Here is a 72,089-nt window from a genome sequence, read left to right as displayed (position 1 = left end):
AGAGTGCACAGTTTTGAACATGAAAAGTTATTAATAAACAAATTAGGCACATTTGGGCAGTCTTGATACAAAATGTTGAACAGAAATGCAATGGTTCATTGGATCAGTCTAAAACTTTGCACATACACTGCTGCCATCTAGTGGCCAATATCTAACTTGCACCTGGGCTGGAATAATACATTATGGCCTTTCTCTTGCATTTCAAAGATGATGGTACAACAACAACCAAAAAAACGGTCGTTTTTTTCTTTGTATTATCTTTTACCAGATCTAATGTGTTATATTCTCCTACATTCCTTTCACATTTCCACAAACCTCAGTGTTTCCTTTCAAATGGCACCAATAAAATGCATATCCTTCCTTCAGGGCCTGAGCTACAGGCAGTTAGATTTGGGTATGTCATTTTATGCGAAAACTGAAAAAAAGGGTCCGATCCTTAAGAGGTTTTAACCAACCATGCTATTTTGTTTGTTTTTTCGCGTTGTTCGTAACTTGATTTGTAGATAATGTTGCTGCTACCGTCTCTTATGACCGAAAAGAGCTTCTGGACATCAGAACTGCGATTGCTCACCTCAAACTGGATGAAGAATTCTTCTTCAATGAGTCGGACGGGAGGGATATACTACTACAGACACCCAACCAGGCCCAGATCCCTGTGATTCGCTGGAGAAGGAAACTGAGATTTCGTGGAAAAAGATAAGGGTGCCTTGCGAGGATCAGACGATGAGTGGCTAATCTGCTCTTGCCTTCCGCCCTGCTAGCTAATGTTCAATTGCTGGAAAATAAATGGGATGTGCTGAAAGTACCACAACAGCTGATGCACGATATCTAAGGAAGTCTCAATGTTTTGCTCGTCTGAGATAGAGTATCTCATGATAAGCTGTAGACCACACTATCTACCTAGAGAGTTGTCATCTGTAATTTTTGAAGCTGTCTACATACCAGCACAGACCGATGCTGGCACCAAAACTGCACTCAATGAGCTGTATATCGCCATAAGCAAACAGGAAAACGCTCATCCAGAGACCACCTTTACTCCACACACAGAGACGCGGACAAAGTTCTCCCTCGCCCTCCATTTGGCAAATTTGACCATAATTCTATCCTCCTGATTCCTGCTTACAAGCAAAAATTAAAGCAGGAAGCACCAGTGATGCTAAACTACAGGACTGCTTTGCTAGCACAGACTGGAATATGTTCCGTGATTCTTCCGATGGCATTGAGGAGTACACCCCATCAGTCACTGGCTTTATCAATAAGTGCATTGAGGACGTCATCCCCACAGTGACTGTACGTACATACCCCAACCAGAAGCCATGGATTACTGGCAACATTCGCACTGAGCTAAAGGGTAGAGCTGCCGCTTTCAAGGAGTGGGACTCTGACCCGGAAGCTTATAAGAAATCCCGCTATGCCCTCCGACGAACTATCAAACAGACAAAGTGTCAACACAGGACTAAGATCGAATTGTACTACACCGGCTCCGACGCTCGTTGGATGTGGCAGGGCTTGCAAACTATTACAGACTACAAAGGGAAGCACAGCCGAGAGCTACCCAGTGACACGAGCCTACCAGACGAGCTAAATAACTTCTATGCTCGCTTTGAGGCAAATAAAACTGAAACATGCATAAGAGCATCAGCTGTTCCGAACGACTATGTGATCACGCTCTCCGCAGCAGATGTAAGACCTTCAAACAGGTAAACATTCAGGCCACAGGGCCAGACGGATTACCAGAACGTGTACTCTGAGCATGCGCTGACCAAATAGCAAGTGTCTTCACTGACATTTTCAACCTCTCCCTGTCTGAGTCTGTAATACCAACATGTTTCAAGCAGACCACCATAGTCCCTGTAACCAAGAACACTAAGGTAACCTGCCTAAATGACTACCGACCCGTAGCACTCACGTCTGCAACCATGAAATGCTTTGAAAGGCTGGTCATGGCTCACGTCAACACCATTATCCCAGAAACCTTAGACCCACTCCAATTTGCATACTGCACCAACAGATCCACAGATGATGCAATCTCTATTGCACTCCACACTGCCCTTTCACACCTGGACAAAAGGAACACCTATGTGAGAATGCTCTTCATTGACGCTATTCAGCGTTCAACACCATAGTGCCCTCAAAGCTCATCACTAAGCTAAGGACCCTGGGACTAACCATCTCCCTCTGCAACTGGATCCTGGACTTCCTGATTGGCCGCCCCCAGGTGGTAAGGGTAGGTAACAACACATCCGCCACGCTGATCCTCAACACGGGGTCCCCTCAGGGGTTCGTGTTCAGTCCCCTCCTGTACTCCCTGTTCACTCATGACTGCACGGCCAGGCACGACTCCAACACCATCATTAAGTTTGCTGATGACACAACAATGGTAGGCCTGATCACCGACAACGATGAGACAGCCTATAGGGAGGAGGTCAGAGACCTGACCGTGTGGTGCCAGGACAACAACCTCTCCCTCAACGTGATCAAGACGAAGGAGTTGATTTGTGTACTACAGGAAAAGGAGGACCGAGCACGCCCCCATTCATCGACGGGGCTGTAGTGGAGCAGATTGAGAGCTTCAAGTTCCTTGGCGTCCACACCACCAACAAAGTAACATGGTCCAAGCACACCAAGACAGTCGTGAAGAGGGCACAACATAACCTATTCCCCCTCAGTAGACTGAAAAGATTTGGCATTGGTCCTCAGATCCTCAAAAGATTTTACAGCTGCACCATCGAGAGCATCCTGACGGGTTGCATCACTGCCTGGTATGGCAACTGCTCGGCCTCCGACCGCAAGTCACCACAGAGCGTAATGCGTACGGCCCAGTACATCACCTGTGTCAAGCTTCCCGCCATCCAGGACCTCTATACCAGGCGGTGTCTGAGGAAGGTCCTAAAAATTGTCAAAGACTCCAACCACGCTAGTTATAGACTGTTCTCCCTGCTACTGCATGGCAAGCGGTACCGGAGCACCAAGTCTAGGTCCAAGAGGCTCCAAAATATCTTCTACCCCCAAGCCATAAGACTCCTGAACAGCTAATCAAATGACTACCCAGACTTTTTGCATTGCCCCCCCCCCCCCCCCCCCCATTACCTCAATTACCTAGACACCGGTGCCCCGCACAGTGACACATTGACTCTGTACCAGTACCCCCTCTATATAGCCCCGCTATTGTTATCTACTGCTGCTCTTTAATTATTTGTCATTCTTATCTCTTTCTTTTTTTTAGGTATATTCTTAAAACTGCATTGTTGGTTAAGGGCTTGTGAGTAAGCATTTACTGTAAGGTCTACACCTGTTCAGCGCATGTGACAAATACAATTTGATTTGATAATGGTATGATGTCACATTGACATTGAACTTTGTGGTGTGTGTATATTTGTGGGTGTATGTGTGTGTGTTTTTGGTTTTACTATCCTTGTGGGGACCAGAAGTCCTCACAAGGATAGTAAAACAAGGAACATTTGGACAGGAGGGGACATTTTACCGGTCCCCACAAGGAAAAAGGCTATTTTAGGGTTAGGTTTAGGGTTACAATTAGGTTTAGGGTTACAATTAGGGTTAGGAGTTAGGGTTAGGTTTAGGGTCAGGGCTTTGGGGTTAAGGTTAGAGTTAGGTGTTAGGGAAAATTGGATTGAATGGGATTAAGTTGTTTGATCCCCACAAGGATAGTAAAACAAACATGTGTGTGTGTGTGTGTGTGTGTGTGTGTGTGTGTGTGTGTGTGTGTGTGTGTGTGTGTGTGTGTGTGTGTGTGTGTGTGTGTGTGTGTGTGTGTGTGTGTGTGTGTGTGTGTGTGTGTGTGTGTGTGTGTGTGTGTGTGTGTGTGTGTGTGTGTGTGTGAACTGAGAGGACCTGTGACTGTGAGACTGAACATCTGTCTGTGAGGTAGAGTGAGTAGTATTGTTGCTGGGCAGATTCAGTGTGTATATTATCTGACTAGCAGGAACAGAATACAAGATCTACTATCATCCTCTCAGATATGAGCTGCATTACAAACGTTGTTCTCTCCTCCTCCTCTTTCACTGAGTACATAGATACTCCTAAGGGTGCGGCGTGTGGTTGTGTGTGTGTTTGTGTGTGTGTGTGTGTGTGTGTGTGTGTGTCTTTGTGTGTGTGTGATCCTTTGCGGCTGGTTTGAAGTTCTGCCAACAAGAGCAGGCGGGCTCTGAGAGCCAGGAGATCTGAGATCCTCTCCTCCTCTCTCCTCTCTCCTCTCTCCTCTCTCCTCTCTCCTCTCCTCCTCTCTTCTCCTCTCCTCCTCTCTCCTCCCTTCTCCTCTCCTCCTCTCTCCTCTCTTCTCCTCTCCTCCTCTCTCCTCTCTCCTCTCTTCTCCTCTCCTCCTCACTCCTCTCCTCTCTTCTCCTCTCCTCCTCTCTTCTCCTCTCCTCCTCTCTCCTCTCTTCTCCTCTCCTCCTCTCTCCTCTCTTCTCCTCTCCTCCTCACTCTAGCTAAATGAAACAGCCAAACAGTTGATGGAGATTGACAAGCCGACACCCAATCCCGTCCCTGGCCCCAGCTCTGACCCACCCCCCGGCCTCCCATTGGGTCCCTGCTCCTCTGGCCCCTCCCCTAAGCCATCCTCTCCAGGAAGCAGCAATGGCGCCCTCCAGAGGCGAGGGGAGGAGAGGAGAGGAGGAGAGGAGAGGAGAGGAGGAGAGGGGAAGAAGAATGCTAAGAAGCGCCACTCCTTCACAGCTCTGAGTGTGACGCAGCGGACAGCACAGCTCAACAACAGACACAGTATGGAGATCTCCCACCCTGTCCTCATCAGCTCCTCTGACCCCAGGGCTGCTGCACGGATACAGGACTCTCCCCCTGGTCCCTCTCCCTCCTCAGTAGGGGTTCTGGTTCCTCCCAGAGTGGCTTCAGTCACCTCAGAACTGCTGGCTCAAGCCAAGGTCCAACTACCACTCAACATGTAAGTACACACTCAAGAAACGTACAGTTTACTCATCACACAGGCATGGTTCACTAACTGGTAAATCTATAGGTAAATGAGTTGCCTGACAATGTTTGCTGTTTTCTCTGAGCTGCTGTCCTATCTAAATGGTGATACGGAAACTGAGATGAATATAGAGATGCTGTCGTACCTAATTACATATTTCCCTGGGCGCAGGCAACACACATACACACACACACACACACACACACAGTATCCAGAGCAGGTTGTCCCGCTGATGAGGTCAGACACTTCCATCTCCGACCTGGCAACCAGCCCTGTTGCTATGGGGAAAACGTCCCCCAGTTACCATAGTAACCCAGAGGCAGTGCATGGAGACCTTGTTTACTCTTCCCTCCTATTATTCTTCAGACATATATTCAGACCTATACATTCATATATCAGACATATATTCAGCCATACAGTACCCTCCAACAGTATTTGGACAGTGAAGTCAACATTTTTCTTTACTCCAGCCATTTTGATTTGAGTTCATGAGACAATTGTACGGAACCTCTTTTTATGTGGGAGTATTACATATTTGTTTGACCATTTGAAAAGAATACCACTAATTATTTCATCCTGTTATCATGAATGATCTGTGTATCCCAGCTACCTGGCCCTGTATGCGTATAAACCCCAGAAGGCAGATGAGTTGGAGCTGAGGAAAGGAGAGATGTACCGCGTCACAGAGAAGTGTCAGGACGGGTGGTTTAAAGGAACCTCTCTACGCACCGCGGCTTCAGGTGTCTTCCCTGGAAACTACGTCACACCCGTGTCCAGGTGAGACACGCACGCACACACTTTCTCTCTCTCTCTTTCTCAGAAAAATACTCTCTTTCTCCTTTCACACACACTATCTCTCACACACCCTTTAAAACGCATAGCTCTGTGTGACAGGCAGTCGATAAGCAGCTATGGTGATGATAGTATCCTAGAGCTGATGTCAATGGTATCATGGTCACTATTCTTACAGGACTCACTGGAACCATTCAGGCTCCCCTCTCCCTCTCTCTGTCTCTCTCTGTCTCTCTCTCTCTGTCTCTCTCTCTCGCTCTCTCTCTCTCACTGCAGAGCTCCGTTTGCGGTGGGTGGTTCGCGGAACTCCTGTCTCTCAGGGCAGGTGGGAGGGGCGGGACAGGGGAGTAAGGCAGCCTCCCCTTCCTCCCCCCAGTCTGCCGCTGCTCAGCTGAAGAACTGCCTTCGCTCTGGACAACAAACAGTTAACCAGGCCCGCTCTGCCATGCAACTGGGTACACGCACATACAGTACCAGTCAAAAGATTGAACACACATACTCATTCAAGGGTTTTTCTTTATTTTTACTATTTTCTACATTGTAGAATAATAGTGAAGACTTCAAAACTATGAAATAACACATATGGAATCGTGTAGTAAACAAAAAAGTGTTAAAATCAAAATCAAATCAAAATATATTTGATATTCTTCAAAGTAGCCACCCTTGGCATTCTCTCAACCAGCTTCATGAGGTAGTCACCTGAAATGCATTTCAATTAACAGGTGTGCATTGTTAAAAGTTCATTTGTGGAATTTCTTTCCTTCTTAATGCGTTTCAACCAATCAGTTGTGTTGTGACAAGGTAGTGGTGGTATGCAGAAGATAGTGTCACACGCTGATCTGTGACACTATCTTCTGTCCTTGTGATTGTCTCCACCCCCCTCCAGGTGTTGCCCATCTTCCCCATTATCCTCTGTGTATTTATACCTGTGTTCTCTGTTTGTCTGTTGCCAGTTCGTCTTGTTTGTCAAGTCAACCAACGTTTTTGTTATCAGCTCCTGCTTTCCCAGTCTCTTTTTTTCTCGCCCTCCTGGTTTTTGACCCTTGCCTGTCCTGACTCTAAGCCCGCCTTCCTGACCACTCTGCCTTCCCCTGACCCTGAGCCTGCCTGCCGTCCGGTACCGTTGCCCCACCTCTGATTTACTGACCCCTGCCTGCCTTGACCTGTCTATTGCCTGTCCCTGTTGGAATATTAAACCATTGTCAATTTGATGTGTCTGCATCTGGGTCTTACCTTGATTCCTGATAGATAGCCCTATTTGGTAAAAGACCAAGTCCATATTATGGCAAGAACAGCTCAAATAAGCAAAGAGAAACGACAGTCCATCATTACTTTAAGATATTAAGGTTAGTCAATCCGGAAAGTTTAATGAACTTTGAAAGTTTCTTCAAGTGCAGTCGCAAAAACATGAAGCTCTCATGAGGACCGCCACAGGAAAGGAAGACCAAGAGTTACCTCTGCTGCAGAGGATTAGTTCATTAGAGTTACCAGCCTCAGAAATTGGAGCCCAAATAAATGCTTCACAGAGTTAAAGTAACAGACCCATCTCAACATCAACTGTTGGACACCATTAGGAAGAAGAGACTTGCTTGGGCCAAGAAACACGAGCAATGGACATTAAACTGGTGGAAATCTGTAACGGTTTTCTTCTGTGGACGAAGGAGAGGACCAAAGTGCAGCGTAGCCAATGTTCATCATGTTTAATGAAGCCCATAAACTTGAACACTACAAAATACATAAACAACAAAACGTGAAAACCGAAACAGGTTTATCTGGTGCAGAGACACAAAGACAGAAAACAACCACCCACAAAACCCAACACAAAACAGGCTACCTAAATATGGCTCCCAATCAGAGACAAACGACTAACACCTGCCTCTGATTGGGAACCATATCAGGCCAAACACAGAAACAGGAAAACTAGACACACAACATAGAATGCCCACTCAGCTCACGTCCTGACCAACACTAAAACAAAGAAAACACAAAAGAACTATGGTCAGAACGTGACAGTACCCCCCCCCCCCCCCCCCCAAGGTGCGGACTCCGGCCGCAAAACCTGAACCTATAGGGGAGGGTCTGGGTGGGCATCTGTCCGCGGTGGCGGCTCTGGCGCTGGACGTGGACCCCTCTCCACCATTGTCTTTGTCCACCTCCTTAGCGTCCCTTGAGTGGCGACCCTCGCCGCCGACCTTGGCCTGGGAACCCTAACAAAGGGCCCCACTGGACTGAGGAGCGCCTATGGACTGAGGGGCGCCTCAGGATTGAGGAAACTCCTCCGGACTGAGGGACAGCTCCGGACTGAGGGGCAGCTCATGACTGAGAGGTAGCTCATGACTGAGGGATAGCTCATGACTGAGGGATAGCTCATGACTGAGGGGTAGCTCATGACCGAGGGGTAGCTCATGACCGAGGGGTAGCTCATGACCGAGGGGTAGCTCATGACCGAGGGGTAGCTCAGAACTGAGAGGTAGCTCAGAACTGAGAGGTAGCTCAGAACTGAGAGGTAGCTCAGGACTGAGAGGTAGCCCCGGACTGAAGGGCAGCTCCGGACTAATGGCAGCTCCGGACTGAATGGCAGCTCCGGACTGAATGGCAGCTCCGGACTGAATGGCAGCTCCGGACTGAATGGCAGCTCCGGACTGAAGGGCAGCTCCGGACTGAAGGGCAGCTCATGACTGGAGGGCAGCTCATGACTGGAGGGCAGCTCTGGCAGCTCCTGACTGGCGGGCGGCTCTGGCAGCTCCTGACTGGCGGGCTGCTCTGGCAGCTCCTGACTGGCGGGCGGCTCTGGCAGCTCCTGACTGGCGGGCGGCTCTGGCAGCTCCTGACTGGCGGGCGGCTCCTGACTGACGGGCAGCTCAGATGGCGCTGGGCAGACGGGCAGCTCAGATGGCGCTGGGCAGACGGGCAGCTCAGATGGCGCTGGGCAGACGGGCAGCGCAGGCGGCGCTGGGCAGACGGGCAGCTCAAGCGGCGCTGGGCATACGGCAGACTCTGGCCTGCTGAGGCGCACAGGAGGCTTGGTGCGTGGTACCGGCACTGGTGGTACCGGGCTGAGGGCATGCACCACTGGGCGAGTGCGGGGAGAAGGAACATACAAATCATTAAAATCCAGACGGAAAATATTTACACAAGAAGCCACCTAATATCACACAGTCAAACTCTTCAGTCATTTAGTAAAATCACCATTCTGCGATTTCTCACCGTTAACAATCGCACAGTGTTTCAACAAGGGCTCCTTACGTCATCGTTTTTATCTGAGCAAGTCAGGGCTCGTACAGGGCTCTGGAGACGCACAGTAGGCCTGGTGCGTGGTGCCGGAACTGGTGGTACCGGGCTGGGAACACACACCACTGGGCGAGTGCGGGGAGCAGGAACAGGGCACCCTGGACTCTCGAGGCGCACTATAAGCCTGGTGCGTGGTACCGGCACTGGTGGTACCGGGCTGAGGGCACGCACCTCAGGGCGAGTGCGGGGAGAAGGAACAGTACGTACAGGGCTCTGGAGACGCACAGGAAGCCTGGTGCGTGGTGTTGGCACTGGTGGTACTGGGCTGGGAACACGCACCTCTGGGCGAGTGCGGGGAGCAGGAACAGCACATTCCGGGTTGTGAAGGTACTCTGGAGACCTGGTGTGTCTAGCCGGCATCAATTGCTCCGGAACTTCAACACATGCCTTAGGATGAGCACTAGGAACTGACACATGTGGCATCACACAGCTAACACGCTCCTGAGGGTGAATACCGTGCATACTATGCCAAACCAACAGCTCTCTCTCTTCACTCTCCTCCAATTTTGTCAACAACTCCTCGAATGTCTCATATCTCCCCTCCATTCACTCTCCTCCAATCTGTCCAATAACTCCTCAACTTTCTCCGATTCATACCTCAATTTCGCCGACCGCTCTGATTCCATCCTCTGCTCCTTACGATAAGCACGGGGAGCTGGCTCAAGTCTCCTACTTGACCCAGCTACACTACCCGTGTGCCCCAAGAAATTTTTGGGGCTGCTTCTCGGACTTTCTACAGCGCCGTCGTGCTAACCTCATTCGCCGGTATCCCTCCTCGCACTGCTCCAGCGAATCCCAGGCGGGCTCCGGCACTCTCTCTGGATCGATCGACCACCTGTCGATCTCCTCCAGGGTTGTATAATCCAGATTTGGCTGCCGAGCTAGCTCCTCAAAATGCCGCCTCTCTGCTTTCGCTGCCTCCAGCTCTGCCTTGGGGCGGCGATATTCCCCTGGCTCTGCCCAGGGTCCTTTTCCGTCCAACTCGTCCTCCCAAGTCCATTTTTCCTGACATCGCTGCCTCTCCTCGCCCGTTACCACGCTGCTTGGTCCTATTTTGGTGGGTGGTTCTGTAACGGTTTTCTTCTGTGGACGAAGGAGAGGACCAAAGCGCAGCGTAGCCAATGTTCATCATGTTTAATGAAGCCCATAAACTTGAACACTACAAAATACATAAACAACAAAACGTGAAAACCGAAACAGTCCTATCTGGTGCAGAGAAACAAAGACAGAAAACAACCACCCACAAAACCCAACACAAAACAGGCTACCTAAATATGGCTCCCAATCAGAGACAAACGACTAACACCTGCCTCTGATTGGGAACCATATCAGGCCAAACACAGAAACAGGAAAACTAGACACACAACATAGAATGCCCACTCAGCTCACGTCCTGACCAACACTAAAACAAAGAAAACACAAAAGAACTATGGTCAGAACGTGACAAAATCTGTCCTTTGATCTGATGAGTCCAAATGTAAGATTTTTGGTTCCAACCGCTGTGTCTTTGTGAGACGCAGAGTAGGTGAACAGATGATCTCCGCATGTGTGGTTCCCACTGTGAAGCATGGAAGATAATGTGTGATGGTGCGGGAGTGCTTTGCTGGTGACACTGTCTGTGATTTATTTAGAATTCAAGGCACACTTAACCAGCATGGCTACCATTGCATTCTGCAGTGATAAGCCATCCCATCCGGTTTGTGCTTAGTGAAACTATCATTTGGGACTATCATTTGTTCACCTGGAAAAGCATTCCAGGTGAAGCTGGTTGAGAGAATTCCAAGAGTATGCAAAGCTGTCCTCAAGGCAAAGACTGGCTACTTTGAAGAATCTCAAATATAAAATATATTATAAAATATAGTAACTTTTTAATATTTTTGGTTACTACATGATTCCATATGTGTGTATTTTACAATGTAGAAAATAGTAAAAATAAAGAAAAACCCTTGAATGAGTAGGTGCGTCCAAACTTTTGACTGGTACTGTACATACACACAAAGATACTCACACACACACAAAGATGATTCAGGTTCTAGTGCTGTACATTTTATCCATCTCTCTTATATCTGGCCTCTCTCTCCCTCCTTCCCTCTCTCCCTCCTTCCCTCTCTCCGTCACGGAGAACATGATGGTATTTAAAGTTTCTCCTGGGAGCCTTATGAGTGCACAGTGTGGAATCGCTTCCCAGAATAACACACACACACACACACACACACACGCACACACACACACTCCTTCCTCAGTGACATCACTGCTGTTGTTTAGTGGAGGCGTAATAATAGAGCACAGAACTCAATCTCTCCCCACCTCCTCTCTCTCTCTTTCTTTCTCACTCACACAAATCAACACATCTGGTATCCATTACAAAAGAAAGTATCGCCATAGGTAGACTATGTGAGTTCAAACTGCCAGCTCTGATGACAGCAGGAACAGGATGTAGGTGGTGTCTAGTAACAGTAAGATACTGTGTAATACTATATAAGAGTGTGTTATAGTGTGTAATGTGTTTGTTCAGTCCACAGCCCGCCCGCCAGCAGCCCAGAGCGTCCCACAGCGGCCATCTCTCCTCTCCGACGTCAGAACTCCTCCCCCTCGCGCTGCGCTGGCCAATCGGCTCGCCCAATGTCCATGGTGTCCCCTGGCCCTTCCCCCCTCTCCTCCCCTGCCTCGCGCCCCCTCTCCTGCCTCTCCTCCCCTCTCCTTCCCCGTTCCTCTCCCCTCTCATGCCTTACCCCTCCCAACGCCAGTGCTGCCCTGCTCAATGGAGAATCAACCAATCCCTTCCAGCCACCCTCACCTGGCCCCTCCCACAGCAACGCCCAGGGGGCAGTCCCCCCAAAACCAGAGAAGGTGAGTCATCTAGCTGTCTCTTTTTCTGTCCTCTCATCTCTTCTTTCTCTCCATGCTCCATGCTCTCCTGGTTCCCACATCACACTGCTTTAAAATATTTCAACATGATGCCATAGTCAAATCAAATCAAATCAAATTTTATTTAGTCAGGATATAGAAAGGGATTATTAAAAGAATAGCTAGGGGAAAAGGTGTTGGGGGGGAAGTTGCTTGCACCTGGACATGGTGCAGAATCCTCCAACAACAAACAGGCAGACTACCAGTGTAACAGGGCTGTCTGTGTTTTTGTCTTCATCTTGATGTGTATATTAAAGCTGAGTCCACGGTGACAGGGATGGATGGTAGAGATGTCTGTGAGAGAGGAGCCTATCTGGCTTCACAGACACAAGATGAGACAGTTTGTGGCAATAAGATTTAATCTGAAACTGGGCAGAGACTAAGACAAATAGACTAGGGAACGACCACGATAAACATTCTTTGGCTATGAGCTGTGATGGATCATCTATAGTATGATTTAGTCTCATAGCATTAAGCCTCCTATCTTTCCTAACCATTTTATTTCCCACATGCATTGGCTTATTATGCGTTGGAGTTTGCTGCCTGATTGAGCTGTGTGTGTCAGGGAGTTTGAGATTTGTGGTGTGTGTGCGCGCGTGTCTTTGCGTGTGTGTTATGAGTCCTGCTGTGCCGTCACAGACGCCTCCATACTCATTATGCGCTGATAATTGGCTCACCCATCACCTCTAACACGCACACAGGCACATGATTACACACACACACACACACACACACACACACACACACACACACACACACACACACACACACACACACACACACACACACACACACACACACACACACTCAGTAAGTTCCACCTCACATACATCGAAACTAATCTATCTGCTCTGTATATGTGCTGTGCTGCTCTCTGGTGGCGGGTCAGAGAACTACACTCAGATCTCAGATACTGTACTGGCAAACAGGAGGTGTCATTATTACATCAGGTAGATACCAGTTAACTGTCTCTGAGACCAGGAGTGATACTGTCAGACAAAGAGAACAGATAGTCTGTAGATGAGTGAAAAGAAGAGACTTATAATTTTATCATCCCCTTCTCTTCTCCGTCTCGTTCTCTCTGTCTGCAGAAAGAGAAGAAAGGAGGTCTGCTAAAGCTTCTCTCGGGAGCCGCGGCCAAGAAGAAGTCATCGCGCTCTCCCCCATCCTCCCCCCCGACCCTCCCCCTGTCGGGTGCCGTCCTCCCACATCACACCCGCTCTGGCTCCTGTCCAATGGAAGCTCAGGGGCGTGCCGGGTCTTGTCCAATTGAGAGTGAGATGGTGGGGGCCATGGGGTTAGAGCCTCTGCACAGGAAGTCAGGATCCCTCGACCTCAACTTCCCCCGGTCGCCCCCGACGCCCCGCACCGGAAACGCACTGCTGGCCCTCCGGCCTGAACCCAAACCCCTGTCCAGAGAGAGGTATACATATACAGTATTGTGGTTACACACACTCTCATACACACACCCTGTCCAGAGAGAGGTATACATATACAGTATTGTGGTTACACACACTCTCATACACACACCCTGTCCAGAGAGAGGTATACATATACAGTATTGTGGTTACACACACTCTCATACACACACCCTGTCCAGAGAGAGGTATACGTATTTTAGTATTGAGTAGTATTTATTAGGATCCCCATACATCATAAATAACACAAGACATTATTACATTATTACTCTGTTAAATGTACAATATAAAATCCACAATACGACAGCATTACAATGTGTGTGTGTGTAGAGTGCGTGTGTTAGAGTGTGTGTATGTGTGTTTGTCAAAAAATCTAATCTAATTTTATTTGTCACATGCTTGGTAAACAACAGGTGTAGACTAACAGTGAAATGCTTACTAACGGGCCCTTCCCAACAATGCAAAAAAATATTATAATAATAACACAAGGAATAAATACACAATGAGTAACGATAACTTACTGGTACCCGGTCTATTTACCGGGTACCAGTACCGAGTCCATGTTCAGGGGTACAAGGTAATTGAGGAAGATATGTACATATAGGTAGGGATAAAGTGACTAGGCAGCGAGGTAGATAATAAACAGTAACAGCAGCGTATGTGATGAGTCAAAAGAGATTAGTGTAAAAAGGGTCAATGAAGATATTCTGGGTAGCTATTGGTTAACTATTTAACTAATTAACTATACTGAACAACAATATAAACGCAACATGCAACAATTTCAAAAATGTTACTGAGTTATAGTTCATATAAGGAAATCAGTCAATTGAAATAAATTCATTAGGCTCTAATCTACAGATTTCACATGACTGGGTATACAGATATGCATCTGTTGGTCACAGATACCTTTTTGAAAAAAGGTAAGGGAGTAGATCAGAAAACCAGTCAGCATCTGGTGTGACCACTATTTGCCTTATATCTCCTTCACATAGAGTTGATCAGGCTGTTGATTGTGGACTGTGGAATGTTGTCCCACTCCTCTTCAATGGCTGTGCGAAGTTACTGGATATTGGCGGGAACTGGAACATGCTGTCGTACACGTCGATCCAGAACATCCCAAACATGCTCAATGGGTGACATGTCTGGTGCGCATGCAGGCCATGGAAGAACTGGGACATTTTCAGCTTCCAGGAATTGTGTACGGATCCTTGCGACATGGGGCCGTGCATTATCATGCTGAAACATGAGGTGATGGCGGCGGATGAATAGCACGATGATGGGCCTCAGGATTTCGTCACAGTATCTCTGTGCATTCAAATTGCCATTGATAAAATGCAATTGTGTTTGTTGTCCGTAGCTTATGCCTGTCCATAGCACAACCCCACCGCCACCATGGGGCACTCTGTTCACAACATTAACATCAGAAACCCACTCGCCCACACGACACCATACACGCTGTCTGTCATCTGCCTGGTACAGTTGAAACAGGTGTTCATCCGTTAGAGCACACTTCTCCAGCGTGCCAGTGACCATCGAAGGTGAGTATTTGCCCACAGAAGTCAGTTACGACGACGAACTGCAGTCAGGTCAAGACCATGGTGAAGACGATGCGCATGCAGATGAGCTTCCCTGTGACGGTTCCTGATAGTTTGTCCAGAAATTCTTTGGTTGTGCAAATCCACAGTTTCATCAGCTGTCCAGGTGGCTGGTCTCAGACGATCCCGCAGGTGACGAAGCCGGATGTGGAGGTCCTGGGCTGGCATGGTTACACATGGTCTGCGGTTGTGAGGCCAGTTGGACGTACTGCCAAATTCTCTAAACGATCTCTGGTGGACGTTCCTGCAATCAGCATGCCAATTGCATCTGTGGCATTGTGCTGTATGACAAAATTGCACATTTTAGAGTGGCCTTTTTTGTCCACAGCACAAGGTTCAGCTGTGTAATGATCATGCTGTTTAATCAGCTTCTTGATATGCCACACCTGTCAGGTGGATGTATTATCTTGACAAAGGAGAAATGCTCACTAAGAGGGATGTAAACTAATTTGTGCACCAAATTTTACAGAAATAAGCTTTTTGTGCGTGTGGAAAATTTCTGGGATCTTTTATTTCGGCTCATGAAACACAAACTTTATATGCTATGTTGTGTTTACATGTTGTGTTTATATTTTTGTTCAGTGTATTTAGCAGTCGTATAGCTTGGGGGTAATTATAATAATTAGCTGGGTGCTTACATTTGTCCGATTTCATGTACTATTGAGTGCATTCAGGAACTATTCAAATTTACACATTTTTGTTAGGTTACAGACTTATTCGAAAATGGATTACATTGTTGACAAAGCAAAGACAGGTTTTTAGAAATGTTTGCAAATTGATTTAAAAAAAAAAAGTAAATTACATTTACATAAATATTCAGACCCTTTACTCAGTACTTTGTTGAAGCACCTTTGGCAGCGATTACAGCCTCAAGTCTTCTTGGGTATGACACTTCAAGCTTGGCACACCTGTATTTGGGGAGTTTCTCCCATTCTTCTCTGCAGATCCTCTCAAGCTCTGTCAGGTTGGATGGGGAGCGTCACTGCACAGCTATTTTCAGGTCTCTCCAGAGATGTTCAATCGGGTTCAAGTCCAGGCTCTGGCTGGACCACTCAAGGACATTCAGAGACTTATCCCGAAGCCACTCCTGCGTTGTCTTGGCTGTGTGCTTAGGGTCATTGTCCTGTTGGAAGGTGAACCTTCGACTCAGTCTGAGGTCCTGAGCACTCCGGAGCAGGTTTTCATCAAGGATCCTGACTTGTCTCCCAGTCCCTGCTTCTGAAAAACATCCCCACAGCATGATGCTGCCACCACCATGCTTGACAGTAGGGAGTTCCAGGTTTCCTCCAGATGTAACACTTGGCATTCAGGCCAAAGAGTTCAATCTTGGTTTCATCAGACCAGAGAATCTTGTTTCTCATGGTCTGAGAGTCCTTTAGGTGCTTTTTGGCAAACTCCAAGCGGGCTGTCATGTGCCTTTTACTGAGGAGTAGCTTCCGTCTGTTTTCACTTTGTCATTATGGGGTATTATGTGTAGATTGATGAGGAAAACAATTAATTTAATCAATTTTAGAATAAGGTTGTAACGTAACAAAATGTGGAAAGGGTCTGAATACTTTCCAAATGCACTATATATATATTATGTGAATTGGAAATTCATTTTTTGCATATCCCACTCTCCCGAGACACCCTCGGAGAGTGGGGTCGCAGCCAGGGATCAGCCATTATTGATGACCCTGGCCTTGCTCAAGGGCACATTGACAGATTTCTCACCTAGTTGTCTTGGGGATTTGAACCAGCGACCTTTCAGTTACTGGCCCAATGCTCTTAACCGCTAGACTACCTGCCACCCTAGAATCTGTTCAGGGTCCTGTTGGTTCAAGACTTGGTGCATCGGTAACGCTTGCTGTGCGGTAGCAGAGCGAACAGTCTATGATGGGTGGCTGGAGTCTTTGACAATTTTTAGGGCCTTCCTCTGACAGCGCCTGCTGTAGAGGTCCTGGGTGGCAGGGAGCTCGGCCCCAGTGATGTACTGGGCCGTACTCACTACTCTCTGTAGCACCTTGCGGTCTGATGCCAAACAGTTGCCATACCAAGCGGTGATGCAGCCAGTCAAGATGCTCTCCAATGGTGCAGCTGTAGAACATTTTGAGGATCTGAGGGCCATGAATGTTTTCAGCCTCCTGAGGGGGAAGAGGCGTTGTCGTGCCCTCTTCACAACTGTGAAGGTGTGGACATCGAGGAACTTGAAGCTCTCGACCTGTTGCACAACAGCCCTATCTATGTTAATGGGGGCCTGTTCGACCCTCCTTTTCCTGTAGTCCACAATCAGCTCCTTTGTCTTGCTCACATTGAGAGAGAGGTGGTTGTCCTGTCACCACACTGCCAGGTCTCTGACCTCCTCCCTATAGGCTGTCTCATCGTTGTCGGTGATCAGGCCTACCACTGTGGTGTTGTCAGCAAACTTAATGATGGTGTTGGAGTCGTGCTTGGCCACGCAGTTGTGGGTGAACAGGGAGTACAGGAGGGGACTAAGCACGCACCCCTGAGGGTCCCCTGTGTTGAGGATCAGCGTGGCAGATATGTTGTTGCCTACCCTTACCACCTGACGGCCCGTTAGGAAGTCCAGGATCCAGTTTCAGAGGCAGATGTTTAGTCCCAGGGTCCTTAGCTTAGTGATGAGCTTTGTGGGCACTATGGTGTTGATCGCTGAGCTGTAGTCAATGAACAGCATTATTCACATAGGTGTTCCTTTTGTCCAGGTGTGAAAGGGCAGTGTGGAGTACGATTGCGATTGCGTCATCTGTGGATCTGTTGGGATGGTAAGCGAATTGGAGTGGGTCTAGGGTTCCTGGCATTAGGGTGTTGATGTGAGCCATGACCAGCCTCTTCATAGCACTTCATGGCTACCAACGTGAGTTCTACGTGGCGGTAATCATTTAGGCAGGTTACCTTCGCTTTCTTGGGCACAGGGACTATGGTGATCTGTTTTAAACATGTAGGTATTACAGACTCGGCCAGGGAGAGGTTGAACATGTCAGTGAAGACACTTGCCAGGTGGTCCGCACATGCTTTGAGTACACGTCCTGGGAATCCTTCTGTCCCTGTGGCTTTGTGAATGTTGACCTGTTTAAAGTTCTTGCTCACATCAGCTATGGAGAGCGTGAGCACACGGTCGTCCGGAACAGCTGGTGCTCTCATGCATGCTTCAGTGTTGCTTGCCTCGAAGCGAGCATAAAAGGCATTTAGCTTGTCTCGTGGGCTTGCGTCACTGGGAAGCTTGCAGCTGGGTTTCCCTTTGTAGTCCGTAATAAACCCTGCCACATCCGACGAACATCAGAGCCGGTGTAGTAGGATTCAATCTTAGTCCTGCATTGGCACTTTGCCTGTTTGATGGTTTGTTTGAGGACATTGCAGGATTTCTTATAAGCGTCCGGATTAGTGTCCCTCTCCTTGAAAACGGCAGCTCTAGCCTTTAGCTCGGTGCGGATGTTGCCTGTAATTCATGGCTTCTGGTTAGATTTGCCAAATGGAGGGCGAGGGAGAGCTTTGTATACATCTCTGTGTGTGGAATAAAGGTGATCTAGAGGTTTTTTCCCTCTGGTGTCACATGTGACATGCTGGTAGAAGTTTGCCTGCATTAAAGTCCTCGGCCACTAGGAGCGCCTCTTCTGGATGAGCATTTTCTTGTTTGCAAATGGCCTTTTACAGCTCGTTGAGTTCGGTCTTAGTGCCAGCATCTGTTTGTGGTGGTAAATAGACGGCTACGAATAATATAGATGAGAACTCTCTTGGTAGATAGTGTGGTCTACAGCTTATCATGTGGTATTCAACCTCAGGCGAGCAATACCTCAAGACTTCTTTAATATTAGACATCGCACACCAGCAGTTATTGACAAATAGACACACAACCCCGCCCCTCGTCTTACCAGACGTAGCTTGCTCTGTCCTGCCGAAACACGTAGAAGCTAGCCAACTCTATATTATCCGTGTCGTCGTTCAGCCAAGTCTCAGTGAAACATAAGATATTAGAGTTTTGAATGTCCCGTTGGTAGGATAGTCTCAATCATAGATCGTCCAGTTAGTTTTCCAATGTTTGCACGTTGGCCAATAATACAGAGGGTAATGGTGGTTTACCTACTCGTCGGCGAATTCATACAAGGCACCCTGCCCTCCTCCCCCTTTTTCTCCGTCTTTTCTTCACGCTGATGATGGGATTTGGGCCTTGTCTTGACAAAGCAGTTTAACCTTCGTGTCGGACTCATTAAAGAAATAATCTTCGAAATAATCTTCGTCCAGTTTGAGGTGAGTAGGTGTTCTGATGTCCAGATGTTATTTTCGGTCATAAGAGACGGTAGCAGCAACATTATGTACAATATTAGTTACAAACAATGCCAAAAAAACATACAAAATAGCACAGTTGATTAGGAGCCCGTAAAACGGCAGCCATCCCCTCTTGCGCCATTATAATCTCAATTAATTTATTTATGAAGCCAGTGACTGAGGTAGTAAACTCCTCAATGCCATCGGATTAATCCCGTAACAGTCTGTGCTAGTGAAACAGTCCTGTAGCTTAGCATCCGCGTCATCGGACTACTTATAATATCTAATATAATAATAATATATGCCATTTAGCAGACACTTTTATCCAAAGCGACTTACAGTCATGCATATATTTTACTCACGGGTCGTCCCGGGAATCAACCCCATATCCTGGCGCTGCAAGCACCATGCTCTATCACCTGAGGACCACTTCCGTATTGAGCGTGTCACTGGTACTTCCTTATTGAGTTTTTGCTTGTAAGCATGAATGAGGAGGATTGACTTATGGTCAGATTTGCCAAATGGAGGGCGAGGCGGACCTTTTTATTGCGTATTTGTGTGGAGTAGGTGAGCTCGAGTTTTTTCGCCTCTAGTTGCACCGGTGACATGCTGATAGAAATTAGGTTAAACAGATTTCAGTTTTTCTGCATTAAAATTCACTGGCCACTAGGAGCTGCCTCTGGGTGAGCATTTTCTTGTTTGCAGTTCGTTGAGTGTGCTCTTAGTGCCAGCATTTCTTTGTGGTGGTAAATAGACAGCTACGAAAAATATAGATGAAAACTATTTTGTTAAATAGTGTGGTCGACAGTTTATCATGAGGTGTTCTAACTCAGGCAAGCAGAACTTCGAGACTTCCTTCATATAAGAGATTGCGCACAAGTTCTTGTTAACAAAGAGACACAAACCCTGTAGCCATGTCAGTTTACAATCTAGGGTTACACCAATATATACTGTGTTACAACAAATATACTGTGTTTACACATACTCTCATACACACACCTTGAAACATACGCTAGTCTACGCCACTGCAGCACAAAAAACAAATGAGCCTCTGATCATCACTCTTCTCCTATCCCCATTGGTGTGTGTCAGAGATAATAGTGCCCTCCAGCACACACACATGCAAGCAAGCGCAAGAAAGTGCAAGCACGCGCAAGCACTAGCGCGCACACAGACACACACACACACACACACACACACACACACACACACACACACACACACACACACACACACACACACACACACACACACACACACACACACACACACACACACACACACATACACACACACACACACACACACAGACACACACACACTCACAGCTTGGAGTTTGATACTAGCTGTAGGTTATCAGTCCTTCAGCGGTCACTGTGAGCTATAGCTCCTCTGGTTTACACAGACATGTATTTTTTCTCTGAGAGCAGCCGCTTGACACACACACACACACACACACACACACACACACACACACACACACACACACACACACACACACACACACACACACACACACACACACACACACACACACACAAACACACACTGCTCCAGACACACTACTCCAAAGTGTCAAGCACTTATAAATCTGTGTGAGCCGTTTATGTACAAGACTGCTGAATGATGTTGACCTGAGTAGCTGCATATATCAATACTTACTGTGTGTGTGCATGTGTGTGTGTGTGTCTTAATATGAGTTACAGTGCATCATTATTCATAACTCTCCCTCCCTAGGTATCGTGTGGTTGTGCCCTACCCCCCTCAGAGCGAGGCAGAGATCGAGCTGAGAGAGGGAGACGTGGTGTTTGTTCATAAGAAGAGAGAAGATGGCTGGTACAAAGGCACTCTGCAGAGGACTGGACGCACTGGGCTCTTCCCCGGCAGCTTCGTAGAAATCTTCTGAAGAGGATCGCTACACACACACACACACACAAACACACAGAGCATACAGTTGAAGTCGGAAGTTTACATACACTTAGGTTGGAGTCATTAAAACTTGTTTTTGAACCACTCCACAAATTTCTTGTTAACAAACTATAGTTTTGGCAAGTCGGTTAGGACATCTACTTTGTGAATGACACATGTCATTTTTCCAACAATTGTTTACAGACAGATTATTTAACTTATAATTCACTGTATCACAATACCAGTGGGTCAGAAGTTTACATACACTAAGTTGACTTTGCCTTTAAACAGCTTGGAAAATTCCATAAAATGATGTCATGGCGTTAGAAACTTCTGATAGGCTAACTGACATAATTTGAGTCAATTGGAGGTGTACCTGTGGATGTATTTCAAGGCCTACCTTCAAACTCAGTGCCTCTTTGCTTGACATCATGGGAAAATCAACAGAAATCAGCCAAGACCTCAGAAAAAAATTGTAGACCTCCACAAGTCTGGTTCATCCTTGGGAGCAATTTCCAAATGCCTGAAGGTACCACGTTCATCTGTACAAACAATAGTACGCAAGTATAAACACCATGGGACGACACAGCCGTCATACCGCTCAGGAAGAAGACGCGTTCTGTCTCCTAGAGATGAACACACTTTGGTGCGAAAAGTGCAAATCAATCCCAGAACAACAGCAAAGGACCTTGTGAAGATGCTGGAGGAAACAGGTACAAAAGTATCTATATCCACAGTAAAACGAGTCCTATATCAACATAACCTGAAAGGCCACACAGCAAGGAAGAAGCCACTGCTCCAAAACCTCCATAAAAAAGCCAGACTACCGTTTGCAACTGTACATGGGGACAAAGATCATACTTTTTGGAGAAATGTCCTCTGGTCTGATGAAACAAAAATAGAACTGTTTGGCCATAATGCCCATTGTTATGTTTGGAGGAAAAAGGGGGATGCTTGCAAGCAGAAGAACACCATCCCAACCGTGAAGCACGGTGGTGGCAGCATCATGTTGTGAGGATGCTTTGCTGCAGGAGGGACTGGTGCACTTCACAAAATAGATGGCATCATGAGGTAGGAAAAGTATGTGGATATATTGAAGCAAAATCTCAAGACATCAGTCAGGAAGTTATTTTGTGGCCATTTTGTGGCAAAATGGCTTAAGGACAACAAAGTCAAGGTATTGGAGTGGCCATCACAAAGCCCTGACCTCAATCCAATAGAAAATTTGTGGGCATAATGGATAAAGCGTGTGCAAGCAAGGAGGCCTACAAACCTGACTCAGTTACACCAGCTCTGTCAGGAGGAATGGGACAAAATTCACCCAAGTTATTTTGGGAAGCTTGAGGAAGGCTACCCGAAATGTTTGACCCAAGTTAAACGATTTAAAGGCAATGCTACCAAATACTAATTGAGTGTATGTAAACTTCTGACCCACTGGGAATGTGATGAAAGAAATAAAAGCTGAAATAAATCATTCTCTCTACTATTATTCTGACATTTCACATTCTTAATATAAAGTGGTGATCCTAACTGACCTAAGACTGGGAATTTTTACTAGGATTAAAAGTCAGGGATTGTGAAAAACTGAGTTTAAATGTATTTGGCTATGGTGTGTGTAAACTTCTGACATCAACTGTATCTTTTACTATCCTTGTGGGGATCTAAAATTGATTTCAATTCAAAATCCTACTTTCCATAAACCTATTTTCCCTAGCCCTAACACTAAACCTAACCCTTACCCTAACCTTAACCCCTAACCCTTAACTCTAATTCAAACCCTAACCCTGTCCTCGAAAGGACCTGGGAAATGTCCCCATGGGGGATCATCTTCCTTTTTTTACTATCCTTGTGAGGATTTCCGGTACCCACAAAGATAGTAATACCCACACACACAAAACACAACACACACCGCCACCCCAGCTCCAACCAGCCTCATAGGAGCAGGGGCCTTTATCCACGCAGGCACTCCCAGGACAGCTATGGGAGGGGTCCTTCATCAACCTCATCAATGACTTATGATGTTGACATCATCAGGCGGTGCATAGTATTTTTCTACTGCTTCAGTGTGTATATGCTCTAAACATGAGTGTCCAAATGAATGTGTGGTATGGCTAGAGACAGGCCGGACTGGTTACAGAAGCACCTAAAGACCCTGGCTTACCTGATACTTGTTCCTTCTGGTCGGTGTGTGTGTGTGTGTGTGTGTGTGTGTGTGTGTGTGTGTGTGTGTGTGTGTGTGTGTGTGTGTGTGTGTGTGTGTGTGCGTGTGTGTGAGTGAATGCGTGTGTGACCAGCAGTGGTTAATACCAGCCATGTGGCAGCTCAACAACGGGACAGAAAGCACACCAATGGTCTCAAATGGTCTTAAACATACCTCACGTCTGGCAAGCTACATCAAACCTCCTATTTCACTGGCGAAGCACACAACAGTACTCCTCTTTCATTGGCTAAGCACACAATGGTGGTCCTTTTTTATTGGCTAAGCACACAGCAGTGGTCCACTCCTATCTATGCACACAACTACTGTCTCATTGACTCAGCACAAAACAACTGTTCAACAACAGAAGTAGGATCAACTGGTTTAGAAGAGTAAAGCAGATAAGTCTACAGGTCAGGAAGACATAGTGAAACAGAAGCACACAGAGTTAGGAAGGCCAGAACAAGTTGGCTACAGCACAGATGAGACTAGATCTACAATAGACAGACAGCACACTCCGTCTCAGCACAAAGCACACCCTTGTGTGTGTGAGACCATCTGGTTCTGATTCGAGTAGCAGCAGCAGGGGAGTCTGGGTAATCCCTGAGTTGGGTGACAGACAGATGACTTTAAACACCCAGAGATTCAGATGAGATTAGAGCCTTTCCATCAAGCCCTGATACACACACACATACACACCAACACACACACTGTGACGTGAAAGGACTGGATGGGTCCCAGTCTCTCCCCTCCTCCTCAGAGAGAGAGAGAATAGAGTGAAACCCGGTCCAGAAGCAACCCTTAGCCCCAGATGAACCAGCTGTAACCCTGTTTCTACTGAACCCAAAATGCCAGCCTGTTTGTCTGTTTCTACTATTTGTCTGTGGAGCTAAATCACCTCCTTGTTGGAGATGCAGCACTTCCACATGATTCAGTCACCACACATCGCCCATCTTGCTATTCCTGCTCCTCTGTGTTCCCATGAGTCAGTGTGTTCAGGTCAACTGTCTTTCTGGTTTGTCTGACAAGACTTTACAGATTGTCTGGTGTGAGTGCGGTACCACTGACAAGACTTTACAGATTGTCTGGTGTGAGTGCGGTACCACTGACAAGACTTTACAGATTGTCTGGTGTGAGTACTGTACCACTGACTTCTCATGCTGAATCTAATGCTGTCTAACTATGAGAGAAGTGTTACAAGAGAAGTGTTACATTACTGCAACAGAAAATAAAGAATATATATATATATATATATATATATATATTTATACAGTACCAGTCAAAAGTTTGGACACACCTACTCATTCAAGGGTTTTTCTTTATTTGTACTATTTTCTACATTGTAGAATAATAGTGAAGACATCAAAACTATGAAATAACACATGGAATCATGTAGTAACCAAAATATATTTTATATTTTACATTCTTCAGAGTAGCTACCCTTTGCCTTGATGACAGCTTTGCACACTCTTGGCATTCTCTCAACCAGCTTCACCTGGAATGCTTTTCCAACAGTCTTGAAGGAATTCCCACATATGCTGAGCACTTGTTGGCTGGTTTTCCTTCACTCTGCGGTCCATCTCGTCCCAAACCATCTCAATTGGGTTGAGGTCGGGTGATTGTGGAGGCAAGGTCATCTGATGCAGCACTCCATCACTCTCCTTCTTGATCAAATAGCCCTTACACAGCCTAGAGGTGTGTTTTGGGTCATTTTCCTGTTGAAAAACAAATGATAGTCCCACTAAGCACAAAAAAGATGGGATGGCGTATCGCTGCAGAATGCTGTGGTAGACATGCTTGTTGAGTGTGCCTTCAATTCTAAATAAATCACCAACAGTGTCACCAACAAAGCACCCCCATTACACCTCCTCCTCCATGCTTCACGGTGGGAACCACACATGTGGAGATCAGCAGTCTCCTCTGAACAGTTGATGTTGAGATTTGTCTGTTACTTGAATTCTGTGAAGCATTTATTTGGGCTGCAATTTCTGAGGCTGGTAACTCTAATGAACTTATCCTTTGCAGCAGAGGTAACTTTGGGTCTTCCTTTCCTGTGGCGGTCCTCATGAGAGACAGTTTCATCATAGCGCTTGACGGTTTTTGAGACTACACTTGAAGAAACTTTCAAAGGTCTTGAAATGTTTCCAAATTGACTGACCTTCATGTCTTAAAAGTATTGATAGACTATTGTTTCTCTTTGCTTATTTGAGCTGTTCTTGCCATAATATAGACTTGGTATTTTACCAAATTGGGCCATTTTCTGTATACCACCCCCTATCTTGTCACAACACAACGCATTAAGAAGGAAAACATTTCCACAAATTAACTTTTAACAAGGCACACCTGTTAATTGAAATGCATTCCAGGTGACTACCTCATGATTCTGGTTGAGAGAATGCTATGAGTGTGCAAAGCTGTCATCAAGGCAAAGAGTGGCTACTTTTAAGAATGGGAAATATATCATATATTTAGGTTTGTTTAAAAAAAAGAAGTTACTAATCAAATCAAATCAAATCTACATACTACATGATTCCATTTGTGTTATTTCATAGTATTGATGTCTTCACTATTATTCTACAATGTAGAAAATAGTAAAAATAAAGAAAAACCCTTGAATGAGTAGCTGTGTCCAAACTTTTGACTGATACTGTATATTGTCCAGATTATTTATATTTCGTGGGTGCCAGAGTTGCCCTCCGCTGGTGACCAGCGTTCTACCATGTGATCATGTGATCATTAAACATTGTCTCGTAATGATGACCTCGTGGTTTGGTTGGTTTTTCATGTCAAGTGCATTTTTGCAATAAATGCCTTTGTTTTAATACAACCTGTCTCGCCTCGTGCCTGTTGACAAACATGCTATCTCACTACTGCCTCCCCTCCCTCCTATCCATCACTTCCCTCTCCTCTTATTTCCTCCCTCTCTCTGTCCCAGTGGAGGTAGGTGACAGCAAGGCTGTCAGGAATAATCACCTCACACCTATTTGCATTTAGAGTGAAGCTAAGGCCTGGCTGACACACATGCTATATAGGTGGAGAGGTGTGTGTGTGTGTGTGTGTGTGTGTGTGTGTGTGTGTGTGTGTGTGTGTGTGTGTGTGACACTGTGTGTGTGTGTGTGTGACACTGTGTGTATGTGTGTCATCAGAGGGTAGAGAGGTGTGTGTGTGTTTAGGAAACTGGACTGTAAGGACACTGATCACCATTCTAGTCAACACTTCTCTGATGCCAACAGCACTTCAGCATGCCAGGTTCTGTGTTGTTGTGTTTCTATTCAGGATACAGTGAAAGTCACCCCAACCCAGATATCCCATCCTCCTCAACACGGTCAACCCAGCCCACCTCCCACTCCAACCCACTACCCACGCACATGCTTCATCCACTGTTTCCACACACACACAAACACCCCTGGTCCAGCACAAGATAGGTTTGACCTCGTTCAGTCCCCCACCAAGCCTAAAACCTCTATATACAAACAAACACACACAGCTCAGCTGCTGCAGATACTGTATTTATGTAGATTCCACAGCATCAACTGGCCACATTCCAGACCTGTGTGTGTGGCAGTCAGCCAGGCAGCACAGCAGGGTGTCAGGAGAAGGTGAGAAGGGCATAGAGCTTCATGAAGAGAACACTGAAGATCATAGATCATCTCAGTAGGCCAGTAAACACCCTTTAAATAGTCTACAGAAACATAGCTGAAAAGAATAAAGCATACATTCTTCAGAGATTGATGAAAATATCTAGTTTTCTTTGTTGTTATTCTGAGTGTTCTATAGGTCGTTATTTAATATATAAATTATATAATGAGGATGAGAAATACTTTTGAACGAGAAATGTATCATAGTGCATGGAAGTTTCTCTCTATAGTTTAAAGCAGTTGTTTCGCGCCCTCTAGTGTCTCAGTACTACACTGCAACCACAAATATTTCCATGAGGACAATGGCCAGGGCCACGTTCATTTGCCAAACGTTGCAGATAGAAATGCCAACAGAAATGCCAAATGAATAGAGAAGAAATGATTCCTTGTCGGAGAAGCATGTTTGTTCTAGCTACATTACATAGTTATATCTGAACATTCCAAAACATTGTATCCTGCTGAATGCACACCAGGACACAGCAGAGGAAACGTAGAAAAATATCTGATGATTATTATTATTATTATTATTAATCAGAATAACAATAACACAATATTTTAGTTGTCCGTGTTTATTATGATTTTAATGGCAAAGCAACATTTTAAAACCAAATATGAGGTAATCTCCCAGCAGAGCCCCAAATCCAATGGTTACATCACCTTGCATGTTGATGTTAATGTGTTGAATGTCCTCTGTATGCTATCCATAGCCAGAATCATTTTGCAGTGCATGGTGATCGAACAGGTTTCCTGTTATATTCATCAGAGGTGTAGGGAGGATGAAGTTTGTGAGTACAAAAAATATAATTATACAGTTAACAAAACGTACACATGACAGTATTCATACCTTGGTTTATGTGGTCAAAAAAACGAGTCACTTTTGACAACGGTTTTCATACACATACCCTGTCCATAATGTAGAGTCCTTTGGGATCTTCATTGAAGAGTCCTCCAAGGTTTTAGAGAAACCATTTCAATTAACTAGATGATACATGTGATCTGCATAACATTATGCAGCAAACCAATACCAATTGTACATACATTTGTGTGCCTCCTCGTCAGTATACCTGTAGACATAGACACACACAAATAAGGGAGCAGTTTAGTCCTCTGCGCCCAATGCAGCAATAGTGTTTATCATATTTTAACTTATACCATGCATTGTTGAATACTCCTTTCAGATAGCCTTGAATGGCATTCCAACGCGTGCATTTCCCTTTATAAACTGGGTGGTTTGAGCCCTGAATTCTGATTGGCTGAAAGCCATGGTATATCAAACCACCACGGGTATGACAAAATATTTCGTTTTACTGCTCTAATTACGTTGGCAACCAGTTTATAATAGCAATAAGGCTCCTCGGGGGTTTGTGATATATGGCCAATATCTCACGGCTAAGGGGTGTTCTTAGGCACGGCGCAAGCAAGAATTCGATTTTCATAATAGCAAGCAAGCAAGCTAGGACTGTTCTTGGAAGAACCTTTTGGGGGCATTTTTCGGTGTCAAGAAACCCAAGGTTCTTCAAGGAACTTTGAGGATCTTAGAAGAACCCTTGTTGAACCCCTATTTTTTTTTACTCTGCAATTCACATAAATAAAACGCAATTTTAGGCTACATTTCGGGAATTTTTCACTTTCTTTGTGAACAGCAGCGGTTTGTATGAGTGTAGATAACGTTGCATTTACATGAATTATTGGTAACCCCTTCTTTAAACACAATGGTATCATCCACATGAAAACCTTCCACTGTTACCATGGTGGCTCTGTCATGGATGGAACCCCTGTTAATTTCAAACAGAACTTTGGATCCAAAATGGCCATACAAGTATGCCAGTTTCACTGATCTCTAATTACGTTGCTATGGGAGGGGATGATGTTTTGATGCTACTGCGACCCCTGTCTGTCACACACGGTTTGTCTCTTGGAGGAGAGAATCGGAGAGTAGGGATTAGGATGATGGTGATAATGAATATGCTGTTATCGCCGTACTTCAGAGACCTGTCAGTGATGCACGGATGAAACGATGCAACGTGGGAAAGAAACATTTTAAATCGTTATTATTGTGTTGGCTATTTCCACAATTTATTCTAAATGGCGACCGAATGCACAGAACAAGCCGTCCTGGAGTTCCTAACGGAGAGAGGAGGGTTGGTCAGACATATGGACCTGATTGATCATTTTGAATCAGTGTGGAAAAGTGATGCGTCAAAGAAAACACTGTTCAATGAAAGGTTGAACCGTCACGTTGACAGCGTTGCTTTCATAAAACTGGAGGATGGAGTGAAATTCGTGTGTTTGAAGGAAAACAGCACAAGCTCCGTGAAGCACACAGACCCTGGCAACGATGGAGAGTGTAACGGCAACGGAGTGTGTGGTAGGGACCGCCCACTATCTGAATCTGGAGAACGGGGTGGGAGCAGCAATGTCACCCGAGATGGAAACGGACATTCTAGTGATAAATGTGATTCACCTGAAAAAGACTCAAATGCACCCGACGCCCTATATTGGCTTGATAATGACATGGAATCCAACGGTAATCTTCATCATCCATGCTGCCTAGAGGAAGGTAAAGTTAGTGATGTTACCTCAGGTGGAGTCACAGAGGTGAAGCTTAGAGAAGTTAGTGATGATACCTTCTCAGGTGGAGAGGTGAAGCTAAGAGACAGGAGGAGGAGAGAGTCAGCTCCAGCACTGGGGACAGACTCAAGTGTGTTGGCTGGCCAGGTGCAGGTGAGGGGAAGTAGGAGGACCTCCCGGGGCTCCCAGAGGGCTCTGCTGACCAGCGCTCTGTCAGAGGACGGTGGGTGGGAGGGACTGGATGGAGACTGGAACACCCCCAAGAGCAGCCGCAGGAACTTCATAGAGCTGATGATGAGCAGCTCCCCACAGGTAGACTACTCACACTTTTATTTTATTCTATTGTATTTACAGATTTTCCACACTGGTTCTGGTCTAAGGTTGTTTAGGCTGCCATTTCTGAGATGTAGCCTACTAAATGTTCCTTTCTGTCTTTGCCTGTCTCCAGGTACGTCGGTCTCTGATCAACCGCAGCTCTCGTCTCAGAGACTCTGTCAGGAGCGACGGTGACTCCACCTCTCTGCTGTCGTCTGCAGACGGGGACTGTGTCTCAGTGGCCCTGGACCCCCTGGAGCATGAGTGGATGCTGTGTGCCTCGGACGGCCAGTGGGACAGTCTGTATCCGCTGCTCAACCTGGACCCCAGCCTGCTGACCAAGAGGGACTTTGTGACGGGCTTCTCCTGCCTCCACTGGGCTGCCAAGCAGGGCAACGAGGAGCTGTTGACACAGCTACTGGAGCATGCCAAGCAGAACAATGTCCCTGTGGATGTTAATGTACGCTCTAGTGCTGGGTACACTCCCCTTCACCTGGCCGCTATGCATGGACACACACAGGTAGGTGCTGTCCTCCTGCCCTGCCCTGTCCACTGATATTGTTTTCTGTGGCGTGCTTGTTAGGTGGTTTAAATCAAGTTTTCTGTGCTGTGATTGTCAGGTGGTGCATGTGCTGGTAGACCAGTGGTCTGTAGACCCAGAGGCCAGAGACTACAGTGGGAGGAGAGCTGGCCAGTACCTTCCCCCTGGAGCCTCCTCTACTGCAGCCCTGGAGCCAGGGGGTGGGACCAGCCCTGTAGGAGGAGGAGAATCAGACACGGAGAACGCAGACAGCGGGGCACAAGGGGGGCGGTGGAGATTACCCAGAGTTCTCCAGTCCAACCTGAACCCACTGAGGCTGCTGAACGGATCAGGGGAGGGGGGGGAGGTGGGGGGAGGGGGGGCAGGAAGGAGCAAGGCTGTTCAGAGGAAGTCGTCTCTGAGTCGGATCAACGCACGGCTCCACCGAGGACGCCATAAGACCCAGATCATCCACAGCACCTCCTTCAGAGGGACGGGGGAGGGAGTGGAGGAGGGAGAAAGGGGGGAGACAAGCCCAACCAGCCCCCTCAAAGGCAGACCAATTTCCAATCTGTTTGGATAAGTCACTGCAGTGTTGGAATCGCACATACAGTAACAGATCAAAGGCGGCCCTAATAACCAGCCTACTGATTATGATACCATTATGACATGGGATCTAGTACTAACGGCCCAGTTTCCACCCAACACATATTACATTTAGTCCTGGACTAAAAAACATGAGCATGAGCATGCTTTTCCATCCAGGTGTAGGCTTAACCTGGGTCTGGGAACTGTAGGCCTACTTTAAACTTTAGATTTGGCACCGTTTACTAGTCACTGGGAAATTAATCCCAGAACTAAAATATTGCATAACTTGGTCAGATGCTCGTAGCATTTATGTTTATGTAATCTGTCCACGAGAGATTACTGGGAAATAGATCTGGGATCATTTTGCTGTAAGAAAAATGTTCTCTCAATAGATCTGAATCCTGTGGGGATTTAAGGTGCTGCTTACAGTAATTACCTCTACATAATTATTTTATATATTTAACATAATTATTTAACTTCTAAAATTATTATAAAGACAAGTCAAAATAACCACTGAACACCTTCAACACGAATCTCGATGTAACTGCACTTGTCACTTTGAAGGTTTAACCAGAATGAAATAAGTGAGTCTATAACCTATGGGTTGTGTAGATGTTTTACCTGCAGTAAAGTTAGAAAAACTCTGCACATTTTAAGTTACATTCGCTAGACTGTGAATGGTCTATTCCTGAAATGGTCAGGAATAGAAAAAGAAAGGGTCAGACCTCCTAGAATTGAGATGGGGGAAAAAGGAGTCCCCATGTAAAAAGAAAAAAAGTAATCACTTGGTTTTCTACAGCAGATCAAATCCATATAGGCAGAAGTGTAGCCAATGAGTAGGACATACTGTACATCTATGGCCCATTCCATAGACCCTGCTCTACAAACAGTCATTCATTCAATCAGGTTTTTCACTTGTTCATGAATTTACCATAGAATAAATACATGTTTTCATTCTGTGGAACAAATGTCCCTGAATATTTTTACCTATATTTTCTCACAATAAATGACTGTTAATATTTCCAATGTTTTTGGACATACCCTCAAATTCTCCAGCATGATCATCATAGTGTTGGGCTGAAGTTCCTCACTCATATGTTGCAGTTTAGATGTCGTCATTGTCCTTGTATACTATAGATAAATACTGCATATTGTACATACCAGCCTGTTGCTAGACTCTAGCAGTCTGACTGCTGGGCACCTGATGTCACTTTTCCTAATGTTGGATGAATGCAAAGATGTTGTGCACTGCCTGTCTGTCTGTGTCTGTCTCTGTGTTTTCTTGGTCTCTCTGTCTGTCTGTCTGATATTGTCTGATTCCACTCCAGTTTTGAGCCATTGTATATGTATTATACACTTGAATGTTTCTCCTCTCTTCCCAGATTCCTTTCATAGTGCCCCTTCTTTTCACTTTGAATCTTATTGGGGAAATAAAGCAATAACTGTTTTCACACATCCGACGCCTGTGTGTTTTTGTAGTCAAAGCAGAAGTATACAATTACTTTACACAGAGGTATTGCTATAGATATTGAATGTCTATATGAGACTAATGCTGAAACGTAATGATAGGTCCGCTGTGGTGTGGTTGAATTATTTATGCTCTTTGATTGGCTATAGACAGTTGAGGTTAATCTAGTATTCATTACTCTGCAGGTGTACAGGCTGTTTGATGGAGCTGCTATGCACCTGTTACTGTTCACAGTCAACTCCCAGTCAGCACCTGTTGTGTTTATGATGTGTCTCTCCTCTTTCCTCTCCTCCCTCATTTCTTCTCTCATCCCTAATCGGTGCTTGACTTGAAATAGGTAACGGTACTCATTTTGTGTGTTGGTACTGTTTATATTTAGGTGTAAGAGCTCCATAATACTTTTGAGCTAATATTCTATGAGGAACAGGTACTCAAGCAGTAGAACATTTGAGGTGCCCAAGTCAAGCGCTGTCCCTAATCTGTACTGAAGGGAGTTTAGTACTGAGTTGCCCCCGCAAAGAAGTTTACAAATTTCTCTTCTTGTAAAAAAAATGACTGAAGTTCAGTTTATCTGTGATGATGACAGAGCAGGGTGCACAGCAGAGCAGAACAGGGTGAGTGCTGCCAGGGCCTCATGGCTGCCTGTCTGACCTACATACACACTGAGGGGAATAATGCCTATTATGTAAATTCCTCCACATCTTTTCAGGGAAACTGTGCCAACTTTACTGCCCGGGGCTCTAGCTCTCTATAGCACCGCTGAATCAATGAGAAGGATGAGAGAGGAAAGAGAGAGCGGGGTGCTGCTCACTGTACTTCACTCTATTGGGGTGCTCACTCTACTCCCCCTACTCTCATGCATACTCCAGCCGTAGGTTTCCATTTGCAGAAATCTTAGAAAGACAAAAGGAAAAGTGTATTTGCCAATATTATATATTTGTCATGACGTTTGCTGCTCTCTAGTGGATACTTTGATACCATTTTTTGTTGTTGACAATTTGCAATTTATCCGTGCACGATTTTGTATTTTAAAAAAGATGAAGAAATGTTATATGTAACATATTCAATCGAAATATTTCTTAATTTCGTTAGTAAATCATTACGGTATGCGCAAATGCGCTTTCCGGAATCGTCGCAAGGTGGCGATAAATGTTTAATTCTACATTAAAAGCCTTTCGTATGTCTATGGTAAGTTCAAAGTTCACCCAACTCTAAAGTTTCCGCCAGTAGCTTCATTTGTTGTGGAGAAAGCTGCAGTTAACTGACGTATTGTGAACATATTCTAGTTTTGACACATACAAACAACATAAAGTACATATATTTAGCTGCTGGTGAAACAGGTTGGTGTATATACGTATCTAACTGTAAATTATTACAGTGTTTGTTTTGAGGATAAAAGTGCTGCGGCCGCATTGGTTACCGTTAGCCAGCTAACGTTACTATAACTGCTGTGCTAGCTATCTGAAACCACTCAGTCGTAACGTTAGCAGCCAGTCGGCTAGCTATCTTTGTTTTTTAGTTTCAGTGCTTACTCGCTACATATCGGATATTTAGCTAGTTTGCTAGCAAATGTGTCACAGTGATGTCTGCTTTCTAGTGACTTGATAAAAGATGCCAAGATCATGGCTAATGTTTAAAAGGAAATACTATTAGCTAACGTTACAGTAGCTAGCAAAATAAATACATTAATTGGCAGTTTCTGTATGAATTATAGTTAGTTGGCTGGCCAGCCAGATATCCAGTGATGGTAGGCAATTAGTGTATGAAAGACACAGCACATATACACATTTTCCACACTGATCCCATTGACTATCTCCTCTCTCTCACCCCCCTCTTTCTCTTCAATCCCCAGCTTTCTGTAGTCAGGTGTCATGATGACCACCATCGTCCATGACACCACTGAGGCGGTGTGTCTGTGTCAGGAGTACAACCTGTTCCTGAAACCAATCGCCAAGATGACTGTGAGTGATACACATGCACACTGCCACATACACTTGGACCTAAAGTAGTTAAATGAGCATCTCCAACTTAATGTATTTGACTTCCAGGTGAGCATGTATTGTGATATGTATTGTATGATTTCTCTTTCAGGTGAGTGTGGCACTGCCCCAGCTGAAGCTGCCTGGCAAGAGCATCTCTAACTGGGAGGTGATGGAGAGGTTGAAGGCAATGGTAGCTCCTGAACAGTTCTCTGCCCTCAGGTAGGCATGGGCCCTATGGGCAATTCCACATTAACAGTCATGCTGACACTCTGCTTTTTCACTTTAAAATGTATGTCAAACATAAACCAATGATTGCAAAACAAACCATAACTCTATGCACAAAGATGACTTTTAACAATTTCCAATGAAAATTTTACAAAAACACATTTACTTGAAGAACAGTAAAGATGCAAAGTTTGGTAACAGAATGACAGTTTGTGCCATCATTCTGTTACCAAACAGTTCTTCAAATTAACTTTTACTATTTTCTACATTGTAGAATAATAGTGAAGACATCAAAACTATGAAATAACACATATGGAATCATGTAGTTACCAAAAAAGTGTTAAAGAAATAAAATATATTGTATATTTGAGATTCTTCAAAGTAACCACCCTTTGCCTTTGACAGCTTTGCACACTCTTGGCATTCTCTCAACCAGCTTCACCTGGAATGTTTTCCAATAGTCTTGAAGGAGTTCCCACATATGCTGAGCACTTGTTGGCTGCTTTTCCTTCGCTCCACGGTCCAACTCATCCCAAACCATCTCAATTGGGTTGAGGTCGGGTGATTGTGGAGGCCACGTCATCTGATGCAGCACTCCATTACTCTCCTTCTTTGTCAAATAGCCCTTACACAGCCTGTAGGTGTGTTGGGCCATTGTCCTGTTGAAAAAAATATGATAGTCCCACTAAGCCCAAACCCGATGGGATGGCGTATCGCTGCAGAATGTTATGGTAGCCATGCTGGTTAAGTGTGCATTGAATTATAAATAAATCACAGACAGTCTGTGAGACCTGCTGTTTTCAACTCTCTAGAGACAGCAGGAGCGGTAGAGATACTCTCAATGATTGGCTATGAAAAGCCAACTGACATTTACTCCTGAGGTGCTGACTTGTTGCACCCTCGACAACTACTGTGATTATTATTATTTGACCATGCTGGTCATTTATGAACATTTGAACATCTTGGCCATTTTCTGTTATAATCTCCACCCGGCACAGCCAGAAGAGGACTGGCCACCCCTCATAGCCTGGTTCCTCTCTAGGTTTCTTCCTAGGTTTTGGCCTTTCTAGGGAGTTTTTCCTAGCCACCGTGCTTCTACACCTGCATTGCTTGCTGTTTGGGGTTTTAGGCTGGGTTTCTGTACAGCACTTTGAGATATCAGGTGATGTAAGAAGGGCTATATAAATACATTTGATTTGATTTGACAGTCACCAGCAAAGCACCATCACACCTCATCTTCCATGCTTCACAGTGGGAAACACACATGCGGAGATAATCTGTTCACCAACTCTGCGTCTCACAAAGACATGGCGGGTTGGAATCAAAAATCGCAAATTTGGACTTCTCAGACCAAAGGACAGATTTCCACTGGTCTAATGTCCATTGCTCGTGTTTCTTGGCCCAAGCAAGTCTCTTCTTATTGGTGTCCTTTAGTAGTGGTTTCTTTGCAGTAATTTAACCATGAAGGCCTGATTCACGCATTCTCTGAACAGTTGATGTTGAGATGTATCTGTTACTTGAACTCTGTGAAGCATTTATTTTGGCTGCAATTTCTGAGACTGGTAACTCTAATGAACTTATCCTCTGCAGCAGAGGTAACTCTTGGTGGCGGTCCTCATGAGAGCCAGTTTCATCATAGCGCTTGATGGCTTTTGCGACTGCACTTGAAGAAACTTTCAAAGTACTTGACATTTTCCGTATTGACTGACCTTATTGTCTTAAAGTAATGATGGACTGTTGTTTCTCTTTCCTTATTTGAGCTGTTCTTGCCGTAATATGGAATTGGTCTCTTACAAAATAGGGCTGTCTTCTGTATGCCACCTCTACCTTGTCACAACACAACTGCTTGGCTCAAACTCATTAAGAAGGAAAGAAATCCCACAAATGAACTTTTAACAAGACCCACCTGTTAATTGAATTGCATTCCAGGTGACTACCTCATGAAGCTGGTTGAGAGAATGCCAAGAGTGTGCAAAGCTGTCATCAAGCCAAAGGGTGGTTACTTTGAAGAATATCAAATATAAAATCTGTTTTGATTTGTTTAACACTTTTTTTGGTTACTACATGATTTCATATGTGTTATTTCATAGTTTTGATATCTTCACTATTATTCTACAATGTAGAAAATAGTAAAAATACAGAAAACTCCTGGAATGAGTAGGTTGACTGGTACTGTACATTTTAAAGTGAAACATTTGAGTCTCAGCATCACCCTGTCACTATGGAATTGCCCCTATCTAGAGGAACATATTCATACTGGTAGTCATAGGTCACATGTTTTCTATGTGTGTTGTTATAGCTATAACCAAGCTAATAACTCTACAATAACCAACATTAAACCATGACAATACTGATAATACGGCCAATGGGTTGCCTGGTATCAATATTTTCTGGTACTGATATATGTATTGTATGGAGAGGTAAACATCCCACCTCTGTCTCTCCGCAGGATCTCTAAGAGCACCATGGACTTCATCCGTTTTGAGGGCGAAGTGGAGAACAGAGGGGTGGTGAAGATCCTGCTGGCCAAACTGGACGGGAAGAGCATCAAACTCAGCGGCTTCACTGACATACTCAAGGTAGCGGAGATAATGTTGTGTAGGCTTGAAAATGTACGGGGAAAATGTAAAGTGTAACAGTCTGTATTTTTGGTCATGGACAGCCTTCCCCAGGTTCTTGCAAAACAGAACTCTCTCCCAATCGACTGATAATAATGAATCATTTCTCTGTGGGATGTCTAGGTGCGTGCGGTAGAGAATAAGATGGACTTCCCGACACGTTATGATTGGGACTCATTCTTCCGTGACGCCAAGGACATGAACGATACTGTTCCAGGGGAGAGGCCAGACACCATCCACCTGGAGGGCCTGCCCTGTCGCTGGTTTATCCTGCCTGACGGACCCCCCGACCGGCCCTCCGAGACCGCCCTGCAGGCTGTCTTCCAGGTACGGAGGGACGCACCATATACCTAGCAATCACTCAATCCATCATCGATCAATCAATCACCCTAACACACACATCCCCACTAACCCTAACATACACACCCCCTATCTCCTCCCAGGGTTTTGGTCCGGTGCGTCACGTGGACATCCCCATGCTGGACCCGTACAGAGAGGAGACTCTTGATAAGAACTTCAACACCTTCACCTTCGGCGGCCATCTTAACTTTGAGGCGTACGTCCAGTACCAGGAGTACGATGGCTTCGCCAAGGCCATGGACACACTGAGAGGCATGAAGCTCATGTACAAAGGAGAGGACGGCAAGGCTGTGGCCTGCAACATCAAGGTACTGAACTACACACACTATCCATGCTATAGATATTTTCATGCATGTTAACTTCTCTAGGGTACGTGAGACGGTAGCGTCCCACCTCTTCAACAGCCAGTGAAACTGCAGGGTGCCAAATTCAAATACAGAAATACTCATTATAAAAATTCAGAAAACAAAACATATTTTACATAGGTTAAAAGATTAACTTCTTGTGAATCCAACCACGGTGTCAGATTAAAAAAAAGAAGAAAAAAGAAAAGAAAAAATGCTTTACGGCGAAAGCATACCTTACGATTATTTGAGAACAGAGCCCAGCAGACAAATCATTACAAACAGTAACCAGCCAAGTAGAAGAGTTACACAAGTCAGAAATAGAGATAAAATTAACCCCTTACCTTTGATGATCTTCATATGGTTGCACTCAGCAGACATTCATTTACTCAATAAATGTTCCTTTTGTTCGATAAAGTCTCTTTATATCCAAAAACCTCAGTTTTGTTCGTTCGTTTTCTTCAGTAATCCACAGGCTCAAACGGAGTCAAAACAGGCAGACAAAAATCCAAATTGTATCCGTAAAGTTCATAGAAACATGTCAAACGATGTTTATATTCAAACCTCAGGTTGTTTTTAGCCTAAATAATCGATAATATTTCAACCGGACAATAACGTTGTCAATATAAAAGGTAAACAAGAAAGGCACTCTCTCGGTCGCGCGCATGAAAAAGCTCTGTGACACTTTAGGGTCCACTCATTCAGACTGCTCTTACTTCCTCATTTTTCAGAATACAAGCCTGAAACAATTTCGAAAGACTGTTGACATCTAGTGGAAGGTATAGGAACTGCAATTTGAGTCCTAAGTCAATGGATACTGTAATGGCATTGAATAGAAAACTACAAAACCAAAAAAAAACTACTTCTTGAATGGATTTTTCTAAGGTTTTCGCCTGCCAAATCAGTTCTGTTATATTCACAGACACTATTTTGACAGTTTTGGAAACTTTAGAGTGTTTTCTATCCAAATCTACCAGTTATATGCATATCATATCTTCTGGGCCCGAGTAGCAGGCAGTTTAATTTGGGCATGCTTTTTATCCAAAATTCTGAATGCTGCCCCCTACCCTAGAGAAGTTAACATCAGAAGCCTCCTCCCTAAGTTTGTTTTATTCACTGCTTTAGCACACTCCGCCTACCCTGATGTCCTAGCCGTGTCTGAATCCTGGCTTAGGAAGGCCACCAAAAATTCTGAAATTTCCATCCCCAACTACACCATTTTCTGACAAGATAGAACTGCCAAAGGGGGCAGAGTTAGCCTGCAGAGTTTTGTCATACTATCCAGGTCTGTGCCCAAACAATTCAAACTTCTTCTTTAAAAAATCCACCTTCCCAGAAATAAGTCTCTCACTGTTGCCGCTTGTTATAGACCCTCCTCATCCCCCAGCTGTGCACTGGACACCATATGTGAATTGATTGCCCCCCATCTATCGTTAGAGTTCGTACTGTTAGGTGACCTAAACTGGGATATGCTTAACACCCCGGCCGTCCTACAATCTAAGCTAGATGCCCTCAATCTCACACAAATTATCAAGGAACCTACCAGGTACAACCCTAAATCCGTAACGCGGGCACCCTCATCCTGACCAACTTGCCCTCTAACTACACCTCTGCTGTCTTCAACCAGGATCTCAGCGATCACTGCCTCATTGCCTGCGTCTGTAATGGGTCTGCGGTCAAACGACCACCCCTCATCACTGTCAAACGCTCCCCAAAAACACTTCAGCGAGCAGGCCTTTCAAATCAACCTGGCCCGGGTATCCTGGAAGGATATTGACCTCATCCCTTCAGTAGAGGATGCCTGATTGCTCTTTAAAAGTGCTTTCCTCACCATCTTAAATAAGCATGCCCCATTCAAAAAATGTAGAACTAAGAACAGATATAGTCATTGGTTCACCCCATCCTGTGGCGTACTGCATTAGCATCTAATAGCCCCTGCGGTATGCAACTTTTCAGGAAAGTCAGGAACCAATATACACAGTCAGTTAGGAAAGCTAAGGCTAGCTTTTTCAAACAGAAATGTCCCATCCTGTAGCACTAATTCCCAAAAGTTTTGGGGCACTAAAGTCCATGGAGAATAAGAGCACCTCCTCCCAGCTGCCCACTGCACCGAGGCTAGGAAACACCGTCACCACCGATAAATCTACGATAATCAATAATTTCAATAAGCATTTTTCTACGGCTGGCCATGCTTTCCACCTGGCTACCCGTACCCTGGCCAACAGCTCTGCACCCCCCGCAGAAACTTGCCCAAGTCCCTCCCGCTTCTCCGTCATCCAAATCCAGACAGCTGATGTTCTGAAAGAGCTGCAAAATCTGGATACCTGCAAATCAGCTGGGCTAGACAATCTGGACCCTCTCTTTCTAAATTTATCTTCCGAAATTATCTGCAACCCCTATTACTATGCTGTTCAACCTCTCTTTCATATCGTCTGAGATCCCCAAAGATTGGAAAGCTGCTGCGGTCATCCCCCTCTTCAACGGGGGAGACACTCTAGACCCAAGCTGTTATAGACCTATATCCATCCTGCCCTGCCGTTCTAAAATCTTCGAAGGCCAAGTTAACAAACCGATCACCGACCATTTCGAATCCCACCGTACCTTCTCTACTATGCAATCTGTTTTCCGAGCTGGTCATGGGTGCACCTCAGCCACGCTCAAGGTCCTAAATGATATCATAACCGCCATCGATAAAAGACAGTACTGTGCAGCTGTCTTCATCGACCTGGCCAAGGCTTTCGACTCTGTCAATCACTGCATTCTTATCGGCAGACTCAATAGCCTTGGTTTCTCAAATGACTGCCTCGCCTGGTTCACCAACTACTTCTCAGACAGAGTTCAGTGTGTCAAATCGGAGGGCCTGTTGTCCGGACCTTTGGCAGTCTCTATGGGGGTGCCACAGGGTTCAATTCTTGGGCTGACTCTTTTCTCTGTATATATCAATGATGGCGCTCTGGCTGCTGATGACTCTCTGATCCACCACTACGCAGACGACACCATTCTGTATACATCTGGCCCTTCTTTGGACACTATGTTAACAAACCTCCAAACGAGCTACAATGCCATACAACACTCCTTCCGTGGCCTCCAACTGATTTTAAATGCTAGTAAAACTAAATGCATGCTCTTCAACCGATTGCTGCCCACACCCGCCCGCCCGACTTGCATCACTACTCTGAACGTTTCTGACTTAGAATATGTGGACAACTACAAATACCTAGGTGTTTGGTTAGATTGTAAACTCTCCTTCCAGACTCACATTAAGCATCTCCAATCCAAAATGAAATATAGAATCGGCTTCCTATTTCGCAATAAAGCCTCCTTCACTCATGCTGCCAAACATACCCTCGTAAAACTGACTATCCTACCGATCCTTGACTTCGGCGATGTCATTTACAAAATAGCCTCCAACACTCTACTCAGCAAATTGGATGTAGTCTATCACAGTGCCATCCGTTTTGTCACCAAAGCCCCATGTACTACCCACCACTGTGACCTGTATGCTCTCGTTGGCTGGCCCTCGCTACATATTTGTCGCCAAACCCACTGGCTTCAGGTCATCTATAAGTCTTTGCTAGGTAAAGCCCCGCCTTATCTCAGCTCACTGGTCACCATAGCAGCACCCACCCATAGCACGCGCTCCAGCAGGTATATTTCACTGGTCACCCCCAAAGCCAACACCTGCTTTGGCCGCCTTTCCTTTCAGTTCTCTGCTGCCAATGACTGGAACGAATTGCAAAAATCACTGAAGCTGGAGACTTTTATCTCCCTCTCTAACTTTAAGCATCAGCTGTCAGAGCAGCTTACCAATCACTGTACCTGTACCTGTACACAGCCCATCTGTAAATGGCACACCCAACTACCTCATCCCCATATTGTTACTTATTTAAAAAATGTTTTGCTCTTTTGCACCCCAGTATCTCTACTTGAACATCATCATCTGCACATCTATCACTCTGTTAATGCTAAATTGTAATTATTTTGCCTCTATGGCCTATTTATTGCCTTACCTTCCTAATCTTACTACATTTGCACACACTCTACATTTATTCTTCTATTGTGTTATTGACTGTACGTTTGTTTTCCCATGTGTAACTCTGTGTTGTTGTTTTTGTTGCACTGCTTTGCTTTGCTTTATCTTGGCCAGGTCGCAGTTGTAAATGAGAACTTGTTCTCAACTGGCCTACCTGGTTAAATAAAGGTGAAATAAAAATAAATAAACATACAAAAACATACAGTGTCCAAAACATTAAGAACACCTTCCTAATATTGAATTGCACCCCCCCTTTTTCCCTCAGAACAGCCTCAATTCTTCAGGGCATGGACTACAAGGTGTCGAAGCGTTCCATAGGGATGCTGGCCCATGTTGACTCCAATGCTTCTCACAGTTGGCAAGTTGGGTGGTGGACCATTCTTGATACACACGAGAAACTGTTGAGTGTGGAAAAACCCAGCAGATTTGTAGATTTAGACACAAACTGGTGTGCCTGGCACCTACTACCTTACCTCGTTCAAAGGCACTTAAATATGTTGTCTTGCGTATTCACCCTCTGAATGGAACACATCCACAATCCATGTCTCAATTGTCTCAAGGCTTAAAAATAGTTATTTAACCTGTCTCCTCCCCTTCATCTACACTGATTGAAGTGAATTTAACAGGTCACATCAATAAGGGATCATAGTTTTCACCTGGTCAGTCTGTCATGTAAAGAGCAGGTGTTCTTAATGTTTTGTACACTCAGTGTATATAACCACACTAAGAGGGATGAAACATCAATAGAAGAGAGAGGCGGTAAGGCTGGGTTAGATCTGGGTTAGATCTCGGTTAGGGTTGAGGGGATTGTCCTGTTGTGTGTTAGTTAATGAGAAGGGAGGGTTAGAGTCAATACAGAAAGGCTTGTGTAGGGCAACAGGTTTAAGGCCTTTTAGTGAAATGAAAGTCAGGGCCGTATTATAATTCCAAGGATCACTGGGCTAAACCAGGGACCTGGTCCCTAATCCAAAACTAAGCCGTACTGCCTTAATGAAGAGGATGGAGAGAAAGAGGGCGGGGCAGAGGGAGAAATGAGGAGAGAGATCTGAGTGTCTAATCCACAGGGGTCAAAGCCTCTCAACCCAAATTAAGAGAATGAGGGGAGGAGATGAGGAGGAGATGTGGGGTGGGTGGGGGGGTGGCAGGAGAGTAGCATGTCTGTCTGTCTTTGTCAGGTGACCTGAGTGTCACTAGTGCACCCTGCAGTCCTACCCCAACTCTAATCAGGTGACTCACTGTATTTTTTTCTATCTGTCTGTCAGGTGACCTTTGACACCAGTAAGCACCTGAGTGACATGGCTCTGAAGAGACGCCAGCAGGAACGACTGAGAATACAGGAGCTGGAGAGACAGAGGGAGGAGCAGAAACGCAGAGAGAAGGAGGAGGAGGAACGCAAGGAGGAGGAGAGGTATAGTGAGAAAAGAGGAGAATAATTCATGTGCTTGGTCTGAAAACACTGACCCCTGTCTATCTAATCCTTTCTTCTTTACTGGCCCTACCGTTTTCCTACTCCTTGCTTCTTACGTGTCTCTACCGTGATCTTAGTCATGGTGATGGCTCTTAGGCCGGGATTCAGTCCGAACCGTGCAATAGCACAGGTCAATATACAACCGACAAAGCGTCTTTCAAAGGCATTAGCTCGACGTTTGCAGGGATTACTTTCGTGGTAAACACTGTGTCAGCTCAACCATAAATTACCTTTAAAAGTAAATGACCTAGTCTTCAAGTGTGTAGAGGGGAGCTTCCACCATATTGTGGTTACCCATCCAGTCCTTCAGATCTGCGAACAGAAGGTGGAAGGAATCAGTGGCGGTCGGTGCCATTGAAGATGAGGGAGGACGGTTCTTTTTTTTTGGAGCATGGCCTTATTTCTATTACAGCATATTGGATGACTGTCATTCATATTCCACACACCCAGCTCAATGTAACATCGATAGGTTTAGGCTACTACATGATACTCTACATGATTCTCATGAGGTTGCTACAACCCAGCCTGGGAATGAAAGTTTACAATGTAGGTCGAGAGAAATTTAACTAATCAAGGTAAGACATTGACACATTCAATACTGCCTTGCACAATCTTGCCTGCATCTTGCTGATCTAGGGTGTAATCATTGGTCCAACAGTTGCAAATGGAACGAAACGGGGATAAACATACCCTAATTTGTCCAAAATAAACAAATTTGCATCAGTTTAAGAAAAGTCTTTCAACAGAATCAGCAGAATGAATACACCCCTGATCACACGCAAACACAGTTCACTTTCATAGCAGCCACACACAAACAGCATGATCCTTTCGATCATTGGATAATTCGCATCTACACGCTCTCCTCTCACCTTTTCCTTTCGCTTGTGGACTTCTGTACACAACACATCAGCTGTCTGTGATCAGGCGAGAAAACCTTTCCAAGCCAAACCTTCATATCATAACCGTTAACCACTACACACAGCCTACATTACATTATTCTCACCATATTAGCTAACGTGAAGTTAACATAGCTACTAGAACTAACGTGTTAGTTAACCCGTTGCAATCATGCAGTACAGTGTACAGTTAGCAAGCAGTTTAGCAGTTACACCGGCAGGCCCCGGTGCCAATAAATTATTAAAACCAAACGCTTACCCTGACTTGGAAGAGTTCCAGTGTTGAATAGCCAGAGCCAGCTAGGTAACATAGCATCCCTCTCTGTTTGAGCTGGGTGTTTGAATAGGCTAAATTAGCAAGCTGCATTTGCTAGCTAAGTGAAAGTCTGGGGGAAATGAAATATAGCTTGCTCTCTCTCTCTCTCTCTCTTTTGCTTCAATTTTTAAGATTGAATTACTTTAACTGTTCAACTACTGTCTTTCAGTAAACTATTCACCACATTGTTTGCACTGCAGTGCTAGCTAGCTGCAGCTTATGCTTTCAGTACTAGATTCATTATTTGATCCTTTGATTGGGTGGACAACATGCTGCAAGAGCTCTGATATGTTGGATGACGTCATCCGGAAGTTGTCATAATTACTGTGTAAGTCTATGGAAGGGGGTCCACCAGCCTCCTAATTTTTGTATTGAAGTCATTGTACCCAGAGGACTACAGAAACTAGCTGTCCTCCAGCTACACCACGATGCTACCCTACATAGTGCTGTTGAGGCTACTGTAGATCTTCATTTCAAAACATTGTTTTAATCAATTATTTGGTGCCGTGAATATATTTAGTATAGGTTTATCCAAAAAGGATAACTTTTTAAGTGTTTTTATTTTTATGAAATTCACTGAGGAGAATTGGTCCTGCCCTTCCTCCTCTGAGGAGCCTCCACTGGTAGGAACTAGGCTACTGAGGCTTGTATTGGTTGACAGTAGCAGAACTATGTATTAGACTAGATGATGTACCATGCTTCTGCTGTGGTTGTAGGAAACACAAAGAGGCGGAGGAGGAGGAAAAGGTGCAGAGGAAAGCAGAGAGGATACGGAAACGAGAGCAGAAGCTGAGAGAGAGGGAGGAGAAGAGGAACATAAAGAAGGTGAAGAGGAGGCAGGAGGTGGAGCAGAAGAAGTTGCAGTTGAAGATCACGACGGAGGAGAGAAGGCTGTTGTTGGCTCAGAGGAAACTGGAGTCTATACGCCTTATCGCTGAACTACTGAGCAGGGCCAAGGTACACACACTACTACAGACACTTGATACATGGCGCCATTGAACATTCAATACGGAAACATGCTGATAGGAACCACTTAATCATTTCTCTCTCCCTTCCCTCAGTTTCTGAAACAGCAGCAGCAGGAGAAAGAGAGAGCGGAAAGAGAGGAGCAAGAGAAGGAGGAGTTAGCCAGGCAAAAGGAGGAGTTAGCCCGGCAGAAGCAGATGGAGGCCTGCAGGCGGGAGCAGGAGGCGGAGCTGAGACGTGTGGAGTTAGAGAAGGGGCGTGCCTTGGATCTGCAGCGCAGAGAGAGAGAGCTGAGGGAGAGACTGGTTGGTAACCTGCTGAAGAAGGCTGGAGGAGAGGGAGAGAACCAGACCTCCACCACCCAGCCCTCTGCCCTGACCATGCCCAGGGGAGACAGCTCCGACCTGGGGAAGACGGCCAGGGCCCTGGGGGTGAACGTGGTTAGACCAAGGGGAGAGGAGAGCCCCAGAGCTACCGTACGATCACACGTCACTGAGAAACAGATAGTAGAGAGGGAGGAGAGGCGAGGAGAATGGGAGGAGAGGCAAGGGGGCAGAGAGGACAGGGAAGGAGGCATGGAGGAGAGAAGAGGTTATGGGTTGAGAAGCAGAGAGGTGCGGGAGAGGAGTCGGTCCCACAGCCGGGGCAGGAGGTGGTACAGCCAGAGACGCAGCGGTAGCAGGAGAAGAAGAAGCTCTAGTAGAAAGAGGAGTGGTAGTCAGAGGAGAAGGAGAAGTGATAGCAGACGGAGGAGAAGTGGTAGTTCTAAGAAGAGGAGCAGCTATAGCAGGAGGAGGAGTGGAAGTTGTATCCACAAGAGACGCAGTCACCATGGACGGGGCAGCAGGAGCACCAGCCGTGATTGGAGCAGAAGCTCTAGTGGGAGGAGCCACAGCAGAGGGAGGAGGACACATAGACATAGTCGACATAGAGACAGCAGGCGCAGATCTAGTAGCAGCAGCTCTAGGAGTAGAGAGAGGAGCAGGGAGAAAGACAGGAGCAGGGAGAAGGAGAGGAGTGGAGACAGGAGCAGCGATAGAGACAGGGACTCCAGGAGGCGTAGTAGTAGTTATTCCAGACGACACTAAACGGTCAACACAGCCAGAGGAGACAGAAGAGGACCCTATGCCTGGGCCTAGTTTTAGTAATGCACGGTCAGGGGATCTGGTTCCATATGCTGCTGCCCACTATCTCTGGACCATATCAGGCTTCTTACAGTCTCCACATACACACCTCTCTTTCTCTCCCTCCACCAATGCTCTTCGTTCATCTGTAGGTTACAGAATGCTACACTGCTATTATGTTCTGTTTGACACATGTAGTGTAGATGCCATATGTGCTGTAGTTTGATCACTTGGTTAGTATGTGTCTCCTTTGAGGAAAGATAGAAAAAATACTTAAACTTTTTAGGGTCACAGTGAATGGCCTGTAGTGTTTCAGAAGAACAATATTACTGGGTTTCTGGGAACTGTAGTTCAATATTAGACACTTCCGCAGGGATCTGTAGTCCTATGGCCAGACACCACACAGTCTAGTGCAGTAGATAGATAGATAGATAGATAGATAGATAGATAGATAGATAGATAGATAGATAGATAGACAGCTGTAGTCTAAATCAAGTGTTTTACCCCAGGAAAAAGAGAACGAAGCCAAAGACAATCAGACTAAAATATGTCCAACAGCTTAACCAGACACACGTTTCCGAGTTTCACGTCTAACCACCAGACTAGACAGTAGTTTCAGTTCTAACTTGATGTCACTAGAACATAAAGTGGTTCTGTGAGATTTAAAGATGTCTGCAGTGTTCTGGTGAGAGAGAATTTTAGGTGACTCTGTTTTAAAGCACCCACCCCAGACTGAAGCCTGGTGTCACCATGTTCATTTTTTGAATGGTGTTCCTGCTAGTTCAAGCCAGGAGCCTGCCTGTCTGTGTACATTTAATTTGCCTTATTGATGAGTGTGTGAGTGGGTAACGTTGTATAAAGGTTCAGGGTGTCGTCAATCTGCTGTATATGCTCATGTTTCTCTGTTCTGATGGGTGGCTGCATGTCCTCAACACACTGTCATTTTATTTGTTGAAATAAAGAAAGGACAGAAAAGATGTGATTTATTTTGGATGAATATTCTGATTGAATGTATGGATAACTTAATGCCTACTATATCATTCCTTCTAAACATCATTTCATTATTCTAGCTAATCTGTGGTTCTATTACAAACTGAAGTTTTTTTGTGCGTAGTTATAGTAGTGGGTGTTAAAGCAGGCCCCAGTGTAATGACAGTGAAACAGAATGAGGTGTGTGTGTGTAGTGTTTATCAAGGTCCCAGTGTATTGAGGTCTGAGCCCCTGACTGTAATCTGGGTTATTTGACTAATCTGATTATTCTGCTCCGACTGGGGCTGCACTCACACACACACACACACACAAGACATATGGGCTATCCGATTATACCTGAGACTGAGGCAGCAGTGGTCATTAATATTACTCCCTCAGTCGTTTGCACTGCCACACATTTACAAGAGCTTTTGGCTGTTTCACTACAACACACACGAGGACTAGCAGCAGTAGCAGAACCAGGATCGACTTGTGACCAACTCATTCAGGACACACTCCTAAAGGACTCATACGGATCTCTGTTGACAACAGGAGGCCTCGCAGGAACACTGTCTCATACAGCGACAGACACAAACCTACGCTGGTCAAGCAGAGGTGTCTAGTGAGAGGCTGAGGGACCAGGGAAGACTTTTCTAATGGAGCCAGCTGGTACTACTGCTGCTGCTGCTGCTGCTGCCTACCCCCGGAAGATTCTGGACTATATGGAAGGCTTTCTGGTCTCTAAGGTAAAACACACACACATAGGATTCAAGTCCCATTCTCAACCACTGTTTGATGTGTGTGTTTGAGCCTGCCCTCTCTCCCCTAGACCCTGTTCACAGCCTGTGAGCTGGGTGTGTTTGACCTGCTGGCCTCGTCACAGCACCCCCTGTCTCTAGAGGAGGTAGCACTGGGAATCAGGGCCAGCCAGGACGGGACTGAGAGGCTCCTGGCAGCCTGCACCGGGCTGGACCTACTCAATACACACACACTGGACGGACAGGGTAATGCACACACACACACACTGGACGGACAGGGTAATGCGCGCACACACACACACACACACATTGGACGGACAGGGTAATGCACACACACACAGACACACACAGACACACACATTGGACGGACAGGGTAATGCGCACACACACACTGGACGGACAGAATAATGCACACACACACACACACACACACACTAGACGGACAGGGTAATGCACACACACACACTGGGCGGACAGGGTAATGCACACACACACACACACACACACACACACACACACACACTGGACGGACAGGGTAATGCGCACACACACACACACACATTGGACGGACAGGGTAATGCGCACACACACACACACACACTGGACGGACAGGGTAATGCGCACACACACACACACACATTGGACGGACAGGGTAATGCACACACACGCACACACACACACACACACACACACACACACACACACACACACAGACACACACATTGGACGGACAGGGTAATGCGCACACACACACACTGGACGGACAGAATAATGCACACACACACACACTAGACGGACAGGGTAATGCACACACACACACTGGGCGGACAGGGTAATGCAAACACACACACACACTGGACGGACAGTGTAATACACACACACACACACACACACACACACACACACACACTGGACGGACAGTGTAATACACACACACACACACACTGGACGGACAGGGTAATACACACACACACACACACACTGGACGGACAGGGTAATGCACACACGCACACTTGATGGACAGAGTAACACACTGTCTCTCTCTCACTCACTCACTCTTTCATATACCCCTCTCTGTGTCTCTAGTGATGTACAGTAACACAGAGCAGTCCAGTGTGTATCTGACCCAGTCCAGTCCAGTGTCCCTGACCCAGTCCATCCACTACAGCTCCAAGACCATCTACCTCTGCTGGCACTACCTGACTGACGCTGTGAGGTGAGTCCTCTCACCTGAGTTGTGTTCACCAAGGAGAACATGTTTGGATTTGAATTGAAACAGGAACCTGACCTTTGTCCCTCCAGGGAGGGCAGTAACCAGTATGAGAAGGCGTTCGGTGTCAAATCTGAACATCTGTTTGAAGCCCTGTACAGGTGACACACACATACACACACAGCATATTCTCCTTCTCCTCCACACATTCTCTCCCTCTGCTTTCCTGCCTGGAGGAAAAGTGTCAGTGAAATGAGAAAAGTTGTGGAATGGCCTTGAGCTTTACAGTCAATCTAATGAGAATGGTATTTTTTATGGTTCAGGGATTTTCAAGGATCACATTTATTTTAGAACAAAACACTTTCTCTTCATTACTCTCTCTCTGTCTCTCTCACTCTTTATCTGACTATCTGTCCGTCGTTGTTGGCGGTGTGAGAGGTGGGGAAGGACAGAAAGGAGGGAGAGGAGGGAGGAGGAAAAGGAGGAGAAGGAAACAGTTGTGAATCATTCAGGAAGCAGTTTATATTTGCTGGGCACAGCTGTCTGGCACTGTATGTGTAAAAATAGGTGTGTGTGTGTGTGTGTGTGTGTGTGTGTAGGTCTGAGGAGGAGATGGTAAAGTTTATGCAGCTGATGAACTCCATCTGGAACATCTGTGGTCGAGACGTGGTAACGGCCTTCAACCTCTCACCTTTCACAACCATCTACGACCTCGGGGGTGAGGAGTTGTGTGTGTGTGTACCATCTTGACATAAGGTGAAAGGTCACTGTGTAGAGTAGAGCTGTGTGTAATAACTCCAAAGACCACAGGGGGTAGCTGTGCAGCTACAAGCTGAGGCTGACACACACACACACACTTTATTGAAAAGGAAAGAGAGTGAGGGAGAGGCTAGGGAGAGAAAAAGTTCTGTGCGTTTTGTTTCCCTTTCATTCTGTTTTCTTCTTTGATTCCTTCTCTCCCCTGTCCTGTACTATTGAACTGTTTGTGCGTGTGTCTATGATATGAGAGTGAGTGTGTTCAGAATACAGATTCCACTAAACAGAGTTCTGATAAAGCACACCCAACCTCAGGACTCAACAGTCTTCCAGACAGGCCAGGTTTCTACAAGTGTCTCTGTAGACACTTTCTGGGTGTAAAACCCACATAGAGGTGACACATCACATCACAAATACACACCAGGGCTGGGCAGGCTCTCCTGTGACTCAGCACCTCATTGGTCAGTTAAGGATTATTGATCTGCTAATTAGTTAATAGGTTACCATGGCAACATAATCACCTGTTTATTCCTGTGATTATAAATACTATATTACACATCACTGCATCTCTCTCTCTCTCTCTCTCTCTCTCTCTCTCTCTCTCTCTCTCTCTCTCTCTCGCTCTCTCTCTCTTTCTCTCTCTCTCTTTCTCTCTTTCTCTCTTTCTCTCTTTCTCTCTCTCTTTCTCTCTTTCTCTCTTTCTCTCTCTCTCTCTCTCTCTCTCTCTCTTTCTTTCTCTAGGTTGTAGTGGAGCGCTAGCCAAGCAGTGTGTGTTGGTGTACCCAGAATGCACTGTGACGATCTTTGACCTCCCTAAGGTGGTAAAGACATCCAGAGAACACTTTGTTACCGACGACAACCAGAGGGTCAGCTTCCATGAAGGTAGACAACTCCTACACCGAGAGACAGCCAATCAGTGACCTCAGACAGAGCGATGGGAGGAGCCATTGTCTTTGACTGACAGTATTGTGTATTTGTGTAGGGGACTTTTTCAAAGATGCACTGCCAGATGCTGACCTCTATATTCTGGCGAGAATCCTTCATGACTGGACAGACGTGCGCAGCATAGAACTACTGACCAAAGTCTACAGGGCCTGCAGACCAGGTACACACACACACACACACACACACACACACACACACACACACACACACACACACACACACACACACACACACACACACACACACACACACACACACACACCTCCTCTATCTCTCTCTCTCATTCAGTCATTCTTTCTGGTGAGAAAGATCAGATGCGACTTGGCTGTGTCTCTGTGTGTGAGTGTGCAGCCAGGTCACCTGTGATACAAGTCAGTATTCAACGCCCATCCATGTCTGACGACTTCCTGAGATGACGTGGAAACCGGCCACTAGAGTCAACAGTGAGCGCTCTCATTCCTAAGGTTGCTAGTTCGAATCCAGCAATATATAATTTTAGTTTTAAGCCTATCCCAAACCTTAACCCTTATCTTAACCATTCAGAGTTAAAGCCTTATCTTAACCATTCAGAGTTAATGCGTAACCTTAAGAATTCGGAGTTAATGCCTTATCTTAACCATTCGGATTTAATGCCCGACCTCAACTCTTATCTTAACCATTCAGAGTTAATGTCTTATCTTAACAATTCAGAGTTAATGCCTGACCTCAACCCTTATCTTAACCATTCAGAGTTAATGCCTTATCTTAACCATTCGGAGTAAATGCTTTATCTTAACCATTCAGAGTTAATGCCTTATCTTAACCATTCAGAGTTAATGCCTTATCTTAACCATTCAGAGTTAATGCCTTATCTTAACCATTCAGAGTTAATGCCTTATCTTAACCATTCAGAGTCAATGCCTTATCTTAACCATTCAGAGTCAATGCCCTATCTTAACCATTCAGAGTCAATGCCTTATCTTAACCATTGAGTCAATGCCTTATCTTAACCATTGAGTCAATGCCTTATCTTAACCATTGAGTCAATGCCTTATCTTAACCATTCAGAGTCAATGCCTTATCTTAACCATTCAGAGTCAATGCCTTATCTTAACCATTCAGAGTCAATGCCTTATCTTAACCATTCAGAGTCAATGCCTTATCTTAACCATTCAGAGTCAATGCCTTATCTTAACCATTCAGAGTCAATGCCTTATCTTAACCATTCAGAGTCAATGCCTTATCTTAACCATTCAGAGTCAATGCCTTATCTTAACCATTCAGAGTCAATGCCTTATCTTAACCATTCAGAGTCAATGCCTTATCTTAACCATTCAGAGTCAATGCCTTATCTTAACCATTCAGAGTCAATGCCTTATCTTAACCATTCAGAGTCAATGCCTTATCTTAACCATTCGGAGTCAATGCCCTATCTTAACCATTCGGAGTCAATGCCCTATCTTAACCATTCGGAGTCAATGCCCTATCTTAACCATTCGGAGTCAATGCCCTATCTTAACCATTCGGAGTCAATGCCTTATCTTAACCATTCGGAGTCAATGCCTTATCTTAACCATTCGGAGTCAATGCCTTATCTTAACCATTCAGAGTCAATGCCTTATCTTAACCATTCAGAGTCAATGCCTTATCTTAACCATTCAGAGTCAATGCCTTATCTTAACCATTCAGAGTCAATGCCTTATCTTAACCATTCAGAGTCAATGCCTTATCTTAACCATTCAGAGTCAATGCCTTATCTTAACCATTCAGAGTCAATGCCTTATCTTAACCATTCAGAGTCAATGCCTTATCTTAACCATTCAGAGTCAATGCCTTATCTTAACCATTCAGAGTCAATGCCTTATCTTAACCATTCAGAGTCAATGCCTTATCTTAACCATTCAGAGTCAATGCCTTATCTTAACCATTCAGAGTCAATGCCTTATCTTAACCATTCAGAGTCAATGCCTTATCTTAACCATTCAGAGTCAATGCCTTATCTTAACCATTCAGAGTCAATGCCTTATCTTAACCATTCAGAGTCAATGCCTTATCTTAACCATTCAGAGTCAATGCCTTATCTTAACCATTCAGAGTTAATGCGTAACCTTAAGAATTCGGAGTTAATGCGTAACCTTAAGAATTCGGAGTTAATGCCCGACCTCAACTCTTATCTTAACCATTCAGAGTTAATGCCTTATCTTAACCATTCAGAGTTAATGCCTAACCTTAAGAATGCAGAGTTAATGCCTAACCTTAAGAATGCAGAGTTAATGCCTAACCTTAAGAATGCAGAGTTAATGCCTAACCTTAAGAATGCAGAGTTAATGCCTAACCTTAAGAATGCAGAGTTAATGCCTAACCTTAAGAATGCAGAGTTAATGCCTAACCTTAACCATTCAGAGTTAACCCCCTAGAGTCGATGTCCGCTCCCCCGCGGAAATCTAAATAGCATAATAAAAAATCAGGATAAAAATCGGTCAGTTTAAGGTAGAGATGTCGCACCTCCTCATCTGGTGTGAAAGGTGACAGAGACACAGCAGTGTTCGTCAGACCATGAGACATCCCGAAAATCAGTCTTCTCACAAAATCATCTGTAGCATCTGACTGTCACAAACACGATGGTGTTCTCCATTTTGCTCTACGACCCCCACAAGGTTCTTGGGGCTCGCCTGAAGTCGGTACAGCCGATCTGCCAACTTCTGTACTCAAGTACTGTATATTGAGACTGTTTAGTGCCCAAAAGAAGGGGTTAAATACAAGTTGAAAAAGTAGAATAATGTTTCCTGATCTTTCTTATATCTCTCAGATATTGGACAGACATTTCAGAACAAACTTCCTACCTTTTTTTTGTTATACTTCAAGGGGTCTTAAAATTCTGAATCAAATAGCAAATTTATCCTTGGTATGACCTTCTTAAAACAATTCCATATAGCTTAGTAGGGTTAATGCCTGAACTTAACCTTAAACACTTATAAATTTGATGTTTCGAACAACCTTGAAATTTGAGGTTCGAGAAACATGAATGGACGTCCTATTCTGACGTGAGACTGTGAGAGCTGGTAGCCAAATTCTGTTTGTTGTTGTCTGTGTGTCCCATAGTTGCACTGTCATAAATCCACCCCTCTACTTACTCGTCCGCCCCCCCCCCCTCCCCTCGGGTGACTGTGTCAAGAACAGCATCCTATCAGACAAGCCCACAAGTATCCACACACAAACACTATGGTCTTTGAGAGCTCCGCTGTAGCCAGAGGCTTGTTACATAACACAAACACACACACTGGCAAGAACATAACACACACACATATTCCGCAGAGATGCCAATGAGGATTTTCTTTTAACCTTCAGCTCAACCTTCTGATAGAAACTAACAGAGTAAGCAGCAGTCTGGGAAGGACAACTGAGGAAGAACACCGCCAGGCCATCGTAGCCCAGAGCCAAAGAACGCAATCAGGCACTCATTATATGTTTTCTGTGTTTGTGTGCGTGTGTATGTGCGCGTGAGATTGTGTGTTTGTGTGTGTGTGTCTGTGCGTGTGTGTAGGAGGCGGTGTGTTGGTGGTAGAGGCGTTGCTGTGTGAAGACGGGTCAGGGCCTCTGACAGCCCAGCTGTACTCTCTGAACATGCTGGTGCAGACGGAGGGGAAAGAGCGGACGGCAGCAGAGTACACTGCCCTGCTGACAGCCGCAGGGTTTCAAAACATACAGGTGGAGAGGACAGGCAAGATCTATGATGCTGTCCTGGGACGCAAGTAGAGAAGTCTCTATATCTACTGTTGATGTTGCTGATGTACAGATCTGCTATCTTAATTTGATCGCTCTGTTGTCGCAAAGAATTTTCAAAATGCATTTTGTAGTGTATTCAAGGTTTGAAAAGGCTTCTTAAGTTTGTAATTTCCACTAGAAAATGGCAGACTTGATTAACGGAAAATGAATCAACCCCTACAAAATTATAGATGAATTACAATCTACATAATAATTCACATTTCCCGTTGCTGGAGGTTTATTATTAACGGGGTCAAATGAAATGATAGACCGTTATTATCTCTGTAGACCTGTCTATCTCTGTAGCCTAGGTAGTAAACCTATTGTCTTTGTAATCTTTATTTGTATGTTAAAACCTTTGTTCTTCTGATATGATAGAATATTTACCCATTAAAACTGTGTTGTTCTACAGTCAATGTTCTACAGCTTCTCTGTTTCTGATTGGTTCTCTGATTGGTTCTCTGATTTGTTCTCTGGGGAGGAAGGGTGGAAGTAAAGTAGAGGAGGGGGGTTCAAGGACATTCATCCTCTTCTCTTCCCCTCCTCCTCTTCACCAGACTAATCTGGCCTCAGGCTGGTTCACTTCACACCACACGAACACTCTGTGATGATGTCACTGTTCTTTATCCAGAGGCCTTTGCATGACGCTCCTGTAAGACAACTGCTCCAGGGCATACTGGGGATACACTCACAGCCACTGACCGTGTGTGTGTGTTTATGTGAGTCTTGGTTATTCTTGGCAAAAGTTAACTTTTTTGTAGAGGTTATAGCAAGATTTTCCTACTGTATATTTTGGCAAGAAAACCACATTTTGCTGTAGGAATATTGTTTAAATATTAGCTCTGCATGGGCTCCTGAGTGGCGCAGCGGTCTAAGGCACTGCATCTCAGTGCTTGAGGCGTCACTACAGACACCCTGGTTTGAATCCAGGAATACGAAGCCTGTCTGCCCTGTAGGCTACACGCACGCACACACACCAAAAACTATTTTTTTCCCACACATTCATTACCAGACACCTGTGGCCAGCAGACTCTCTTACTCTCTGAATGATTGCACAACTCTGATTCCTCTTCCTCATCAGTCCTCTCCCTTCCTTCCTCTTCCTCCTGCCAGAAGTAGACTGGTGTGGGTTAGGTTAGGGCTGTGGGGTTGGAAGGTTAAAGCTGTTGTGAGCGGACCAAGTAATTGGGCATCACTCTAAAGCGGGAAGGTGGAACAAACGAGTCAGGAGTAGGTTTTCTTGATTGAACACAGTTCTATATTGAGGGCATTTGGTCAACACAAACACTCCAACATAATCAATGAAAATCTCCCAAGGGAAAAATAACATACATCTTCTTCTCCAGATCCAACAGGAACACAATACGATTGTCTTTAAACTACAACAAAAGTCACGGGATTGTCACCGTCTTAATGGTTCTTCATAGATAGCTCCTCTGTCTCGGTGGCCATCTTCCAGAGATAGTTCTTCCTCCCTCTCCCCTGGTTCCTGGTTCCATACTCTCTCTTATAGGGGAAGGAGAATATTTCATTAGTAGTGTCAGCTGTGCTTAATTGCCTCTGGTTACCTTGTCTCCCATGCCTTGTTGGGCTACCATCCGTGAGCCCAGCCTGCCCTCTGGTGGTCCTTCCACACTGCGTAAAGATGCTTCAATGAATCTCGAATATATTATATTTTCTAAGGGCTTCTCTTACTAAGTACTAATTCAGGGGTGGGTCTCAACACGGTGTGTGTCTGTCCATGTGTGTGTAGCTGTCTGTCTCTGAGGACCATATATCTCAACCCTGATAATCACTTATTCCTCTCCCTCTCTCTCTCCCTTCATGAGCAGTGAGGTTTATAATAATGAATGTAAAACTGGACAGAGAGACAGGTACTGAGGGGTGAGACAGTGATCTTTGTAATGTAACAAGACAGTGAGACAGGTATTGAGCAGTGAGACAGTGATGTTTAAGGTTAAATGGATGCGGTTGCTGTGGGTGACTGCTGCCAGGGGAAAATGGCCTTTAAAAACATCCAACCACAGTTCAACTCATTAGCATATTCCCAATGATTATTTGTAACGGTCCTAGGCCTGTCTCTCACAGCATCAGGCCAGACACACGCACTCAAGCATGCGCCCATGCACGCACACACACCACATAGCACACACATACACAAAACAGAACGATTGATCAGTTCTGCCACTGTTGATTAAGATCAAGTCTGGCTAAAGTCAGCTGTGTGCAGTCATGTCTGTCAGTGGAGAAAGCTTGGTACTCATTAGATTATGTGGATAATTAGCCAGCTCCACTCTCATTATCTGTACATGGCAACATAATGAGCTGCAGCAAGGACAGCAAACATTACGTCTGTCTGTCCGTCCGCCCGCCCGCCCGCCGGTCTGTGTGCATGTGCCTCCGTTGCTGAAAAAATGTTATAGTTGTATGTAGAAGGCCTTAGTGACATTACTCCTGTCTGTCCGTCCGTCTGTCCGTGTGCCCATCTATCCATCCATCCATCCGGCCCTCAGTGACATTACTACAAACCTCTGACTATCCAAGCATGCTGCACGTTGCTCTACATACGTATACTGTCACTATAAATGCATAGAGACATTTTATAAATAGATCTTCCTCACATTTTAGGAACCAACTGTAGGCTACATTAAATGTATAAAAATTCAGAAATTCAGCGACGGGAAATGAGAGGAGCAGAGAGAGAGAGAGGGTTCAAACGGCTGCTAGATTCTCTTCCTCCAAGCGGTCACTGACTCATCCTAACAAGTTTCAAAATATAGATTATTTAAATGTCTAAAGTTTGGGTTTTGATAATATGAATGTCTAATACTGTACCTACTGTACATACATAGATACGTAATGAAAGTGGTTTGGGTTGGATGAGAAGGAACCTTGCCTGAGACACGAAGGCTCCCTGAGCTAATGCCTAGTCTTTAAATCAGTAATACAGTCTCCAGAGAGTCCTGGTTAGTATTATGTGTGTTCCAGCAGGTGTTTCCTGTGTGTAGCAGAGAGAACCAATCATTATGGTAATGCATCAGACAACTATCAGATGGGCTTCCCTGCTGCTGCTGCTGCTGCATGGGAATAAGCTGCTCATATCTTATTCTGACACTGGAGGTGTGTGTGCGTGTGCGTGTGCGTGTGCATGTGCCTCCGTTGCTGAAAACATGTCATAGTTGTATGTAGAAGGCATAAGGATAGTATTGCTTATTTGCTGTGTTTCTGTGTGCGCGCACATGTGTTTGCTTGTGTGTGTGATTACGGAGAGAAAGGCAGTGTGTGGTAGCTGCCGCATTCAGAGAGGCTGTAAAGCTCAGAGCTGATGATGACCGGAGAGACGAATAGCTACAGTTGAAGTCGGAAGTTTACATACACTTATTTGGAGTCATTAAAACTCGTTTTTCAACCACTCCACAAATTTCTTGTTGACAAACTATAGTTTTGGCAAGTCGGTTAGGACATCTACTTTGTGCATGACACGTCATTTTTCCAACAATTGTTTACAGACAGATTATTTCACTTATAATTCACTGTACCACAATACCAGGGTCAGAAGTTTACATACACTAAGTTGACTGTGCCTTTAAACAGCTTGGAAAATTCCATAAAATGATGTCATGGCTTTAGAAGCTTCTGATAGGCTAATTGACATCATTTGAGTCAATTGGAGGTGTACCTGTGGATGTATTTCAAGGCCTACCTTCAAACTCAGTGCCTCTTTGCTTGACATCATGGGAAAATCAAAAGAAATAAGCCAAGATCTCAGAAAAAAATTGTAGACCTCCACAAGTCTGGTTCATCCTTGGGAGCAATTTCCAAACGCTTGAAGGTACCACGTTCATCTGAACAAACAATAGTACGCAACTATTAACACCATGGGACCACGCAGCCGTCATACCACTCAGGAAGGAGACACGTTCTGTCTCCTAGAGATGAACATGCTTTGGTGCAAAAAGTGCAATCCCAGAACAACAGCAAAGGGCCTTGTGAAGATGCTGGAGGAAACAGGTACAAAAGTATCTATATCCACAGTAAAACAGGTCCTACATTGACATAACCTGAAAGCCCGCTCAGCAAGGATGAAGCCACTACTCCAAAACCGCCATAAAAAAGCCAGACTACGGTTTGCAACTGCACGTGGGGACAAAGATCGTACTTTTCGGAGAAATGTCCTCTGGTCTGATGAAACAAAAATAGAACTGTTTGGCCATAATGACCATTGTTATGTTTGGAGGAAAAAGGGGGATGCTTGCAAGCCAAAGAACACCATCCCAACCGTGAAGCACGGGGGTGGCAGCATCATGTTGTGGGGGTGCTTTGCTGCAGGAGGGACTGGTGCACTTCACAAAATAGATGGTATCATGAGGAAGGACAATTATGTGGATATATTGAAGCAACATCTCAAGACATCAGTCAGGAAGTTAAAGCTTGGTCGCAAATGGGTCTTCCAAATGGACAATGACCCCAAGCATACTTCCGAAGTTGTGGCAAAAAGGCTTAAGGACAACAAAGTAAAGGTATTGGAGTGGCCATCACAAAGCCCTGACCTCAATCCTATAGAAAATTTGTGGGCAGAACTGTCTGTAAAAGTGTGTGCAAGCAAGGAGGCCTACAAACCTGACTCAGTTACACCAGCTCTGTCAGGAGAAATGGGACAAAATTCACCCAACTTATGGTGGGAAGCTTGTGGAAGGCTACCCAAAACCTTTGATCCAAGTTAAACAATTTGAAGGCTATGCTACCAAATACTAAATAAGTGTATGTAAACTTCTGACCCACTGGGAATGTGATGAAAGAAATCAAAGCTGAAATAAATCATTCTCTCTACTATTATTCTGGCATTTCACATTCTTAAAATAAAGTGGTGATCCTAACTGACCTAAAACAGGGAATTCTTACTAGGATTAAATGTCAGGAATTGTGAAAAACTGAGTTTAAATGTATTTTGCTAAGGTGTATGTAAACTTCTGACTTCAACTGTATGTACCTTCAGAATGTATTCACAACCCTTCGTTTTTTCCACATTTCATTGTGTTACAAAGTGGGATTCAAATGGATTTAATTGTCATTTGTCAACAATCTATACAAAATACTCTATAACATCAAAGTGGAAGAAACATTCTAACATTTGTAAAACATTTATGAAAAAATAAAACACTAATATACAGTATCTTGATTAGATAAGTAGTCAATATGTGTTAGAATCACCGTTGGCAGTGATTACAGCTGTGAGTATTTCTGGTAAGTCTCTAAGAACTTTACCCACCTGGATTGTACAACATTTGCCCATAATTTTTTTCAAAATTCTTCAAGCTCTGTCAAATTGTTGATTTCAGGTCTTGCCATAGATTTTAAAGCAGATTTAAGTCAAAATTGTAAGTTGGCCACTCAGGAACATTCACTGTATTCTTGGTAAGCAACTCCGGTGTAGATTTGGCCTTGTGTTTTAGGCTATTGTCCTGCTGAAAGGTGAATTCATATCCCAGTGTCTGGTGGAAAGCAGACTGAACCAGGTTTACCTCTAGGATTATGCCTGTGCTTAGCGCCATTCCGTAAATGTTTTATCCTGTCCTTAACTATTACAAGCATACCCATATCATGATACAGCCACCACTAAGCTTGAAAATATATGGAGAGTGGTACTCAGTCATGTGTTGTCATGGATTTACCCCAAACATAACACATTGTATTCAGGACAAAAAGTTTGCAGTGTTACTTTAGTGCCTTGTTGCTAACATGATGCATGTTTTGGAATATTTTTATTCTGTACAGGCTTCCTTCTTTTCACTCTGTCAGTATTGTGGAATAACCTTAATGTTGTAATTTTCTCCTGTCACAGCCATTAAACTCTGTAATTGTTTTAAAGTCACCATTGGCCTCATGGTGAAATACCTGGGCGGTTACCTTTCTCTTTGGCAACTGAGTTAGGAAGGACGTCTGTAACTTTGAGTTTACTGGGTGTATTGATACATCATCCAAAGTGTAATTAATAACTTCACCTATGCTCAAAGGGATATTCAATGTCTATTTTTTTAAAATATTTACCAATCTACCAATAGGTGCCCTTTTTTGCGAGGCATTGGAAAACCTCCATGGTCTTTGTGGTTGAATCTGTCCTTGATATTCCCTGCTCGACTGATAATTGTATGTGTGGGGTACAAAGATGAGTAGTCATTCAAAAATCATGGTAAACACTATTATTGCACACAGGAGTGAGTCCATGCAACTTTTATATTACTTGTTAAGTACATTTTTATTTATTGACTCAAGATATTTCAGATTTTCATTTTTCATTAATTTCAAATCATTTCTAAAAACATAATTCATTATGGAGTATTTTGTGTATGTAACGGCAGTCTAAGTCGTCCTCCTCCTCAGACGAGGAGAGGCGAGAAGGATCAGAGGACCAATACGCAGCGTGGTAATTTTCCATAATGAATTTAATCAACACAAAACAATACACTATACAAAATAACAAAAGAACATACCGTCACAGTCCTAGCTGGTGCAGAACACAAACACAGAGACAGGAAATAACCACCCACAATCCCCAACACAAAACAAGCCACCTATATATGATTCTCAATCAGGGACAACGATTGACAGCTGTCTCTGATTGAGAACCATATCAGGCTGAACATAGAAACAGACGAACTAGACACACAACATAGAATTCCCACCCAGCTCATGTCCTGACCAACACTAAACAAGCAAAACACATAAGAACTCTGGTCAGGACGTTACAGTGTAGTGTGTTACTTCAGGCTGTAACACAACAAAATGTGGAGAAAGTCAAGGGGTGTGAATACTTTCTGAAGGCACTGTATGTATGAGTTTAACAGAAATAATTGTGGGTGACCGAGTGAGTGAGTATTATGTGCTGTATGTATGAGGTAAATAATAGGAGCTGAAATCAGCTGGATCCCCACAGCAGCAACGAACAGAGATCTCAGGACGGAAGACAGCTGCACACCTGAAAGAGAGGGTGAAAAAGACTCAAAGATGGGAGAGAGCCGGACCCCTGGTCCCGGAGTGCCCAGAGCAAGTAACTTGGGGCCCGACAGAGCTAGTGACTTGGGGCCTGACTGAGCTACAGACTGTGAGCTGGGGGATGTTAGGCCTATCGGGACAGAAAGCGCTGTGCCTACTGGGATAGGAAACTAGGGACATAGCATAGCAGGAGACTGTAAAGGCACTAGGTGATCAGGGAACTGAGGACTAAGATGTTCTTGACCTGCTTGGGCTATAGGTGCTATGAACTGAGGACCTAGTAGGGCAGAGGGTGAGGTTCTAGAGACTGGAGCTAGCAGGGTAATAGCAGTAGTGGCCAGCAGAGACCACAAGGTGGTGACAGGCAAGTCCCACCAGGCAGGGGCTGACAGACCGGGCCAGCCTAAAGCAGATTGGGGGCAGGCAGACACCATTGGACGGTGACAGGTTGGACTTGGAAGGTAGGATGAGGTAAACCCCACCAGACAGGGTCTGACTGACATTCTGATACTGTCACACTCTGATTTGTTTCACCTGTCTTTGTGACTGTCTCCACCCCCCTCCAGGTGTCACCCATCTTCCCCATTATCCCCTGTGTATTTATAACTGTGTTCTCTGTTTGTCCGTTGCCAGTTCGTTTTGTTTGTCAAGTCAACCAACGTTTTTGTTCTCAGCTCCTGCTTTCCCAGTCTCTCTTTTTCTCGCCCTCCTGGTTTTTGACCCTTGCCTGTCCTGACTCTAAGCCCGCCTTCCTGACCACTCTGCCTTCCCCTGATCCTGAGCCTGCCTGCTGACCTGTACCTTTGCCCCACCTCTGGATTGTTGACCCTGCCTACCCTGACCCTGAGCCTGCCTGCCGTCCGGTACCGTTGCCCCACCTCTGATTTACTGACCCCTGCCTGCCTTGACCTGTCTATTGCCTGTCCCTGCTGGATTATTAAGCCATTGTCAACTCGACATGTCTGCATCTGGGTCTTACCTTGATTCCTGACAGATACGTTGGCTGGAGTAGGGTGCTCTCTCAGGGTGAGCTCTGGTAACTCCTCCTTCCCTGGAGAGGGCTCTAGCACCACTGTGATCCAAGACTGGGGCTGATGGCGACTCTGATGCTAAAGGTGAGGGCGTTGTCGAGGGTTCATGCTGATGGAGGCGCTGATGATCAGCTTTAGGCTTGAGAGAGTGATGTGGGGCTGCAGGGGTTAAATCTTCAGCATCCTCTTGAATATGAGCCACAGCAGCTGGCAGTGAACGAGATGGTGCATAAGAAAGGGGACTGGTCAGCCTCCACTTGGTCAGGATGGGCATCCCTTTTGGTGACCAATGGTGGTGATCTTTTCCTCATCGTAGATACTGAGCTGGCCCTCCGTGGTGTGCTGGTATGAGCCTGTGACACTGGAGGTTCAGCTGGTTGTGGGCGTGGTTTGGCTAGTGTAGCCATGTTTTCACCATAGTGGTACCTCCAAGTCACCCCACTTGTATCAGCCAATGATAGTTCACTGTTCCCTGTGCATCTCACGGAACCCTGCTCCTGCTGTCAGAGTGAGATCACAGTCAGAAGAGTATGGACTTGCTGGACTGTTCCTCATGTTTATTGTATTTTTGTATTTGACCCGTGTTTAGTGCGTGGATCTAATTGTAAGTACTGTTAGAAATGATTGGGATTTTAGTTGGGTGTTGCTAAGGCAGAGTATTTATGATGTTTATAAGGTTTATTTAGTTATTCGTTTTCCATGTGCGTCATGCTACTTTTAGCCTGCTAGCCAAGATGTTAGCCAGTCATGCTAGCTTGTAATGATGTGTACCACATGCCTCGTTTAGGATAGCCTATATATTATGTTCATATTGTCTGGGTATGCATATCATTATGTTTATGGACATATACAACCACTGTGTAGCCTCATGCTACCATGTACTGTATTAAGCCTTAGCCTTATGTAGCATTTGCCTCATTTAGCCTGCCATTCTCGGGGAGCAGTTACTATCCCACGTTGGTCATCGTCTTGTGCACCTGCGCAGATTCTGTTTACAGTACGGTCACGTTTCAGTTGCTAGAGCAGATACTTTTTGTGTCATTGCATTTGTGTAGATGTGGCCTATGCTTATCAGTGGTCATTCTCTGTTGTGTGCATTATTCACCTGTATGCTTCATTGTATCTAGTCCTACAATTGTGGTAATACTTTCTGGTCATTAGTGCATGGTAATGTTTAGATAATATGTTATTACAGTATCCTGCATGGTAATGTTTAGATAGTATGTTATTACTGTATCCTGCATGGTAATGTTTAGATAGTATGCTATTACTGTATCCTGCATGGTAATGTTTAGATAGTATGTTATTACTGTATCCTGCATGGTAATGTTTAGATAGTATGTTATTACTGTATCCTGCATGGTAATGTTTAGATAGTATATTATTACTGTATCCTGCATGGTAATGTTTAGATATTATGTTATTACTGTATCCTGCATGGTAATGTTTAGATAGTATATTATTACTGTATCCTGCATGGTAATGTTTAGATAGTATGTTATTACTGTATCCTGCATGGTAATGTTTAGATATTATGTTATTACTGTATCCTGCATGGTAATGTTTAGATAGTATGTTATTACTGTATCCTGCATGGTAATGTTTAGATAGTATGTTATTACTGTATCCTGCATGGTAATGTTTAGATAGTATGTTATTACTGTATCCTGCATGGTAATGTTTAGATAGTATGTTATTACTGTATCCTGCATGGTAATGTTTAGATAGTATGTTATTACTGTATCCTGCATGGTAATGTTTAGATAGTATGTTATTACTGTATCCTGCATGGTAATGTTTAGATAGTATGTTATTACTGTATCCTGCATGGTAATGTTTAGATAGTATGTTATTACTGTATCCTGCATGGTAATGTTTAGATAGTATGTTATTACTGTATCCTGCATGGTAATGTTTAGATATTATGTTATTACTGTATCCTGCATGGTAATGTTTAGATAGTATGTTATTACTGTATCCTGCATGGTAATGTTTAGATAGTATGTTATTACTGTATCCTGCATGGTAATGTTTAGATAGTATGTTATTACAGTATCCTGCATGGTAATGTTTAGATAGTATGTTATTACTGTATCCTGCATGGTAATGTTTAGATAGTATGTTATTACTGTATCCTGCATGGTAATGTTTAGATAGTATGTTATTACTGTATCCTGCATGGTAATGTTTAGATAGTATGTTATTACTGTATCCTGCATGGTAATGTTTAGATAGTATGTTATTACTGTATCCTGTATACACTATTCCTAGCATTCATATGTTAGTGTGCAGTATGTGTATATTATATCTAGCCTAAATTGCTCTTCCAGAGATGCATTATTTTTATTTATTCTAGTTCGCCATAGAACCACTTTTACTTTGAGCCATCGTTAAAGAGGAGTGTGGTGTGTTGAACAACTAGCTCTCACAGTCTCACGTCAGAATTAGACGTTCATCCATGTTTCTCAAACGTAACATTTTGAAGCTGTTTATGCTTTCGGTTTAGGCATTAACTCCCAATTTTTAAGGTTAGGGTTAAGTTTAGGCTTCAACTCCGTGTGAATAGCCTGCTGTACTGTATGATGTGTTTCAGCTCTGTGTTGCCTGCAGGCCAACACTCTCCCTCTTATATCTGACAGGCCTTTTATTCCTACAGTTTGTCTTTGAGAACCCAAAGTCCATAGATCAATGACACACAAGCATACAGATACGCGCAATCATGTATGCACACGCATGCATGCACGTACACACACACTCTCCTCTCTTCTCCTTTCTCTCCTCTCTTCTTCCTTTCTTCTCCTCTCCTCTTCTCTGTCCTCGCCTCTCATTCTGTCCTTCTTAAAACATACAGCTCGTTAAGTCACTCATTCTCAACAGATGAGTCATTCCAGCCTCCAGTCTAGCCAGGGTCCTAGTAAACACACATGTATTTCCAGCCTGAAACACACACAGCCTGAAACACAAACTACATTTTCTTATCTGAAGCCTCTGCTAAACCGTTCCTTCCCCAGGGTGCGTCCGTCCATCCATCCGTCTGTCTGTCTGTCTGCTGGATCTGACTCATTACTGCACTACAGGGGGCTGGACACACACACACACACACACACACACACACACACACACACACACACACACACACACACACACACACACACACACACACACACACACACACACACACACACACACACAGCTCTCACATCTACCAGGGTGGCAGCTCTCACATCCATCAGGGTGGCAGCTCTCACATCCATCAGGGTGGCAGCTCTCACACCCATCAGGGTGGCAGCTCGTGGCCAGCAGGCTAAAAAGAGCTGAGGCCCATGGCATAAACAGCCTATGTTCTATCCTGTGCATGCGTGTGTGTGTGTGTGTCTGTGTTAGACAGCAGCAGATCCACTGATCCACAGTGACAACAGAGGGACAGTAGAGCCAGATATAACACAGACTGTCATGATGACCCATTGATGCTGTCTGCTTAAACCATCTATAGCTCTATAGAATGACATTCATGCATGAGTGTGTGATACATTCATCTTATAGGGTGCAGTCTAGAGAGATGATTCCCTCAGTACTACAGCAGAATTAGCAGACATGTAAAGTGACTTACCAGGAAGACTATGGAGTAATGGCGGCTTCAATATGGCTCCCTTTTACTGCTTTCACTGAGTTTTACACTAGTGAGAAATAACAGCAGGAATCTGTAACCGAAGCTGTGATAACAATATGTGTATTGAAACATGATTTTGAAAGGATTTAAAAAAAATATTAAAACAAAATGTCACTGGAAGCCATCTTGGTATGGCGCTAAAGTAAAGAAACTAACAACTATCAATGGCAATCTGAGATTCAGCACCACAGACAGCGGGATCAGAATCCTGTGATCTGACATTTCAGAACCAGAGGACTGTGGACAGCGACCATCAGGTGCAGCCATCCTTGAATCCCTGAAATAGGCTACAGGAAAGCCTAGTAAGCAGCGGGAAGTGTGAAGGTCAAGACTCCCCACGGACTCTGTTTTCATAGACTGTTCACAAACAAGCAATTTTCCAAGATAAAAACATTTGATGAATCTTGTGTGGGTGTGTATATTGGCTTTCAGCAGTGGGGCTGATGGTGGAAAGTGGTGTGTGTGTGTATGTGTGTGCGTGTGTGCGCACATACATGTGTGTTAATGGAGGACCCTCATCTCTCCCCACTCCAACCCATCTCCCCCCACTCCACTACAGCGAAACTCATTACATACTGTATCTATGACCCCCCCCCCTTCCCTCTCTCCTCCCCCGTCTCTCAGGAGGACTGTCTCTCCATTCAATCTGAAATGGAGTGTCTTGATGCTGTCATGGGTAAAACGAAGGAGACAGGGGCGATGTGTGTGCATGTGTGTATTTATGCCTGTGTAAGGAGGATGGTTTTGCTCACTGACGTGTTTTAGAGGTTGTGCCGATATTTATTTCTCCCAGCAGTCTGAACATAGATAGATGAAGTCTTAACTCTGTAGAAGTGAAGAGGTGTGGAGAGATAAAGTCAGACAGACTGTGATCATAACAGAGCTGGAGAGCCACAGCCTTTAGATCTCTGCCATCTCAGCTCCTCAGCGAAGCCACTTCTCTAGTGCTTGTCTCTTGGTAAGACCATTGCAGAGGGTGGGTGCACTACTTTTGTGAAAAGAACACTTATTTATTTTTATATTTGTATTTTTTGTATTTATTCAGATTTTTCAGGGGGTGCTGCAGCACCGTCAGATCCCCTACTTCCTGTGGCTATGGGTAAGACTGTTAAACAGGCAGGTGTGTGTGTGCGTGTGCGTGTGCGTGCATGCGTGCGTGCGTGCGTGCGTGCGTGCGTGCGTGCGTGCGTGCGTGCGTGCGTGCGTGCGTGCGTGCGTGCGTGGGCCTGCGTGTCATTGAGAAAGATTATTATTAAGAGCTCAGATCAGAAAGAGACATTTCAGCAGGTCTTCAAGATGTGCCAAAGCCCAGTTGATGCCTGGCACACACACACATGCGTGAGGATGGAGAGAACATAGAGATGTGCGGGTGGAAGGAATGTTGAGTGGAGAAGATGGGAGTGGTTTAAAGAGAGGATGGCGGTATGACGCAGCAGGAATGAGTGGGCAGAGGGAACCATATGCCCTGGGGGCTGTCATGTCTGCTTCTGAGAGAGAGAGAGAGAGAGAGAGAGAGAAAGAGAGAGAGAGAGAGTCTCTTAAATAACACAAATGATCTGTCTCCCATTGCCAAGGCGGAATAGCGATGTCTGATTACGTTCCTCCACGCAAGCACACACACTCTGCTGTAAACCTGAAATTACTTTTTGAAATGTAATTTGCGTTTTGTTGGTCAGTATTGTTAGTATTTCTAGGAGAAGATCTGGCCTATCCAATATGTTGGAGGCTTTACACCACTGGCTCTGCTGGGACATATACAATAGGATGAATCAGCTAATGAAACGATCAATTACTGAATTAATAATTAGAAATGTGACTCCTGCTGTGTGCTGTTCCTTTTCTTATTCTCTTCCGTTTTATTCTGTCATTCTTTTAGAACATATTTGTTGTTGTCTAATTGGAGCATTTGGAGGAAGCAGCTTATATGGGAGAGAGATGACTCATAGCAGGAGGGAACGGGATTGTAAGTGTGTGTGCGTGCGAGCGTGAATGTGTGGCTACTCGTGTCACAGATGTCCTCTACTCCTTTCAGCTTCTTCCCTCTGCTGCCAACACACACCAGCAGTCTGTGTCATTGAGATGGAGTGGCCCTAGTGATTTTGAATGTGGCACTGGGTATTGTTGACAGCAGAGGGGAGATGGTTGTTAATTAGAGGGGAAAGGTAATGACTGTGTGTGTGTCTGAGGGCAGCGTAATGACTGCTGGCAATACTCTGGTATGAGAGCCACTAGGAGACTAACTACGATGAATAGCTATTAACAGCTCTCAATATGCTAATGGCAGAAAGAGATGTCACTATAGTTACCCATTTTAAACCCTTTAACCCTCTACACTCATGGCAATTGGCCTTTATGGAAAGGGTAAATTAAAAAACATGCATGACCATGTTAGCAATTGAAAGAACACTTTGGAGATTTAGGCGGAAATTGTCATACCAAAGATGAGTACACAACAGTTCACCTGACACAAGACTGAATCCAAACATTACACCGTTGATTTGTCAATAACAAAATCTGACGATACTCTGGATACATTCAGTAACATAATAAAACTGTTCATGGAAATGTTGAGGTAGGTGCAACATAAGACACAACTATTACAAGGGTTTGAGTGTGAGGTCTAACTGGTGTCTCCAAGTGGACACAGTCATTTCAGTGGCACAGTAATGTTTATTGAGGCTTTGCCTGGTAGAAAAGGAGGAGGTGGAGAACATCACAACAACATAAACACACTGTTCATATTGACACAATGACCTCCATATTGAACCTAACCACAGTCTTCATAGTGAACAGAAGTCTTTCTCCTCCAGAGGTATAAGCGCTACATGTCTTCATATTGCTCAAACAGCTAACAAAGGTTTTTACAGAAATATGACAATAACAAGACAAGACAGTTCATAATTTAACTATAGTTCAACTCTACATGGAAATTCACAGTCAAATTCTATATCTGAGGGAGTTCGGGCACAGCACAGCAAAATATATTTTGCACATCGCAAATCAATATTATCTGTATCTTGTCTGTTCTCCTGTAGCAGTCTCTGGATGTCAACAGGCTGGACTTCAAACCCGTCATGGTGACGTTTAAATAGTGTCTTTATTTACTAATTACTTCAAACACACACTTTCTATTCTGAAAATTGGATGTGCCAGTAAAGGTCTGTTTTTAGAAACCAAAACCCTACCCATAATAACCAACCCAAACAGCATCCAGTCTGACAGCTACAGTAACACACTCACCCACCTCATGTCTGGAAGACATGAACCATGTGCTCAGTAGCAGAATGAGAGCTTAAAGTAAAGGAAGTTTACACACAGAGTCTGTAGTTATCCCCAGTCCTGATTTACTAGTCTCTGTGGGCGTATGTGTGTTATGTAAATTAAGTTAGTTTCATATAAGCCTGAAAATCTGAGCACTGGTGGTAGATACAATTACTTGCGAAATTATTCACCCCGCTTGGCATTTTTCCTATTTTGTTGCCTTACAACCTGGAATTAAAATGTATTTTTGGGGGATTTGTATCATTTGATTTACACAACATGCCTACCACTTTGAAGATGCAAAATATTTTTTATTGTGAAACAAACAAGAAATAAGACAAAAAAACTGAAAACTTGAGAGTGCATAACACTCCCCAAAGCCAACAAAGACACCTTTTGCAGCAATTACAGCTGCAAGTCTCTTGAGGCATGTCTCTATAAGCTTGGCACATCTAGCCACTGGGATTTTTGCCCATTCTTCAAGGCAAAACTGCTCCAGCTTCTTCAAGTTGGATGGGTTCCACTGGTGTACAGCAATCTTTAAATCATACCACATTCTCAATTGGATTGAGGTCTGGGCTTTGACTAGGCCATTCCAAGACATTTAAATGTTTCCCCTTAAACCACTCGAGTCTTACTTTAGCAGTATGCTTAGGGTCATTGTCCTGCTGGAAGGTGAACCTTCGTCCCAGTCTCAAATCTCTGGAAGACTGAAACAGGTTTCCCTCAAGGATTTCCCTATATTTAGCGACATCCATCATTCCTTCAATTCTGACCATTTTCCCAGTCCCTGCTGATGAAAAACATCCCCACAACATGATGCTGCCACCACCATGCTTCACTGTGGGGATGGTTTTCTCAGGGTGATGAGAGGTGTTGGGTTTGCGCCAGACATAGCGTTTTCCTTGATGGCCAAAAAGCTCAATTTTAGTCTCATCTGACTAGAGTACCTTCTTCCATATGTTTGGGGAGTCTTCCACATGCCTTTTTGCTTCTTTTTTTCTTTAAGCAATGGCTTTTTTTGGCCACTCTTCCGTAGACCAGCTCTGTGGAGTGTACGGCTTAAAATGGTTCTATGGACAGATACTCCAATCTCCGCTGTGGAGCTTTGCAGTTCCTTCAGGTTTATCTTTGGTCTCTTTGTTGCCTCTCTGATTAATGCCCTCCTTGCCTGGTCCATGAGTGTTGGTGAGTGGCCCTCTCTTGGCAGGTTTATTGTGGTGCCATAATCTTTCAAAAAAATGTATAATGTTCAAAGTTTCAGATATTATTTTATAACCCAAACCTGATCTGTACTTCTCCACAACGTTGTCCCTGACCTGTTTGGAGAGCTCCTTGGTCTTCATGGTGCCGCTTGCTTTGTGGTGCCCCTTGCTTAGTGTTGTTGCAGACTCTGGGGCCTTTCAGAACAGGTCTATGTATACTGAGATCATGTGACGGATCATGTGCCACTTATGTGACTTCTGAAGGTAATTGGTTGCACCAGATGTTATTTAGGGGCATTTACATATGCTGCACCACTTCTCTGTTTATATTTTTTTGACATTTTTGAAACAAGTAATTTTTTTCATTTCACTTCACCAATTTGGACTATTTTGTGTTTGTCCATTACATGAAATCCAAATCTATTTAAATTACAGGTTGTAATGCAACAAAATAGGAAAAAAGCCAAGGGGGATGAATACTTTTGCAAGGCACTGTAGATCACAGTGGGTATGGTTTGGCCATGCAACCTGGACATAACATAGTAAACAAAAATCCAGGACACTCAGATGAATATGATATATTACGTATGGTATGTATTAATTTGTGGATGTCAATCATCCCTTTTGTATGATATGTTACAAATTATAATTCGTACGATATGTTGAGAATTCAAATTTGTTGTGGCTAATGTTAGCTAGGTGGCTAGGTTGCTAACATTAGCTAGGCTAGGGGTTAAGATTAGGAGTTAGGTTAAAGGGTTAAGTTTAGGGGAAGGGTTAGCTAACATGCTAAATAGTT

At 44.7% G+C, this 72,089-nt stretch overlaps 4 protein-coding genes across 4 annotated transcripts in view; all 4 read left to right on the top strand.

The window, feature by feature from the left end:
• Positions 1-21,117, top strand: part of LOC120058062 (E3 ubiquitin-protein ligase SH3RF3-like) — a 246,791-nt gene extending 225,674 nt beyond the window's left edge. The window contains exons 4-10 of the mRNA XM_039006541.1: positions 4,449-4,918; positions 5,552-5,722; positions 6,014-6,192; positions 11,544-11,652; positions 11,776-11,878; positions 13,027-13,358; positions 20,949-21,117. Of these exons, the coding sequence (XP_038862469.1) occupies positions 4,449-4,918; positions 5,552-5,722; positions 6,014-6,192; positions 11,544-11,652; positions 11,776-11,878; positions 13,027-13,358; positions 20,949-21,117 (1,533 nt within the window). The remainder of the gene's footprint in view (positions 1-4,448; positions 4,919-5,551; positions 5,723-6,013; positions 6,193-11,543; positions 11,653-11,775; positions 11,879-13,026; positions 13,359-20,948) is intronic.
• Positions 21,118-29,468: 8,351 nt separating this feature from the next.
• LOC120058061 (ankyrin repeat domain-containing protein SOWAHC-like) lies at positions 29,469-30,943 on the top strand. The gene is made up of 3 exons (XM_039006540.1): positions 29,469-29,837; positions 29,974-30,300; positions 30,461-30,943. Exons 1-3 carry the CDS (start codon positions 29,469-29,471, stop codon positions 30,941-30,943), a joined length of 1,179 nt encoding a protein of 392 aa, XP_038862468.1.
• A 2,711-nt stretch (positions 30,944-33,654) lies between these two features.
• On the top strand, positions 33,655-48,711 carry LOC120058391 (A-kinase anchor protein 17A-like). The gene is made up of 10 exons (XM_039007021.1): positions 33,655-33,756; positions 34,269-34,377; positions 34,508-34,617; positions 37,073-37,202; positions 37,365-37,568; positions 37,685-37,909; positions 43,241-43,386; positions 45,375-45,615; positions 45,720-48,463; positions 48,547-48,711. The coding sequence occupies exons 2-9, from the start codon at positions 34,288-34,290 to the stop codon at positions 46,710-46,712; spliced, it is 2,139 nt and encodes a 712-aa protein (XP_038862949.1). The 5' UTR covers positions 33,655-33,756; positions 34,269-34,287; the 3' UTR covers positions 46,713-48,463; positions 48,547-48,711.
• Positions 47,417-55,121, top strand: LOC120058059 (acetylserotonin O-methyltransferase-like). The gene is made up of 9 exons (XM_039006539.1): positions 47,417-47,433; positions 48,270-48,339; positions 48,547-48,676; positions 49,562-49,691; positions 49,778-49,846; positions 50,285-50,403; positions 51,183-51,323; positions 51,424-51,546; positions 54,910-55,121. The coding sequence occupies exons 1-9, from the start codon at positions 47,417-47,419 to the stop codon at positions 55,119-55,121; spliced, it is 1,011 nt and encodes a 336-aa protein (XP_038862467.1).
• The last annotated feature ends 16,968 nt before the right edge of the window (positions 55,122-72,089 follow it).

Source organism: Salvelinus namaycush, chromosome 13 (genome assembly GCF_016432855.1).
Source record: "Salvelinus namaycush isolate Seneca chromosome 13, SaNama_1.0, whole genome shotgun sequence".
NCBI classification, from domain to species: Eukaryota; Metazoa; Chordata; class Actinopteri; order Salmoniformes; family Salmonidae; genus Salvelinus; species Salvelinus namaycush.
This window is presented reverse-complemented; position numbering and strand designations above follow the sequence as displayed.

Coding starts and splice junctions, on each gene's coding strand:
- LOC120058061 (XM_039006540.1), top strand. CDS start 29,469: ATGGAATCCAACGGTAATCTTCATCATCCATGCTGCCTAGAGGAAGGT. Junction 29,838..29,973: donor TGATGAGCAGCTCCCCACAG/GTAGACTACTCA, acceptor GCCTGTCTCCAG/GTACGTCGGTCTCTGATCAA. Junction 30,301..30,460: donor ATGTCCCTGTGGATGTTAAT/GTACGCTCTAGT, acceptor TGTGATTGTCAG/GTGGTGCATGTGCTGGTAGA.
- LOC120058391 (XM_039007021.1), top strand. CDS start 34,288: ATGATGACCACCATCGTCCATGACACCACTGAGGCGGTGTGTCTGTGT. Junction 37,569..37,684: donor CCCTGCAGGCTGTCTTCCAG/GTACGGAGGGAC, acceptor ATCTCCTCCCAG/GGTTTTGGTCCGGTGCGTCA. Junction 45,616..45,719: donor AACTACTGAGCAGGGCCAAG/GTACACACACTA, acceptor CCCTTCCCTCAG/TTTCTGAAACAGCAGCAGCA.
- LOC120058059 (XM_039006539.1), top strand. Junction 48,340..48,546: donor TGGTCAAGCAGAGGTGTCTA/GTGAGAGGCTGA, acceptor TCTCTCCCCTAG/ACCCTGTTCACAGCCTGTGA. Junction 49,692..49,777: donor TACCTGACTGACGCTGTGAG/GTGAGTCCTCTC, acceptor TTGTCCCTCCAG/GGAGGGCAGTAACCAGTATG.